Here is a 72,089-nt window from a genome sequence, read left to right as displayed (position 1 = left end):
TGCTGTGTTTTTTTTTATATATGAAAATGAGGCCTGTCCCAACTGTGTGACAACAGTAGTGGTGATTTTCATTGCTATGAAAAATAAAGCAACTTTGCTGAGAATCCTAATTGTAAACAAGCACAAAAAAATCAAACAAACAAAAAAAAAAACCCAAATAAAAAAACCCCACCCTTTTAGTCAGGATTTCTTGTCTGTCACCCCCACTCTTAGAGGATTCTCTGTTTTTTAAGGTCAGCTAGGGTAGGAAGATACTATTCTTCTCAGGTGCCTGAGAGAAGTGCTAGGTAATATGAGCTTCCCTTGTAACAGTGGTAAAAATTAGATGGTACTTTAACAGCTTCTGACGCTTTTAAATAAAACACATTTGTCTTTCAGAATTTCTAGAAGGTGGTGTTGGCCATGTCGAAATGTTGTTTCGTTGCAACTATTTAGCACTAGTAGGTGGAGGAAAAAAGCCGAAGTACCCACCTAACAAAGGTGAGTCTCAAGGAATAGATGTTGTAAATGTTTGCTTTGCTATCTGTGTGAAACTGCCCAAAGAACTCCCAAACCAAATGCCTCGAGCTGGGGTCTGGTATTCTGAAGGTTGGGTGGAGGGGGTGTTGCAGCAGGTTTAAGTAAATGTGGTGAAATAAGTTGCATCACTGCTGCTGCAGTGTTAACAGGCAGTTACCTGCAATGACCAGTCTCCGAGATCCGGTGACAAAGTCTGTACTGCTCACGGTTAACTTTGTGAAGAGACCCTGTGGCTCAGCAACTTGAGGGGGAAAAGGTCCCTGGTTGGCAAGCTTTGCAGGAAAACGTGCTACTTTTTTTGACTGCTGCCTTATTTTTTTAATAACCCTCAGAGCAAAACAAAAAAGCTGTTTGTCTTTAGAAAAATGTATTTTTATTGTGAGCTTTTGTAGTTAGAGTTTACCAGCTCCAACCTGCACGAGTCTAGCATGAAAGAGTGGGTTGATACGTAGTTAGCAGGATGCCAATCTGCAACTGCTTAGCTATTGGACGCTCCTCTTGATTAGTCTTCTCAGAAACTAGAAGATGTTATAAGGGAGATGATGTCAATCTTCGGATATGCCTTGATGATCTAATGCAATCTCTGCACTGTTCTAGTAATGATCTGGGATGACCTGAAGAAGAAGACTGTCATTGAGATAGAGTTTTCTACAGAAGTCAAAGCAGTTAAGCTGCGAAGAGATAGGTAGGTACAAAAAACGTGTTCCAAATGCACAGCTTGGCTTTGTACGCTGTTCTTATTCATTTCCAGCTGTTTGTAGAAAGAAAAAGATCCTGCTTTAACACCTAGATAAACAGCACCGGCAACTAAAGGTAAAACAGGCTTTTGGGGGCAAGCATTGAGTGTTAACAGACCACAGCTCAAGTATACTGGTACCTGAAACCTTGGTGAAAAGCCTGTAAGACTTTCTGGCCTCCTAATGTAGGGAAATGTTCTCATGTGGCTACTGCTGACTTTTTCTAGGTATGGAGGAGTGTGAAGGGAATTCAAGCGGATCTTTAGAGCAAGAGCATCTTATTAGCAGCTGGAGCCTGTGTATGTGTGGGCAGAGGGGTTCTGCTGTTACAGCTTTGGATAAGTGCTTTGCAGGCTCATAGTTGCATGGTTTTTTGCAAGGCTATAAGTCTGTTGGGGGGGGGGGAGAATATAGCCATTAAATCACTCTGAATGAGTATCTATGTCCCTGTTTTACCCACCCCAAGTCATAGGAACTTCTTGTTTGTTTCAGAATTGTGGTAGTCTTGGACTCGATGATTAAAGTTTTCACATTCACACACAATCCCCACCAGTTGCACGTCTTTGAAACCTGCTACAACCCTAAAGGTTAGTTGTATATGTGGGCTGGGGAATGGAAGCAAGTTTATTCTGTTCTTGACATGCTATTTATCTTTAGCTGCCTGAATCAGTTTCATTTAGTAAGTCATTAAACGGTTTACTTACTGCGCTGTAGTCATGCCCTTTGGAGATGCCTTTGTGTTTATAAAACGGTTATTAAAATTTATTAATACTTGGCACAGAAAAGCTTTTTCATGTAGTCCTGTTACATTATAGATTTGATTTCTCGAAGAGCTATATGCTTTCTTCTGTAAAGAACCTGTAAACTGGATGTATTTTGTGCTGAAAGCTTAATTATAAACACAGAAGTGCATCACTCCTCTTTTCTAATAGAGCTAGAACTGTCTAGGAAACTTCTCTACAGTGTCAAAAAGAGCCTAATTAGCAAACTGATATTGTTTGTTTTAAATAGCAAAGTATAGCTTTGTCTTTTGTTGAAATGAGCAGAAGGTATCCTGAACCAAGCTGAGTATTAGTGCCACAGGCTAAGTCCTGTCTAGTGCAGTGATGCCAGCTCTAGGCTCCAGGCAGGCGTGGGGAGGGATAGGGCTCAGGTTTGACCTAGGGCAACGGTTTTGTTGCAGTGGGTTTTATTGAAAAAAGGAGGGACTGTACTGGAGAGCCTTGAGAGGGAAGAGGGGAGCATGCTCCCACATCAGCTGCACACTTAAGACTAGCTGTGTACATGAAGGTCTAAAACTGGAGGGATGTAATGGCAACTGTGAGTATCTGTCTCCGAGCACAACGGTGCCCTGCCATGAAGATGGTCAGGGTCCCAAAACACATGGCCTGCACGGGGAGGTTGAGGAGTTGGGCTTGTTGGCTCATGCAGAAAGGAGACACTGAAGGACTATCGGCAGCTGGTGGCTTACAGCTACTGGAAGGACAGTTACAGAAACGATGGAGCCAAACTCTTCTTGATAGTGCCAGACAGTAGAACAGGGGGTGTCAGCCATGGTTGATACCTTGGGAGGATCAGCTTGGACGTTAGGAAGATGTTTTCTCCACCAGGAGGTTACGTAGGCTTGGAGTCCCCATCTTCGGAGGCTTTCAAGCCTGCTAGAAGCAATCGTGGAATTGCTGGCTGCGCTCAGGGCAGCACAGCCTAAATGCAGATTCGGCACGCTGACTTACAGGCTGGTGGGCGTAAGGTGGAAGATGCAGTAGAAGTATGTTGTTCCTCGCGATACCCACCCATTGCTCTGCTAGCTGTGGACAGAGCTTGCAGGAATCTACTTGGTCTCAGCAGAACACCTGGGAGAGATGTGATTTACCTTAAATGGTCTGCAAAAAGTTATGAAGAAAAAAAAAGTGCAAGTACCATAAGAACCAAGTTCAAACATGAATTAATAATCATCAGCTTTACTGACAGAGGAGAAACTAAAATATCACCTATTATAAACTCTTACCCTTTTCGAGCTGCTAAGGAGACTTTTTTTTTTTTTTAAATAGCTTTGCGGTAACAGACTGATGGAGCAGATCTCTGAAAACATCCAGATTTTGGATAACCACAACTAGATTACTTTGAAATAAAGTGATGAGAGCAAGTTAAAATTATGCTACTCCCGTACTTCTCTATGCTCTGCACTTATGGAGGGATCATGTTTTGGGATACCGCAGTAGCCATTAAAATGAAATTCTGATTTACTACATGTATGTTTGTTCTGAAATTACCGATATTTTAGAAACTTACGTTTGAAAACTTTACTAGGTTATGGGAACTACACAGTTTTATTCTCTTTTTTGTTTTGTCTTTTAGGTCTCTGTGTCCTTTGTCCAAATAGTAATAATTCTCTTCTTGCATTTCCTGGAACACATACTGGGCACGTACAGATAGTGGATCTCGCTAATACAGAAAAGCCTCCTGTCGACATACAGGCTCATGAAGGAGTCTTGAGCTGTATAGCTTTAAACCTGCAGGGAACAAGAATTGCAACAGCATCAGAAAAAGTAAGAGTAATATCCTCCTACCTCTGATTTACTCTGCATCCCAGTGTAGTAACGTCTTCTAAAATAGGAAGTCACATCCTTTCATAGGGAAGACATAGACGTAACTAACTGGAACATTTGTCATTGAAACACGCAGTCTCAGTCCTTTACCTTTACTGCTCCTTCAGGCTGTCCAAACAGCAATCCAAACGCAGTGCCTGAGGTAGCGTTTACATTTTAGCTGACCGTAGCAGTGACTCTTCAGCAATGTCTGAATGAGAGCTGGCCCAAGCAGTTCACGTGTTTCATGTGTTCTTCAATAAATACTATTGATTTAAAAAAATAAAGGGGGAGGGGGGGAGCTTATTTGCATTCTTCCACCTTTATTAGTTTCTGCTTAAATTCATTTTAAAACCACTGGCTAAAGAAAATACTTGCAAATAGGTCTTGTCACACCGGAGGACTTCGTTCTGCTCTGGCTTACCTCCTGTTCCAGACCAGGAGGGAGGTGCGCTGCCTCTGTCTTTCTCATACACATGCTGCAGATGTTTTCATACAGAGTGCAAATGATAAAATGACTTTTGGAATATTTACCAAATTGTGCGCGGTTGTATGTTACATAGGGCTAAAGAACACAATACGCTGACAAACACCTGAAGTTGCTGCATGGTACAGATCCCTCTGGGCTGGGCTGATGCAGAGGGATGTAGAAAGAATGCAAAGCTAGTCATAGACCTGCCTTCTCCATGGGAACTTCAGTGAAGTCCGCAAGTGAGCTTCATCTCCCGAAGGGTGACTGGTTCCAAAGTGTCCAAAGGAATACGAGGTAGAGGTAGCCATCTGCCTGAGGCAAGCCGAGTACTCGCTGCCTTCTTCCACTGAACTGAAATGAGTTTCTCAAGGACAAGCTAAATTAATCCAACGTGTCTCTGTTCAGAGTAGTTTCTGCTGCACAGCTGATAGCTCAGAAGGCTTAAAAAAGAAAATGCAGCCATAGTCTCTCTTAACTAAGGTTAATTACTGTATGTCTTCTAAACAAAGCTCTTAAAACTGCCAGCTCCATTGCTAAATAGAACGACAATACCGAATTTGTATTACGACATTCCATTTTTTTGCATACAGAAAAAGTTCAGACAGCATTTTCAAACTGAAATAGGAGTATGGGCAAACTGCCGTACGGAGCATACTGTAAGCAAACATCTCAGGCTTGTGTCTTAAATGAAAACTAAGCTGACATTTACCTGAATGTTTCTCCGATGGGCTCTGTTCTTCACTGGTGTGCGACTGGAGATGCATTTGTTGACCGGGTGTATAACATGAGTCGTAGGTGACAATGTATACCTGCCCTTCATCAGATGAAAGTACTACCAAATTGTTGACCGCTTTATTTGGGATACACTGACTTGTTTTACATCTCTGGTGTCAAGCCTGGTTTACTCTAAATGAAGTAGAGTTTTCTAATGCAGTACTCTCTAACCTGACTCATCTATGGGGTCTCTCAGATCTGGATCAATACAGCTAACAAGCATGTGATAGGTAACTGATTCTTCTAGATTACTTCAACGGAACTAATTGTGAGGCAAGACCATCCACAGGCTGATGATACTTCAGTGGAAAAAAACCTGCACAGTAGCAATCGAAATAGAGGCCCGACTATGGGGAGCAAGAAAGAAATGACTCACAGAACCTGGGCACAGAAGGCTGTACACGTCTCCTCTGATGTTTGCAAACTAATACCAGGGCTGCACTAGTGCTTTAGAACGTAACTTGGATGAAACTTAGTTGAGTAGCTAAGTAACAAGACTATACCAAAGCGTTAGAACACTGTGGTGATGGTGTGGGAGGGGGGAATCAATATTCTTCCCAAAAATTATCATTAAGAGAGGTTCTCTCAAATTTACAGAGATGAAAAACCCAACGGTGTATGTAGGGGCATGCTGGTTAGCTAGCTAGAATTTTAGGATGCATTCACAGATGTAAGGAGTCTCTTCTGTCTTTTGTAACATAATGCTCGATTCCTTTTCAAGGGGACCCTCATAAGAATATTTGATACTTCATCAGGGCATTTAATCCAGGAGCTACGAAGAGGATCACAGGCAGCCAATATATACTGGTATGTTTAATCGCTTCTGCTTTGTCTTCTTGTGGGTACTGTTGTGCTGCAGCAGCCTGGTAAACGGCATCCGAGTCATCTTCAAAACGCAAAGCAGAGTTACACTGCCACAGGCACAAGGCAGAACTCTCCTGGCAGTCAGAGGTCCCAGGGCTGCACTGGGCCTGCGCTTCTTCCTCTCGGCTCAGTGCTGGTGAGGAGAGAGCGGTAGCTGGCAGCTGTGTGAAGCCCAGCACAGGTTACAGGGGTTGGGACAAAAATGCGTACATCAATAGGCCCGCTTCTCTGCGTAGAGAGGTAGCTGGGGGGATGCTTCGACTTCACATTCAACTACAGGGAATGCAATGATGCAGTGTAACGCTTCCCAGAGGGACTAGGATGAGCACCCGGGGTGAGCGGAGGTTTATTACAGCACAGTGCCGCTCTGCATGCGAGAGCCCGAGGCAGAAGTTTGACTCTAATCTACTGCTGGAAGCACTCTCCCAGGAGCGGGGAAACTTGCTGCCTTCTACTTACCAGCACTCTGGGGTAGGAGCGTGGCACACTTTATCTAATACGGGCCTGCTCCTCGGAGCAGAGGTGGCCCAGTTTCTTCCAGCCAAAGTGGCAGAATGGCCCACACTGATTGGGTCCGTGTCAGGGCAGTCTGCTGCGTGGCAGGTCCTGATAAACCAGGTCCTCTGTTCACTGGCTGCCAAAGGTGCTGTTCATCCTGTCAGCAAAGCAGTGCTGAATTGGAGGAGTCCCAGCTCCTCCAGGAGAGGAGCTGTTAACACCTTGCCTGCCAGGCTGGCAGCTGCTCTAGGCAACCGCAGAAGTGCGTACACCAGAAGCTGTGCTTATGTTCTGGTAGAAATACTGCGACTGTCTGTATTCTCTACAGCATTAACTTCAATCAGGATGCTTCCCTAATCTGCGTATCCAGTGACCACGGCACAGTACACATTTTTGCTGCAGAAGACCCTAAACGAAATAAGCAGTCAAGGTAGGGTTTGAGCCATTCTGAAGCCTTTAGGGGGGGCTGGCGGGGGCCTTGACCTTTTAACAGAGTTTAAAACACTGGTCTCGTCAAGCAGTAGCGAATACCTACGCTACTGGAGGTGGTAAGATTAATTGCTGTGCTTGAGTGAAGTTGCAGATTTAGGACTATACAGCAACTGCCAGGTTTCCACTGTCCTTTGTGGAGCTGTAGAATTCCAGCAGAAGGTTAGGGTGGTTTTTTTAGTGGCTATCTCTTAGCATGAACATACTTTGTGGACGCTTCACATAAAGCAACCTCTACTAAAAATCAATCTTTTGGCAGTTTTTGCAGTCACTTAAAAACATAAAGCCAGAAAGGTAGTTGTAGGGTCCCCCTTCCCTAGAAGGGGAATCGTACATATCACCTGATACTTAGTAGAAGAAAATAAAAAGCCCATCAAAAATAGCAGTTAGTGTGAACGCTGCGACTTGTTCAAACATGCTAGCAGTTCTCAATCAACTCTAGTCAACACCTCACTAAGTTGTGCTTTTTTTCTCTTTCAGTTTGGCCTCTGCCGGCTTTCTCCCCAAATACTTCAGTTCCAAATGGAGTTTTTCCAAATTTCAGGTTCCCTCAGGCTCTCCGTGCATTTGTGCCTTTGGAACAGAGCCAAACGCTGTCATAGGTAAGTACCGGAGGCTTCCCCAGCTTCTGTCTGGAGAACGAGGCTTTGAGCTGCACTAGCTTTGAGCTGGAGGGAATGTTCAATGAGACAACACTGCATGTCCCCATCAGCCAAGAACAGGAGCTCTCGCTGCTCAGCACCGCAAGGGAGCAAGGTCAAACAGTGCCCAGGGTGGGTGCAGTGCTGGGCTGACGGGCACTGACCGACCTCAGGTTCCCCCAGAGCACCTCTCTCTGTTGTATTAGCTTGGAAGGTCAGCGTAGGCCGTAGCTGAAGGAACAGAACGGTACCTCTGGAACAGCTGAACTTACGTGCGTGTTTTTGTTTCAGCAATATGCGCAGACGGCAGCTACTACAAGTTCTTATTCAACCAAAAAGGGGAATGCTCAAGGGATGTCTATGCTCAGTTTCTAGAAATGACGGATGACAAGCTTTGACTGAGTGGAGGGAGTGCATGGGGCAAAGTACTGCCTTGGCTATTCCACATCTTTGGGAGGACAGTACATGAATGTCCAATACTGATCAAGAAGTTTAGCAGACCTCACTGAGAACAAGCTCTGAAGTAGTGGACTACTTATGTTTATTCTCATTTCTGCAAGTATTCATCATTAAAATCTCTTTGGGTTACTGTCATCAACTCAAGTTTTCAAGATGTGGCTTTCAACAAGGTTGTGCCTATTGGGTTTCTCTTAATCTAAACTGTGAAATGACTTTAGATTAAACATGAGTGCCTGCCACACTAAAGGATCTGCAGGGGGCTGTACAAATGTACAGCCAGCCTTAGAAAAAGGGATGTGAAAACAGGAGATTTTAGGCATCGCTTTGCTTCCACTGAATGGCTGGGAGTAGGGGGAATACTATGGATCATGCTCAAATAAAACTCCACCAGCTGGGCTAAGAGCGGGAGTGCTGCCTTCCCCCTCCCCTGAGCACATCTTAAGCATAACAGAGGAGAAGAGATGACAAGCGCGTCGCCATGGATGGCTGTAGCTTGAACATGCTTGTCCTCTGACCTGGTGTGTGGGGTTGGGCGGGGGTAGTCCTGCGGCCACAGACTGCTGCTCCCGTACGCATACCGATGGTGGTTGAGTGATCAGCACTAATTGTCAAAGGTGCCAAACTGTACATAGTAGCTGAAGGCACACGGAGGCACCGGCTGACCCAACTGACCTCTCTGCGGTGCGGGGAGCAAGCAGCCAGGGCACTCAGGCACACGGAGCTCCTGCATTTGTAGAGGCAATTCCTTCTGTAACGAAACAGCCATTCCAGGTTTAAAAACCACCCTCGGTACTGGTGTGACAGCTGTACTGACCGCTGCTGAAAGTGCTGTGCTTCAGCCAGAGGACAGGCCAGGCCACTTACACATCCAGCACAACAGATGCACCAGGTGGCATGAAGTATGCTTCTCTGCAATGGCTTGAAACTCGCAAATTTTTCTTTTTTTTTCTATTTGAGATGTTGCATACTAAATACCGTTGGCCTAGGGACAGTTAGGTTAGACTAAACCGACTGACTTGTAAATTCTTTCCCTCAATTGTTATATGGCAATTAATATTTACTGCTGAACTAAGGCACAAGATACTAAACTAGAAACTGAAATGGACATAAACGCTCTCCATTCATAGCACTAAATACCAGGGGGAGGGAAGTCTTGCTCTTCTGAAATTTAATTTCACAGACGCTTCAAATCTGCCATGCCAGTTCACTCTAAGATTGTTTAGCTGCAAACTCGCTAAATTTGACAAGTTTCTTTTAGCGTCACATTAACATACTAAGGACTAACTTCTACGCAGATTTTGATGTCAAGGTTGCATGTTGCTTTTATGTGTATTTAATCACAAAGTTGTTTTGCACACTTATTTGTAATATGTTATTTCTTTTAAATAAAAGTGACTAATTTTGCTGTATTCACTGATGATCACAGCCAAAGTTCCTGTTGCCATCGGTTTTGGGGAATAAACACGTGACTGAGGAAATAGCAGTGGTTGTTGAAGGACAGAAATCGAGTCATGCTGCCTGTGCCATGTAAACACAGGCCAGGAAGTTGCCGAATTACCGCCTGGGACACGTACGGTGGAATTTATACCAAAACAGGCCCAGCTTCCACCACAAACCAGTTCTTGTTCAGTGCCGTTTCCCACACCATTCACCACGGCTGCCGTTCTGAAGCTTCGTACCTTCTGACAGCTGTATGAGTAGAATGACCGACTGGAAACTGCCACCTCCCCGGAGAAGTACGTGCGCAGGAAAGCATTAGAAACCATTCTCCAAGGATGATGTAAAACCTCTCTCTCCGGTGCAGGTGTAAGCTGCTTACGATCCAGTCAGCCGTGCTCACTTTAAAGAGCAAGGAAACTACTTTAACTAACATATTAAGTCTTCTGCATGGTGCTTTGAAGGTTTTACATTCCTTAGATCTGCTGAAGCACCAGCCCCCTGTCCTCCCATTAAAGTTATCCTGTAGTTGACCGGAGAGACAATGAGGATATTTCCTGGTTGATTAAAACTCTACCAAACTTGTGAAACTTCCCCTAAACATCTGTTCTCGTGCGACAGCAAGAATGAAAATCACACTAACTGCACCCGCAGACAACAGTGCTGTACTAACGATGGAATCCCTTAATACATACCTAAATGTATTTAATCTCAAATCCCTTCTTCTTGTACTACTTGCCAATCCTTACCTTTAAGTATACAGGCTATTTTACAGGGATCAAAAATTGGGTAAAAGAATGAGTCTTCCCACCTGGTGTTGGCCCCAGGTTGCTCTGCCAGTACTTCATGACATCACTTTCTGCTGTACTGCATCACGTGGATAATTTTAACCAAAATTTGCTTTAAGTGGGAGAGCGGATAAACGTACCTCTATGATCAAATGAGGCTAGTCACTTTTGGGGAAAATAAAACAGTACTTTAAGTATTTGACAGACCAGGTATCCACCACGTTGATTTACTGATGCTGCTGCACGGCTGCAGTGTCCAGGTACACTGTGAAGCTCAGAACTAAGACTGGCAACCGCACACTCACTGCCTTGTGGCGTGCAGCAGCAATACTCACCCATGTGCTGGGCCCTGCACAGAGACCCAGTCTTCCTGGGCGGGACGTTAGGGAATCGCTTTCCTCAGCGAGGGGCACGCCCTTACCAGAAGGCAAGTTTTAGAAGACCGGAATAAGCAACCAGTTGCCTTTCGAACATACCCCTGCAGAGCAAAAGGGGGGCAAGGCAAGCTGTCGGAAGGCTACTTCATGTGACAGAAGAGGATTAAATACATTTTTAAAAGTCAAGTTGTTAGCTTAAGGCGAGTATTATAGACCAGAGGCCCAAGAGCATTTACTCCTTTAAGTACAGTCGTCTTAGCTAGAAACGCGTGGCTTTGGGAGACAGCCCTGCTCCGCAGAGAGCCCCACTGACTGGACGGGAAACAGGCCAGCGGTGCAGACTGTGTTCAGCTGTGAGGAAATGGCAGAGTTTGCACAGTAAGTCCAAAATACGACTGTTCCTGAAAAACAATGTATTTCCACCAGCATCAGCTATTGAAGTATACGGATTGTTAATTTCTTTTGTATTTAAAAATAACCAAATGCCTTCTCTCCCCCTATTTTGCTGTCTCTTTCCGCAGCACCCGTGTCACAGTTCAAAATCCTGAAAGGAAAACTGAAAGATTAGCCAGTGCAATAAATTCAATGGTAATTCCAGGGGTTTGCCAGCAGGCAGCAGGAGCCACAGAACACAAGTATTTCTTTCAGAACATTTAGGTATTCACATTAAAGTAGAAAATAAAAGATTAATCAGTAAAGTTAGAAAATGCGAGACACAAGACTAGTTCTTACACCGGTAGGTCGAAAGGACTGTGGCAGACACTGCTGACCTAAATACAGAGGCTACAGAATAACGTGCGCTTCAGAAAGACAGGCTTGTTTTGGAGTCACACGCTAGTGAATCTACCTCTTCCTTATTAGGCCACTTCAATGCCCCCGTTTTACTGCATTTTTTTTCCCCCATTCTTCCCCAAAGGTTGTGTTTGTTTAAACAAGCCGATGACTCTGGTCTGGTCTGTGAGAGATCCTGTGGAATTTCACGCAATAGTCCATGCTTTTTGTTAAAGGAAGAGGTCATGCTCTTTCAGCTTCAAATATTCCAGCCCTTTACAGTAGTTTCGTAGCCCTCCTTCAATTTCTCCCCAACCCTGCCTGAAATAGTGACGTGAAAACCAGACCCAGCATTCTAGGAAGTTTTTCTAGTACTTTAGACAAAAGCATTTCCCCAACTCTGATGAGAAAAAGAACATAACTAATGCACAAAAAAGAGGATCAGAAACCAAACCAACATTAATGAAAATTATTCCACACAGTGCACATCTCATTAAACTTACTTAAAAAAAAATAATAATCTGTTAGTACGGCAGTCTGCTAAATCAATACATTTGCAGCCAATGTTTTTTTAAAGTCAAATCACTGAACTAAGGCAAATCCCTGGCTACGTACCTGAAATCAGCCCCAAATGCTAAAGCTGCTTCTAGAAGAATGAGACTCTCCGACAGAAAAAGTAATTCTTAATTCAAAGTCTGGCTTGATTAACAGTGAGGAAAGAAAACAAGTAGAAGCAGAAGCAGGAGTAAAGCTTGTTTGCATCTGCCAGATCAAGAAGAACCTGATGGCTGAAAGCAACCCATGCACTTACTAACTTCAGACATTCCCTTGATCAATTAATTTTGTCAGACACAATGTAGGATTCTTAGTAAGAACATTAAACTATACAGTTGAGACACACGTATAGAAAGGGGTCAATCAGGTTAGTAGAAAGCAGCACTCGAGTGTAAATGAGAGATATATATAAAATATATATTTTTAGATATCACACATACGTACATATATATAAAATCACAACTATATAAAGTCATATGCTATATAAAAATCACAACTCAACCTGTATTAATCATAGAATTGTTCAGGTTGGGAAAGACCTCTAAGATCATCAGGTCCAACCATAAACCTGACACTGCCAAGTCCACCACTAAACCATGTCCCCAAGCACCACGTCTACACGTCTTTTAAATACCTCCGGGGATGGGGACTCCACCACTTCCCTGGGCAGCCTGGTCCAATGCTTAACAACCCTTGCGGTGAAGAAATTTTTCCTCATGTCCAATCTAAACCTTCCCTGGCACAACTTGAGGCCATTTCCTCCTGTCCTATCGCTTGTTACTTGGGAGAAGAGACCGACCCCCACCTCGCTACAACCTCCTTTCAGGTAGTTGTAGAGAGTGATGAGGTCTCCCCTCAGCCTCCTTTTCTCCAGGCTAAACAACCCCAGTTCCCTCAGCCGCTCCTCATCAGACTTGTTCTCCAGACCCCTCACCAGCCTCGTTGCCCTTCTCTGGACACGCTCCAGCACCTCAACGTCCTTCTTGTAGTGAGGGGCCCAAAACTCAACACAGTATTTGGGGTGCGGCCTCACCAGTGCCGAGTACAGGGGCACGATCCCTTCCCTACTCCTGCTGGCCACACTATTTCTGACACAGGCCAGGATGCCATTGGCCTTCTTGGCCGCCTGGGCACACTGCCGGCTCATGTTCAGCCGGCTGTCGACCAGCACCCTCAGGTCCTTTTCCGACAGGCAGCTTTCCAGCCACTCTTCCCCCAGCCTGTAGCGCTGCATGGGGTTGTTGTGACCCAAGTGCAGGACCCGGCACTTGGCCTTGAACCTCATACAGTTGGCCTCGGCCCATCGGTCCACCCTGTCCAGGTCCCTCTGCAGAGCCTTCCTACCCTCGTGCAGATCAACACTCCCGCCCAACTTGGTGTCATCTGCAAACTGACTGAGGGTGCACTCGATCCCCTCCTCCAGATCATGGATGAAGATACTAAACAGAACTGGCCCCAAACCTGAGCCCTGGGGAGCACCACTCATGACCGGCCGCCAACTGGATTTAACTCCATTCACCACAACTCTTTGGGCCCGGCCATCCAGCCAGTTTTTTACCCAGCGAAGAGTACGCCCGTCCGAGCCATGAGCAGCCGGTTTCTCCAGGAGAATGCTGTGGGAAACGCTGTCAAAGGCTTTACTAAAGTCTGGGTAGACAACACCCGCAGCCTTTCCCTCATCCGCTAAGTGGGTCACCTTGTCATAGAAGGAGATCAGGTGAGTCAAGCAGGACCTGCCTTTCATAAACCCAGGCTGACTGGGCCTGATCACCTGGTCATCCTGTACGTGCCGTGTGATGGCACTCAAGATGATCTGCTCCATAACCTTCCCCGGCACTGAGGTCAGGCTGACAGGCCTGTAGTTCCCCGAATCCTCCTTCCGGCCCTTCCTGTAGACAGGCATCACATTTGCTAACCGGGACCTCCCCGGTTAGCCAGGACTGCTGATAAAGGATGGAAAGTCACTTGGTGAGCGCTTTGGCCGGCTCCCTCAGTACCCTTGGGTGGATCCCACCCGGCCCCATAGACTTGTGTGTGTCTAAGTGGTGTAGCAGGTCGCTAACCATTTCCCCTTGGATTATGGGGACTTCATTCTGCTCGCTGTCCCTGCCTTCCAGCTCAGGGGGCTGGGGAATGACTACCAACCACTCAAAATTTACCTTTTGGGGGAAATTAAATCAAGATACAAAACACAGATCCAAATACAGATCACTGAAACTTCAAGTTCCACTTTTGGATTTAAGTAATTATAAAAACCAACATTTTAAAATGAACCTGTATTGTAACAACCATGCAAGTAAAGACAAAGTTTTCCCAGTTTTGCCTCCTGTACAGCAATCTGTACTGTGGTTTATGAAGCAGAAGTGCTTTTTTATCTTTTGGGATTAGCATGGTGCAGGTATTTACCTAAATCAGCACAATTAAAAATGGCATAATAAAGACTGCTACCATTGTGGTAAATATGTTGCAATGTGGGCAGGGGGGAGGCAGCAGCTCAGAATTGAGACTAACCACACCGACCAAGAAGAATTCGTCTTTCTCACCACTCCATCCACAGTCCCCTCTCTGTTTTGAAGACTCAGTGTCGCTTTGCCGGATCAAACGATACCCTACAGCTGCTGTTGTAACGGCCAGCACCAAGGCAGAACTGTCGTGTCCGAAGGCAAGAATATCCTACTGCCCAGGAGACCGTGCTGCCGCCTTCCCAAACCTGCTGGGATGCGGGGCCACTGCCACAGGCAGCGCGATCAAAAACAGAGCTGGCGTTAAGGACCAGGAGAGGGATCTCACGCAAGGAGGACAGAAGACGTTGGCAGTGGAGATGAACACTTCTGTCACTAGAAGCAGACGCACACTTAGGTCTTCCATATGTTAGAATTCTGAGTCTTTAAAATTACTTTGAAAAAGATTACACAAAAGCTGACTCTTAACAGAAAGAAGACTGAACAGGCAGCCTAGAAGGAGCACAAAAGGAAATAATACCATCCATCACAAAACACAAAAGGTAACTGGAAAGGTTACATCACTTGCTAAAGAGCGGTCAAATCTCTATGTACATGAATCACCTGAAGACATTTTCCATTTGCAAAAGAAAGATCATATTGACCGTGGGAGTCCAGGATGATCAGCACGTAAGACCAATTTAAGAAAGGTCACGAGCATCACCTCAGAAGCAGCAGCGTGACAGGAGTCTCATTCAGCCTTTGCTATTATGCGGAAACCATCACTGTATTAATAGTGGGAAGCACATAAGTTACACACAGACAAACCAGGGAACAGTTTTGTTTCAACAACCCGACAACTCAATTTAGTAAGGCCTGACACCTAAGACAGAGAAGTCTGCATTAGTCAAAAGCACTGGAGATTATCCCGTATGAGCATTCCTCAGCATCACCAAAAGTACAGATAAGCATGTGTTATTTTTGTGTAAGAACGTAAGCCGTTTTCTCACATCACACAGCTTTTTCAAAGGGTTTATCCATGTGAACGAAGGCGCGTTCTTGTGCCAAACTCCACATGCACCAAAAGGTGTAAAACACCACCACGTTACAGAATCAGGACCCAGACCATATTCTCATCTCCCCCTCTACACAGGAGGAGATCGTGTACAGCTTGCCTACCATTAACTGATAGCAAGGGTCACCTTGGCTTGTTTGGTCTGATACCGTTTCCTTTGGCACTGCCAACATGAATTGGATTAACCACCCCAAAATATACATAAATATTTCAAACACACTTGTTGAGTAAGTTCAACTTAGTTAATTTGCTGAATAAAATTTAATTTTATTTAAAAAATCTTATACACTATTATTCACCTAGCCCTAGTTGTGAACAGATTCTCACTTCTGAAAATAAACCACATTCTAGTCAATTCATTCAACACCAAATTATATTACTAGTACTGGATTTTTTTCTTAAAAAAAGTATGTTAAAACTTTACTTTTTTTATTTTTAAAACCTCTAAAGAAAATGTTGCAATTTTACAGAAATGTTTCTTTTCAGGTTATGCTTTTTTTTAAATGCCTGTTATAAATTCAGCTTGTGTAGAGTTTTTTTTCATAGTTTTTTAATATGTATTATCTGCAGAGACATTGTAACAGTTCCATTTTGTGGATGAACACAAAACTTGTACAGATTTCTCATATTTGGTCTTTAGGTAAATAGTTCCCAAAAGCTGCCTAAATAAGTCACTCCAAACTGTTCAGTCCATCATGAAAATACAGTTTTTCCTTTCATAGTGAAAAAGGAAATATAAATAATGCATCATTATTACAGAAAATGACAAAAATCAGATTCAAATTAAGCCAACTACCTAGCTTTCACTCACCTTACTGCATGAGGAAGTAAGACGTTATGTGAATTAAAGACTGAACAGCAGCCTTACGTTTAAATTTAATTTTGAAATGTAAAGTGGAATCTATTACCACAATTAAAGTGAGAAATTACCAATACGTTTTAAAATGTTCAACTGCAGAACACACACTTAAAAAAAAATTATTATAATAATATGGTAGCCACTGTTAGAAAACCACAACAGCTACTCTTAATGGAGACCCCAAAAGGTCAGTGTATGACATCAAAAGTGTTACGGAGAAACTGGTCAGATTAATTTCTACTGATGGGTGCTTAAGCTTAAAAATATCGAATATACCTCTGACAAGATAATTTTACTCTCTTTTTAAAAGGACTTGTGATAAAGAATTTTATCTTTCTAAATGAAGAACAGTCTGTTATCTTAAACATACACAATATTAAGCGAGACTCTTGTTTTACTTTAGACTGGAAAAATATGCCAGGGACAGTCAAAGTCAACACAAAGTAACAAACAGCAAAAGGTAGCAGAAAGAGAAACAGGTAAGTGCAGCTCTGGTCAAATTCATAGCAGTTCTTTACGTCAGTTAACGGCTCATTTACATTGTAATTTCTAATCAGTTACATGCAAGCCCAAAGAAGCATTTGATCACTACACATGGTAATAAAATTTGATTAAATTTATCAGGCAACTGCTAAAATATGAAAATTTGCAGATGTAATAAAGTAGCTTTATCTGAACTTTAACAGGACAGACAAAAGTAAATCATTCCATTGGTTAAAAAAACCCTACATTCAGTTTTTTACCAAACAAAATTTCACATGAAAAGTATTGTGTGATTCCAAAGTTTCCGGAGTAGAAATGGAGTGATTTGAAATGTCAAAGACCCCATTATTTTGCAAAGAAATGAAAATACACCTCAAAAATTTCTAATTCCACATGTGAACAACAAAATACTGCATATCTACCAACAACTGCATCGGGTAGGTCATTATGAAAGGCTAGCTGCCAAGATGTAGGAAATGGCTCCTTGCCTCTGTTCCCTTTAAGGAATATACAATCGTTTGAAACCAGTTCACACTAAGCGCTTATCATGCTGCCGTTACACTGAGATACTCAGTCCTTAAAATAATCTGATAAAGATTTTTTTAAAGCTGCAGCCCTCCCCAACACTGTATTTCTCAGCGTACACAGTTCAGTAGGGGGCAGGGAGGAGCGGGGGGTCACAGCCTCTGGAACAAGATGTTTTGCAGTTTGACTTTAAATTACCAAGTTTTAAGGCCACCTGTGTTGGGTTTTTTTCAGTGCTGAAAGTTGAAGTCTGATCACAGGGCCCCTTTCCCCACTGCGTGAGAACATGTTCCAACATTTTAGGTGTTATATTTAAGTGTCTCCTTTTGGCACCATGGAGTTTATTTTTTTTTTTAAAAAAGAAAACTCCCCTAAGTTTCTAGTTCTGGCTGCCTTTATCACTCACTGCCACAGATGGGGTGTCCACGTTAACAGCTATGACTATGCTCTCTCCATCTTCTGTTTTGATGCGTTTGAGTTCCTGCTGTTCTGACTGGTCTCCGTTCTGGCGCTTTGTTGGAAGAGATGCCGATGCAGATGCATGGGTTGCTAACATATGCAAAGGACTCGCAGCAGCTGTAAAAAGATAATAAAAACTTCAGCACCCTAATCTTTGTCAAAACAGATGATACTGAAAGCAAGCTTGCATTTTCATTAAAATGATGAATTCCTTTAGTTGTACTACACGGAGTATTAGCAATCCCAGTTGAGATTCCGGTCCAATTGTTTATCTTTGTACAAACCTGAAAGACATCTTCCCAAATCACTCAACTTTCATGCAGATTTGGACAAAGGTGGGAGAACAGGGAAATATCTCTATTTTGTCAATGGGGAGCTGAAGACAGAGAAAGATTAAATGACTGAAAGCCTGTCTGCACCATAATTTCTGACAGAACTGGGAAGTGAATTCAAAATCCCCTTTCAGTAGGTTCTGGTCATGTCTATGGATCACTGCAGAATGCATTACTTGGCCTGGGAGGAGAGCACCACCACGTCTTACTCATCTGTGGCTGTAAGTTATTTAAGAAAAGCTATGCGGTTCACACAGCCATGAGATGCAGACGACTCAAGTAGCAATTCCTCTTTGACAGGTAATGAGGCATTTACCCACAATGTAAGGAAAAGGCAGTGCTTTAACAAGTAGTAGTATTAAGAAATGACAGATTTGATTAGATTCAAGTACACAACTGAATGAGATCAACAGAAGTGTATACAGTTCAAACATCCTATACAAGATTTTAATCTTTCTCATTCCACGGAAGAGGTAGTAAAAGTCACCATCAATGGGCAAGTACAGTCCTTTAAACCTTCTGAGACATCCAAAGGTTCCTTCCCTCTACTTGTTAGCAGTCTGTTTCTCAATATTGACCCTGACTTTATCACACCAACTGTTCAAATGTCTTTGCAAATAATGCAAAATACTAATTATATATTTATTTGTTCATTGTATTTCATGAAAATTTATCTAAACATTATCAAACCACTTGCTTTTTTTTTTTTTTTAAACACACAAGCTCCCTCTCTTCAGCACCACTGCTTTGCTGACATTATTACAGCATTCCCTGCTAGTGGAGCTTAAACATTAAGTCCGTAAGGAATTCTTATTTGCTAAACGTGTTATATTTGTTCTTAGTAAGCTATCCTAGAGAATACCTCGAATATCACCTCTGCATGTAACCAAACTGTTCTGTACTTAGTATTTACTGGTAGAACAAATACTTCAGAAAATATTTATCTGATACAAAAAGCTGCACTGCACTGTAAAATAATTTGTTCGCGTATCTCAATAGTCATTCAGCTTCTATTACAAAAGCTACTCCTTGTACGGTTTCTGAATAGATGCCACAGAGATAGTTACTTCTGAATAAAATGCCTTACTGCAAATTTATTGTTGCTTAAATAAGAAGTTTACCCCTCATCTTCAAACATGCATTAAAACTATTACTGCATTATTCACTCCGGGGTCTGTTTAGTAGAAAGAGACTTGCTGGCTGCAGTGTGGAAGTATGAAACACACAAAAGAACAATGATGTTTGAAATCTGCACTGAAAGTCAAAACAAAGAATATCTACTTGCGTAATTTTATTCTGCAATAGGAGACCTGAATTTATTTTGGACTTCCCAGCTCTCAGTTAGTCTGACAGGTAGTAAAAAGTGCTGCCAAAGTGTTTTGCTGAGAGTAAGATCTGAAAGCACCTTCTTACTACAAATAGAAAATGTTAGAAGAACAGTAGTTGCTCTGCATTTCTTAGCTTTCAGATTGCACAAATCATCTTTCTCTGAAGACGGAAACACAACACACACACAACTGTGTGTGGAAATACAGATGTATGTAACGTATGCGTGTGAACGCAGACACATTTGTAGACACATACAAACAAATCTGTATTTCTGTAGGCCTAGTTCCCCCTTCAGATGCTTTGCCTGAGAACTACCTGGTTTCTTGCTGGTTTAGGAGTTACTGTAACAGAGAGACCAGGACCTGGAATACACCTCACTTGCTGTTCAAAATGTGAACATCTCATTAGGTATTTAAGCCCAAGAATCTCAGAGTGAAAACTCCCATCACTGCAAGCGCAGCCCTATCACACACAGTGAAACAGTGAGAAGCACAATTCTACCCCTATGTTCAGCCACATTTCTTAAAAATGCCTAGCAGCCATTAGGCTTTCCTAGAGGGGGAAGACGTTGAAATCAGTTGAGTTTTCAGTGTCTAGGAAAAAGACAAAAAGAATTACTTCTTACTTTTAAAAATAACTTTTCAGTATATTTCACATGACTCGGCTCAATTCATACATCCCTTCTGACAAAAAAAGTGCACATGAAGTCTGACAGTGATTGCTTTTGCTTTACTTAAGCTGGAAATGAAGTGGAAGCAGACAGAACACTGACCTATAAATGTCAGTGATGGAAGAAGAGTAAAAAGGAAACAAAGCAGACAATTCACTCCATTAGAAAGACTTTAGAGCAGAAACGCATATAATAAATTGGTGTAAGACAGCCTAGAACTATTTCCGTAAACATATAAACATGTTTTATGACCAAAAAAGCTACCTCAGTATCAGATAACATCGCAAAGTGAAGTTGTTAAAACAAGCTGTATGCACCTGCAAAGCAAACCAAAACTGAACGTTCTGTGAACAAGTGTGAATATACGAAAATTATGAAGAAGTACTGCTACCCACTCAGACTGCTGAGTATGAGAGGGGAAAGATGGTATTCAGACAAGAATCTCAAAATCTTACAGAATTTTTGTCATTTTTAGTACAGGTTCAATAAAAACAGAATAAAAAGTAACAGTTCAAAAAGCCAACCCACAAGCAAGTTCTGTCTTGTTTTCCTGTTGGTTGGTTCTTGACAAATCATCTGGGGAGCAGTTACCATTTTAATGGCACTGTTTTACAGGAACTCCTTTTAAAACTTGTTTATATCCTGGGTTTAATGAGGAGGGAGGACCGGTTGTCACCACTAAGTACATCCCTATAATGACCACAAAGAGAATAAATAGCTGTTCAGGTAATCATCAATGAAGAGAAACACTGGTTCTTACCAACAGGGAGGGAACAATCCCTTACAAGGCTGTAATCTAAATTTTTTGTAGAACTTAATTTTCAGTGTAACTACGAAAGACATGAGAACAGAATTCAAAAATTCAGCACTGGTCACTCTGATGTTTTAACACGTACAAAGCAACAGAACATCTTGACGCAATACGTACCAGCGTTGCCCTGTCCTTGTATCGCAGTGGTGATAGGTACTATGTGCGTTCCGTTCTGCGTTACAGTTTTTATTGGTAGCTGGTGTTGACCTAGAGGTGCCTGTTGCACTATAGTAACTGTCTGTAAGGGTGTGGTCTGAGATGTCTGAATGATACGACTAGCAGCTCCTATTGTAGCATGACTAATAGCAGGTATAGGCTCCACTTTAACTGAAAAACAGAAGATAAAACATTGTTAAAAACAAGAAAGTGTTAAAGAACCATTTGTTTTTACTCAATCATCCCTCGGTGAAAAAGTATACTGGTTTTATTACTAGCTCCAACATATCTGAGAAATTATGATGCAAAATCTTCAGTTTTAGCCAAACATTTCAAGCATTCATCTGGAAGTAAGTTTCAAATAATAATCCTTCTGTATAACGAGCTAGCAAAACAACTTAACCCCACAGGTTCTCACCTTTTACTTCCTTGTGGTCTCCATTCTCTTGAGGTTCTACCTTGGGCTGGGTTACCATCGCAGCTTGCGTGACTACTGCCTGTCCAGCTACAGTGTAAGTGTTTGCTGGTGCTAATCCAGTCACATTTGTGACAGACACAGCTGGTATCTGATGGACAACATGCACTGTCTGAACTACAGGCTGCTGGGATGTCGATGTTGTCACAGGAGTTGCAACAGTGTAGGTGACGGGTTTAATAGTTTGTGGTAGCTGCCGTTGTACAGTAATTAAAACTGGTTGGCTAGATAGAGGTGATCCTACCAAGAAAGAGATAAAAATTAGGCTGCCAATTTTAATTATTTCTTTTAAGCCAGTCATTCTTTTAAACTTAACACTAAAGCCTCAGAGGATTAACCACCTCCTTCATTAATGCCTGAATGATCCGAAAGATAAAACCGGACAATGAAGATTATGACACATGGCTATTCCAAGCCACATATTAAAGGTAGTGCTGTATTAACTCAGTAAGACCCATGCACCACTTGGGCAAACACACACCACCACCCCCCGTCAAATGCAGCTATACTACCATAGCTATGTTTAATACTCATTTAGTAAATCTCCTTTCCATAGATGGGAACATATATGTGCTTCAGGTGTTGTGTGGAGCATGTCTGCATTGGCAAAACTCTCAGCTTCCTAGGCTGGGGAAAGCCTGGTGTCTCTGCTCAGGACCATGTTTGCCTTTGCCACAGAATGGTCACTGGCACTTCTGTAGTACCAGAATATCACCAAGAAAATGGATGGCAAAAGTATAGGAGCTAAGGTAACTGAACAAATACATCCTTATCCCATCATGCCTTACACTTTTTTTTTTTTTAAATAGGAAAATTCTTATCATGCAAATTTATTCTTTCTCTCTTTATCCTTTCAATTCTTTTTATCCCCACCTTTGAAAGGATGACATGACCACAGACGTGTGCAAGACATTTGCTTATTTCTGTAACCCATGTAACCTGAAGTTTCTGGGTTTTTTTTCCTAAACCAGAAAGAATATGTTTTGAAAGGAAGTGACAACTGTTACAAGACAGTACAGTCCTATTCAGGACAGAAGCACAATCTCTGCTTAGTAACGAAGTGATCAAGGCTGCTGAACAGCACGCAGATAACAGTCTGTCTGTACACAAACAGAATTTACCCAGCATGTTTACGTGTTTATCAAAGATTTGCTCTAAATGTTAACAGGTTAAATATTTACCTTTTTTTTTGCTGTACATATGAAGTCTTGGTAATACTTACATATTAGCCCTCTCCCACCTCCAACCCCCAAACGCTTATTTCAGGATTCCTCACCTGGGGCACTCTGTGCAAATCGCGCTTCTTGTATTACCGCTAGTTTTGGCTGGATAGCACTAGGCTCAGGTTCCATTGGGACTGGAGATCCTTCCCTGGACAGACTCTCGGGGGTCTGGACTCCACTGGAGTGTGCAGACAACACTCCAGAGTGATTAGGAGAAGCTGGGGCACTTCTGTATTTAAAAATGAAAGCAGCAGCTGATGTGTTTTAACTTCTGAACTGTGAAAGACAGTGACCTTCCTCTAAAGAGACCATAACACACACTGCCCACAGGAGGGCACCTCTGCCTTCTGGCAAGTACAGTTACAACCCAAAGCAGTTCTGATGATCTTTTTATAAACCTTCTGTTAAACAGGGACAGAATTTAAAAGCAAACTTCAGGTATAGTTAATGGAGAAGAAGTGGCTGGATGCCTTCTTAGGGAGACTCTCTAAACAATCTGTGAAACGTGAACGTTTCTTCTGGTGGAGAAGAATGATGAGCAAATCTCAGTCTACAGGGCAAGTAATAAAAGATCCGCACCAGCAGAAAGGCCGTAACTTTACAGAGGGAATAACTTAAACCCACATATTTCCCCATCATGAATTCTGCTTGAACATTATCAAACTAAACACATAATTGTCATCTCTAAGTCCAATAAAATGGTAGCCGGTATTTGGTAATTTTCTTTGCAAACAGTTTTAAAATGCAGTTAGATGGCAGTTAGAAATTAAAATTATAATTCTGTGAAAAAACAACCAAAGGTACAGCAAGGCTTGCTTACATTAACAATCTGATAGTTAGTTATGCAAACTGAGTCAGTTCTTTAACACTAAAAACAAGCAATAAAAACAAGCCTAGTGTATGGGGCAGCCTCCTAGTAAATGATACAGAATTCAAATACTGAGTCCGGATGAGATTAAATTACTGAACTTGTGACTGTATCCAAAACTATCAAGTCTGTATCAGCCTGAAGATTAAACAACAGCCATAGTCTTTTTTTTCATCTGTTTTTCCTTACCTAGAAGAGAGTGGTCCCAGAGGGGTTCTAAAGCAAGGTACTCCCCTAGGCCGCCTTTTCCTAAAAGCCTGCTCTATTAATTTGCTTTCAGAGGCAGGGTCTATCCTCCAGAATGAGCCTTTGCCTGGTTCTTCCTGGGAACGTGGTACTTTGATGAAATAACGATTCAGAGAGAGATTGTGACGTATTGAATTCTATGGAACATAAAAAAATATGTAGAATTCATATAACTTTTCCAAGTCAGAATGTGGCCTACTGCAGCAGTTCGTACTATAGGAGACTCGGGGGTCAGCTCTTTAATTCCTTAATTCAACAGAACTCAGAGCACTACAAAGGCAGTGCCATAAACCTGAAAGGACTCTTGCATTTTTCAAATCTTTCCCAACAATTAAAAAACCAGTATGCTAATGCTGCAATAACAGGAATCCCATTTAATTCTCTAACAAGAAACACGGTGATTGCAACAAACTGTTAGAACACTACAAATACTCGAGCATAATGCCGTGGGGAAAAAAAAAAAAAAAAAAAAAAATCATCAGTCTTCATATACCACCCTTCCCCAGGTGTCAAAGAAAATGTCAGTTCATTCTAGGAGGGCCAGTAAAATACAGCATGTACTGATTCTGATCTTATGTGATAATCCTGTTACTGTTCCACAATACAGAAAGAAAAGGTTAAATTACACAAGTTCCAAATGCAGCTAGATTGTTGGGAGTTCACCCACAGTCCAGCCTGTCTCAACAAAGGAGCCAAGGATTTAGTGTGTCTAGGAAAACAACAAATGGCAGTAGGTCCTAAAACAGCTCTTCAGCAAGATCTTCATTAACGCACTCTAGTTTGCACATTACTTTATCCTCACTATGCTGCTGTAACACAAACAATTCTTTGATCAGAGAGGTGTAGAAAACTGTTAACACCCTGCTTGGCTTTGCACACTTTTTTTTTTTTTTTTTTTTTTTTTTAAGAGATATAAACCCAAAAGCTCTCTAAATATTATCACTGAACAAGAAGAAAATAAAGATAAGCATACATACTGAAATACTTGTGGGGGAACAGGGGAAAAATGGAGAAAAAGCTTTACGTTAACAAAAGCTCTTCAAAAATTTGCAAAATCAAATGCAAATCCTGCTCAAACGTCTGAGTTCGTGACCCTGATGGCAAGCTTGGAAAACTTAAAGCAATGATAACCATGTATGGTTTCTTAAATGCAAACTGATGAAACCAGAAATGGTTTTCCCTGCCAAAAATTGAAACAGAACTAGAAAGATGCCAAGAACATGTTTATAAATTGTATTTATTTCTCCATATGTTAGAATAAAAGAGTAGATCCAAAAGTACCTGCTAAAATAAGTTCACGAAGAGGAGTCTTCAAGTCCTCAACAAAATGAGACCTTTACGTAATAAAGGATATAAATACCTCAATACTACTTATTAAGGTATAGGATTTGGATACTATACACATGTATGTACTCTATGTTTTGAATATGTGCATATATAGCCTCAAATATTATTTAAAACATCTATCGTAAGTCATCCTAACTGTAATCTAATATCTGATGGATAAAAGCTAGCAGAACTATTCCTACATGAGGTACACCTGTTAGTGTTATAGCAGTGCTTTATGTGACTAGTGACTGAATAGCCTCTGAATTTTCAGCTTTTCCAATTATTTTTATGAATAGGTGCTAATTAATTATTCCAGAACATACTATGTCTGCTGTGTCTATCACCTTGGTTTTGCGCAGTGTTATACATCTAAATGCATACACTGTTCTAAGGCAGAATTCTTTAACCATGCATTACAATGTATGCATGTTTGGTTCCATGATGCTTACATAAAGAAGCGTTATACACACAGGTATTCAAGGTATTTCAGGATAGGAAGCAAAAAGCACACCAACATTTTATAAACAGAACCTTGTTGCTAAAACAGATCTGTTCGTATGACTGCAGCCAGGATTCTGCATTGCTTATGTGTGAAAGGGAGACAAAATTCTTAGGGACTTCCTAGCCACAACAACAGCTAAGTCCTTTACTAGCCAAACCATAGCAAAAAGCTAGGAACAGTTACATTCCCCAGTAACCTTGGAATTCCTCTAAGAGTGATTCAACTTTCATATAGGCCGTATGACAAATAAGTATGCGATTAATATTTAAAAATCTATTCCTCTACTGAGAAGGCATGTATTCTTTAGTCTCCTACTTGTACAGCGAGTATTAACATTTCCTCACTTTTCCCCTCCCCCAGTCTCTCCAAATTTTACTTCCCTGAAAATAACTTCAGAGCATGCCTCTGTTGCAGATCATGACTGTACTACGCAGCAACACAGTGAAATTGATACTCCATGATGGACAGTGCAGTCTGAATGTTATACGGGCAAACTGGCCAGTCCTGCTAATTGTGCTCCTCTGTCCTTTGCTGAAACTAAAAACGGCAGCAAAGGCATTGAACCTTTATGCGTATCTGGAAAGACTATGCCAGACTGATGCGTACTTGGTTAGTCATCCTGGCAAATGCTGAGGTTGGTCTCTTTAAAAATGAAAAGAAAGCAGAAATTACTCCTACAGAATTGAAAGGTTTGGTCTAACTCAGTACAGAAATGATTACGTTCACAAATAGACTACGTTGCACAAATAGAAGAGGGCACATAATAGTGCAAGATAACAACAGGTAACACACACTTGTTCCTTCACTGTATTGCATGGTCAAGATCACCGTTTTCAAATAAAACTGAACCTGTAACATTTAATATCTTAATTTTATCTCAAGATAACAATACGGATGTTTACACGATTATAAGTTACAGAACACAACTACATTCCTAGATAGCATACGTATTTTTAAATCCACAGTGCCGATTGTACTTTTCTTCCCCAGAAGTCTGTATGCATCCCTCCTAGAGATTTAGAGAATACCATTCCATGAATAAAGCAATGTTTCAAATACAGAATAATGTAAATGGCCTACTTTGTTGGAGAACTTATAATCAGGAAAAAGACACCACACTCATTCGACAAATTCTATTTATGAAGGACTGTTAGGCTCACCAATTGACTTCTTATGACCATTTATAGTTGCCAGTATTACTCACAACTAAAAAAAAAAAAAAAAAAACCAAACATTCCAGAAATCAAATTTACCTGCCAGCCCTTGTCTGCTGTCCTGTAGTATGGATAATTTTTAGTTATGTGCGTATAAATTCCATTTAGTGTAAGCTGCTTGTCAGGTGCCATTGTAATTGCTTGTACTATTAACTGTGCATAGGAGTAAGGTGGCTTAGAGTCGTCCTGTACAAGAAAAAGAAAAGTCTGCATCAATAAACTTTAAAGATATACACACCCCTTTCTAAATTAAAAGTTACAAAACACAATTAACTTGATTTAAGGCACTTTTGGACAACCAAAAATCTTGAGGCAGAAAAGAAACTGAGACAATTTTGCTCTTCTGAGTAGCAGATTTTAAGATAACATTAAAACTTTGGAGAAACATACAACAATAAAGAATTTTCAATAGCCAATAAACGGATATAGAACTGAAAATACATACAGACCCTCCCGCAAAGGGAAGAGAGGTCAAAATAAATCTCAGATCTAATCACAAAAACCTACAAATTTTTTTTAAAGTCTGTAATGTTAAATTATGACTTAGTGCATATACTTTAGCAAACAAAATTTCAGAAGCCTTACATTCACTTGATGTAATTTATGGGTTTGATTTCAAACAATGTTTACCTTTGGGCTATCTCCACCCGATGCTTCCTTGTCATTTTCTGACTGTGAATTGTCAGCCATTAAATGTAGGTCAGATGGTATTACACGACTCATTTTGTACCCTGAAGAGCCTGCACCGCGGGGGCTAGATGGGCAGGAATTTGCAGCACTGTAGAGCATAAAAAGAAGATCCTACTATTTTGTTATACAGTATATCACCACATTATGTCTAATCAAAAAGCTCTTATTGCAGAAAAGCCCACTACCAGAGCTTCTAGGCTACAGTTAAGGATCTGTCAGTACTTCCATTATAAACGCCATCTTCCAAGCCTTTCTAACTCATCCATGGGAATTAAAATCATTGCAGGAAGAAATGTGTCAAATGAAGCTCAGGCTTTCCTCCTCAAAGGAAAAAGGATTAACTGATTTATTAGGTTGTATTGTATTTTTGTAAGATTTGCCAACAGAAAAGTCCACTTTAACTACATAAGCCACCAGAGATTCTAAGACACTCATTTGAAACGAGAAACACATCTTGCATGAAATTTCTGCCATATGCTTGTATTCAGTCTGCTCAAAAAGGATCATCTCTCCTGTTCCGTATTTTTGCACATTTGAGAAAAATATAGCAAGCAGTGAGGGAAAAAAGCTTTGACTCTCATTTAAATCTAAACCAACATTATTTTAAGTGTTTACAGGTATGTGCACATACATACACACACATATATAGGTATAAAAATCGAACTTATCTATGACTGGGAGGAATCAGCACTGACTCATCTAATTCAATGCAGTATTAGGCCAGAGCAGATACACTGCTACAAAGCAAAAGATGGTGCCAAACAAACGGAAGAAGTGGCTCTTGATACCTCACATCTTGCTATCCATCACAGAAAAACAAAGATAAAATTACATATAATTTCACTGTAACATCTTTCTAACGGTTGTCCCCTGCCTTACACAGTCCACAGGAACCACAGCTGCACAAAGCCGGTTTTCTTCTACAATTTCCATTTAGCCAACAGGAAAGAGACAGTCAAGTGTGTGATGTCTGTCCCCTTCCCCCCCAAAAAATGTTGGCAGTTCTCCACAAGGACACATCCTTCTCAGCAATTCATACTGTAACTGATTTCAACACAGTCTTCAGAAATTCCAAAAAAGTTAACTAAAAATTAGAATGACAAAGCCCGCTGTGCCCCCAGAACCAGCCTTATCTCCAAAGACAATCTTTAACCTAACTTGAATCTACAGTTCAAAACATTGAGTAACAAATAAAGCTAGAGAATGTTATTTAGATTTCTACAATAAAGCTTTAACAAATTTACATCTGCCAAGTTTTGTTTGTCTGCCTGGCCTCTCAAGTTTTTTGCTACCTCCCTTTTTATGTACAGAAACAAGACAGGCACTGTAGATTGGGCAATATATATATAAAAAAAATTCTTCAAGTTTCACATCACAAGAAATCCACCAACAATTTGCTACTAGTGATATACTACACAAGGGAGATCGGATTTTTTTTAAGTGTTGTATGGAAGAATCCTTGATTAGAGCCAAAACGTGTAATTAATTTATTTTTTTAAATATAGGTCACTGCTGTTCTATGTTTTCACATATCAACTGACAACATCCCTCTACTGTGCTCACTTTAGCATATATTGACAAAGCGACACATATGGTATAATCAAAGCAAGTTTACAAGTCTTCTACAAAACAGGATGATTTGAAGAGAAACTGTCAAGCTTTGCTCTCAAAATAGACTCAAAACTGTCGTCTTTTTCTTTTTTTTTTTTTTAAATAAACTATACTCAACAGGTGCACGAAAGCCCTGAAGAGAATTACAAAATTCACAGTGAGGCAAAGACTGCAGTGATATATGTGATATTATCTGAAATATTTATGAGCTGTTCTGTCATTTCTTGGGCAAGATATGTTTTCCCTGAATTTTAATAAGAAAGCAAACCTGTTATACAGTCAAGTCTAGATGTCTTTTCCTCTGCTTCCACCATTTATATAGATCTCATTAAACACTACAATACTGAGATCAAGATTTTGGCAAGCATGAAAGAAGTCAATTATCCTTACAGTCAAATTTCATCAACAAGATCTACATTTTTAAAAAATCAAGCATTAACAGTCCTTCACTCAAGTGAAGATACAGGAAGTGAGAGGGGAAGAAAAAACTTTCAAAAGCATGTATGTGACTTTGAAACGCAACTTTCAGTGCCTTTAAATGAAATATTTGCTCCTGAACTTTCTATCAATTTTAAAAATTGTATCTAAACTAGTTTTACCAGTTTGTGAGGACAGCTCACTTAGGTTTAATTGAGTTTGGTCCCAAATAACAAGTCGGACAATGGCTATTAAGCAGCACAGCAAGTAAAAAACCCAGATTAACCTCCCCTGCAGAAGACTTCCCTACACTGAACTCTGCATTTTACACTGTATTTTAAGTAAAACATCTGTTTACTTCCAGCAATGACTAACCAATAACAAATCTTCTGGAATAAGAGATCAGTCTATTTTCCACACTAATGATAACCAAAAAACATTTTTTCTGATTACAAACTTGAGGGGGACAGTGACTATCAGAATGTTTAAAAAATGGTGTAATTTAGACTTACCTCATTTAAAGTGTTGCCATAAGCATGCAAGAGTAAAAAGCAATCTAAATCATCTGGAATGCAAGAAAAAGATATGCTCTTTGCTGTTCTAAGAATGCCAGGCTCCTGAGCAAACTGTTACACATTTAACAAGTTAATTTTGACTATTAAAGGCTGTTCATGCAACTATCTTATTAGTTAGCAGAATGGTGGTTTTCTCCAAGGCAGGTAATGCTGAGCTTCAACTAAACTTTTACCACAAAAGCAAAATACTTAAAATGAATTAGAAAGTTGCCTGAAGTCTGTAACCATACATTGCCCTATATCCAATCTGCAGGGTTTAAATACCTGATAGTTCCTGTGGGAGAAGGGAGAGGGCTGATCAGGTGAGCCATGTTGTCTGGAATGTTTATTGTTAAGGGAGAGATCTGGGGTTGCACAGGCTTCACTGGGGACTCCGGGGCCTCCTGTTTTTCTCTCTTTTCATTGGACAGAGCTGTGAATGTTATCTTGATGTTTGTGCTGGGAAACCTGAAAGTACAGCTGAAAAGTAAAAAACAAATATATAAGCCCCTCGTTTACAGAACGTAAGATTTTCTGCATAACTTGCAAGTTATCACCTAACCTTATTTAAAAATACAAAGGTATGGTATCTTATATAATTACCTGTAACCATCTTAATTTTACAGATCATACAGAAAGATCAATGTGACCAGAAAAAGATCCCCAAGTAAGCAACTTTAAAACTTGTAAAGAAATATAAGCAAATGCAATTCTTTGTAACAAGGGCAGTCTATGTGTTGTCTCTAAATCTCGAGGTTCATCCTGATCTTGCAACTATCCCCAAAAGAAGTACTACTCTTAAGACAAAAGGCTATTATTTTATGATGCCAAAGAACAGCTTCAGCAGATGAACGAGTAGGTCCATGATATCAAAATTAATCAGGAGCATAAATGTTGGCCAATTTGAGGTCTACTCAGTTTCATAGACTGGTCTAACTAAAAGATTTGGTTTATTTTCTCTTAAGATACTTATTAAACACACATCAATACTAATTCTCATCATTTACAGAGTATTTAGCTGTTGTAGTACTACATTCAAATATCTTTTTTTAGAGTTGAATTCAAGAGCCAATTTCAATAAATTGCCCATTTTTGTAAGTTACCAAAGACTGTGTGCCCAAATTTAAACACTAATGATAAATTAACAATGCGCAATTGTTTAAAAATTTGGAAAATAAAATACAATGAATGCACCTTTGAGCATTTTCCTTTCTACATCTCTGTATATAGCATCTGGAAGTTAACCCAATTAAACAGAACAGGCTATTTATAACTTCTCAGTAATTAAACAGATTGAGCAAAGAAGAAACTTAATTTTCTCTCAACAAAAGTATCTATAAAAGTACAGTTCAAATAACTTTACTATCTCCTCTTTCTCAAGCTGTTAGACTACATTCAGCACTAAACCCACAGTTATATTTACACACCTCTTACACATGATGAAAAGGACTTTCCAATGACACAATACCCAGAAACAAACCTTACAAAATGTTTGTTGTTTTTTTTGTTTTGGTTTGGTTTTTTTTAAGTGATTCTAGGTAGATCTAGTTTTATTAAAAAAGGAAACAACAGCATGCTGGAACAGGCCTAAGAAACGTAGCCATGAATGCAAGATACAGACTGTAAACAAAAGTGATTATTTCTCTGGAAAAATATATTAAACATAAAAGTGATGTAAGAATTGGAATGAACACTCAGCTGTAGAGTAGCCTTAAAAAACACTAACTCTCATGTGTTTTGGTTTTTATTTCTTAAAATTATTCTAAAGATATTTATAGAACAAAGACAGCATTTGATTTTCACTATGCTTCTTGCCACATGCACTGCAGTGGTTCTTTTTTCCTACAATACACACCCAAGGATCAGGAAAAAAAGAGACAGAATCGACAATGACCTTCCTTTTCTCTCTGTCTTACTTCTCAGTATGGACCATGTCCGAATTTAACAGACGACCTATTTCTGAAACATGCTCAATGTACTAAATTAGGAACCGAATCTATGCCAAAAAACTGCACATGCATTTCAGCAAGAAAGTTAAATGGACAAATTTCTGGGTTGGTTTGTTTGGGGTTTTTTTAATATCTTCCGTAACAACTCATTTATTTGCTTTTTCCACTAGAAAATATTTTTTGCCTGTATTGTTTTAGTGACAATTGAAAGAGGTCTCAGCTGTTTTGCTAACAAAAATGTTTTCTAAACATTTCAGTTAATCAGCAACAATGACAACACCACTCCTGAAGTGTATACAAAGAGGGTAGCCAAAGGCATCCTTTTTGCTAAAGATTAAATAAAAATCCCTGTGAGAAAATGAACAACAGTATGTTTGACATAGAGACAGGTTTAAGTTTTAGTCACCTGCTCTGTATATTTTGTGAGGCTATTCCATACCTGCAAATTTAACTTAATGCTTTTCAGTCCAAACTTATTTCACCTTAAGAAAAACGTGGGAACAACTGGACATAGCTTTAGATGCTCATTCACTGGTTAGATTTCTTACTGCCTAGTAAAAAAAACCCAGTACATAATAATGAGCAACCAGAGTCCTACAGTGCTGGGGTGGGGTAAGTATGGGGAGGAGGTAGATCTTCACAACTTAGACACAAGTACCAGAAATATGGAAACACATAAAACGTATACTCAACAATTCCTCCAATATTCCATGTAAGTATGCATATTAAAACATCTCCCTTCTTAACACTATTGCACTACCTTAAGGCATTATCTGCCCTGTGGGCATCTTTTGCAAAAAAGGTAAGGGCAGCTTACTCAGAAAAGACTAAAGCACAGATTTCAAAGTATAGCAGAGACATGGTGCTCTCAAATGTTGCTCAAGTTCGAGAAAAAAAACAACACACACCCCCAAAAACAGGAGCTTTGACTAATCAAAGGTACTGTATAGGTTGTAAGTGTGCCAAACAAACTTGGAACTTACAGTCAGGAACTATATTAAAACCTAAAGGTGTTACTGTTACACTTTACAACATTTCACATGCTGAGCTGAAAGGATGGCGTTGTTAAGGAAGATAGAATATACCTACAAATCACTATCTGGTTAGAACATGCCAACACCTGAGTATTATCAAAAGACCACAACTGTCAATTGATTCATATTTGTAAACAGAGAGTTTTTAATAGAAGCATATTTTTTATAGCTGGGATTCAGCCAAAAAGCAGAATAAAGAGTGTGTATTAACCAACAGATTTTCTGAATAAATTGTATTAAAGAAACGTGTTACATTTATTTCCAAAATCAAAGTAAGGAACATGTTCTAATTTGATCAGAATCAAGTTGGTTTTGGCATATTCTTTAGTTATACAATGAACTAAACAAAAACCACAGCACACCTAGAGGGAGAGACCTGATCAAACATTTTGTCTACAGCAAGCTGAATTTGATTTTACTCACTGTTTAAAGTGTTTACAGTAGTTTCATGATGTGCTACCACAGGACAGTTGCTGTAGAAGAAACTCATCTATACAACCCACTTTAAAAAAAAAAAAAAAAAAAGGAAAGGAAAAAGGGTAGTTCTGCAAGCTGTCACTCTATACCTCATCTACTCAACTAACTACCATTCTTCCTTTGTAGGGTGATGACTTTCAGAGTAGGAAATCAAATAGAGCCACCAAGATTGATCCAACAGATTCCTAAAAACAAATGTTTACAAAACATCCATGTTTAAACAGTTATATGATGAAAAGTGTGTCAGGTATCTGAGTGATGAAAACAAACACCACTATTTAGCTGATGTGCCAGCCTTGTATTTTCTGTATTTCAAACAACTATTCACACTTGAATAATTTTGTACACTATTGATTATGACGAGTACTTGCATTGTGCTTTCTACAGAGCATCACACAGGAGGACAGACAGTGTGCAATCTAGGAAACTGCAGCACAGGTGTCACAACCAAAACGCAACTCATGATCCTAATTATTCTTTTTTTACAAGTTAATTCTGGGTTGACTACTGGAAAACAGACAAGCAACATCAAATCATTTCAAACTATTCCCTAGAAAACTCTTACTACCTCTACAGCTCCCAGCAAAACGGAGACGTGCTGATCTAGGCACTACCTCTGAAGAGTTTAGCAACTTTGTAGGGTGCCAGATAAGTGTCTTGTGGGAAAATGTGCAAAGTCTAGTTTTGTCACATCTGTATTTCTAATATTGTCTCACTTCCCCTCAGCAGTTCTGTCTGTACTGCAGGGAAAAGCTAATTATACACTTGTAATTCTGCCTATATGAAAATACCATCTGATTGAAAATGAGGAATTCTGTCCTGTCTCCACCTGGGAAGCCAAAACATAGAAGTAGGAATTCAATGTCCTCCCTGTACATAAACCCTGCTATGACACTCAGTGCCTCAGTATCCTTTGAATTACTCTGTTTTAATTGTCTTTTAAGAACCAGGACAGAAATTGGACAGGAGCTGCCATCCTACTGTTCTTTTATCAGCACCTCCAGATTTTACATTCAAATAGATTATAGGGGTTCAGCACTAATAACCCCCTAAGTCATGGTAGTTACAACGGTGTCAATTCTTTTACGTTGACTATGACACTGAACACCAGTTAACTTAAGGATCCGCCTATATTTTAAACAGATCTACAAGAATCACAACGTAAGAGTTTTCAAACTCTTGTTGATTTACTGAGAGCCAAGGAGAGCTTCAACTTTTTACATTAAAAAGGTAAAACCCACAAAAAAGAACCCAGTCAGCATCTGGGATATTGCTTTTTTCGATTTTTGACTTCAAATACTTTAAACGCAACCATGGGCAATAGTGTAACTCACCTCAAAGAGAAACTGAGGTAATTAACAACACCCAGACCACTAAACAGACCTTTTTCAGCTTAGGTTTTCTCTGACATTATAGCAGGCTAAGATGATGCTATTCGTACTTCCTTCTCCTCCCCTATTTTCATCAGCAAACTAACAAAAAAAACCCCCAACCATGGAAATCCCCATACTTCTAGATCTGTCCTCCCTTCTGTGGAAGGGAGATTTGAAACTAATCCCTTTTCTAATTCCTCTTACCTACCTACTTATGGCCTTTCCCCATCACTCCAGTAAAAATGATCTTCATGGCCAATTAATTTATTTATAATTCTGGTAGAAGATATGCACACTTTGAAGCTTAAGTCACCAGTAAGACGCTACAGTGCACACTTCCAGGCCCATTTTTGATTCAATTGTATTTTAAAAGTAAAACAAAAATTGGGTTTTTTACATCATTCGGATAGAACCACAGAGAAATTCAGTTTGGAAGGGACCTCTGAAGGTCTCTAGCCCGATCTCCTACTCAAAGCAGGGCTAACTTCCAAGTTTGACCAGGTTGCCCAGGGCCTTGTCTAATCAAATTCTGAAGCCTTCCAAGGATAGAGTTGGACAATTCATTCCTGTAATTAGCCACTTAACAGTGAAGGGTTTTTCTCATTTGTCCAGGTATAATTCCTTCGTTGCAACTTGCTACCGCTGCTTGTCCTCAAACTGCGAGCCTCTCAGCACAGCCTGGCTCCACCTTTTCTATAACCACCCTTTAGGCAGGGGAAGCCTGCAATTAGATCCTCCAGTGGGCTTCTCCAGGCAAAAAAAAAAAAAACCCAGAACACCAAACACCAAAACCACGAGTCCTTTAGCCTCTCCTCATATGCCGTATGTGCCAGTTCCCTAAGCATCTCAGCAGCCCTCCCCTCACCTCTCCAGTTTGTCATCAGTTTTGTTTACATGGGGGCCCCAAAACCAGACCCTGTTACTGCCCAGTACGAGGCCAGCCTCCATCATCACAAGGGTGCACTGCTGAAACACATAAACCTCCTCTCCCCCAGGACGCCCCAGTCCTCCTCTGCAGACCTGCTCCCCAGTCAGTCATTCCCAGCCTTTACCCACCCCAGACACAGGATTTTACATTTGTCTTTGCTGAACTTCACAAGGTTCCTGTCAGTCCATTCCTCCAGCTTGTCAGCGTCCCTCTAGATGACAGCCCTGCCCTCCAGCCTATTAACCATTCCCCACCCCCACCCCCAATTCAGCATTATCTGCAACCTGCAACGGGTACTCTCTGTCCCATATCCCAGGTCACTGAGGAACAACAGCACTGACCCCAATTCTACAAGGTTAGAAAGCCACACAAGGGCACCACTTCCTCTGCGTCATTCTACGTAACATCTGTAAATGAAATCTAAGACCAGTGTGTCAAAACTGGGCAGCATTCAAGCGTCCATAGGAACACGGTACTTGGAAATTACAGTTTGTATGACTTCCTGCTAATGGGTAAATTTCAGCATGAAAGAACAAGGACCACAATTTCATCTTTTCTCCATTTGCTGCTTCATTTATTATTAATTTCATCACAATGGATTACTAGGAAATTAATTATAAATTGAACTAGATCTTGCTACTGTTTTTTAACCATTTTTTTAAATAAGCAAGGCTTAAAAGATGAGTTTTTCCAAAAACAACTAGAAATACTATGGAGGTAAAAAAAGCTCAAAAAGTTGAAGTACAATTACATATAATTTCAGCCTTTGTAAAGTCTGTGCATTGTGCCTTCATGTCCTGAGAAAAAGGTACTTCTCTAAAGAAAGAGCTGAGCTTGGTTCCCCTCACAGATCAAACTGACACACACAAAACACTAGGAAACCTGTAAGAAGAGATGCAACTCCATGTCTTGGAGATACCTGAAAGAAGTAACTTCTGTTAACTTGGAGAAAAGCAACAATTCCCATATCAAGGGGAAAGTGCCTGTTTCACTCACCCTACCCTTTCCCAAAAGAAACATAATTACATTTTCGAACTTCCTTTTCTGAATTTTATACCAAAAGGTTTCCGTTTGTTCAACACCAAGAGCAGGCATACTAAATTATTCACATCCAGAATTTATTTTTAAGACTTTGGGCTGTGTTTAATTGAACTGCAAGTCAATACTGCAGTTCATTTCCAGAATAGAATCATCATCTTTAGACTGAAACAGAATCAACAAAACCAAAAGTTATTAAAAAGACTAATTGAACTGAGCTACTTCAAAGCAGAGTCAGAATTTTAAGATAATCTTAAAGTACCCAACAGTTAAAAATCTGAGTTTCCGAAGTAATAATGAAGGTAGATATATAAATCCATCCAAATAGTTACAGTATTAAATAGCCGCCTAAAAACTCCCAGCACTAAATGATTACTAATAAAGTATAGGTTATTAGAAAAAAATTATACAATTTTTTGTAGTAAGCATCTCCTTGACTCTTTAAACACAAATAACTTCAGAGATCCATTTTACAAAGTCTTTTCTAGGATTACATTAAAAAGTGCTGCTGTAAAACTTACTCATAATAAGAAAAATGCTAAGAGTATAGGAAATTCTATAATGAAAAAAATCACTGAAAAAGGGTGATCCAGTATATTACAATACTAATCAGATTATAATTATTTTCTTATTGTCCAAGAGAGAACTTTCTCGATGGGCAATTTTTTATATAGCTGCTTGTTCATCTACATGAGGCATAACCTTGTGCTCCTATCAGAAATTTTAGCTTTAACATTACATTTGTAAACCTTTCTATATTGTTGATAAAAGGAGTATCCACTTTTCTCTATTGACCGGGGGGGGAGAGGGGGGGGTTAAAAAAATTTACTTCTAAAATTTATATAAAAGAAACATAAAGCCCAACTCTTCTACTAGCTTTTTAAGAAGGAAGTTTTTAATGCTCTTCTGCTTGCAGTTGACCACACCCTGTGCAGCAATGTGAGAAACTACCCCAGCAGGAACACAGCATCACTTCCTACAAGTACATGTACACATACATGTTGTGTTAGGATGGATTCCTCCTCCTCCCTGCCTCCACGGTTTTAAACTAAGTCTTGATTTGGCCAATTTACCATAAATTTACATTCAATTATGTTTGGCCATTACTAGTCAGGACACTTCTAGAGGTTACCCAAAAAGCAACTGCCCTTTAAAAAGTGGCAGCTTTTTCCTCTGGGGAGTGAATCATGACCTCATGTGTGCTTCCCTTAATTCTCTGTATCCTTTGCAATTGATTTCTGTTGACCAAAGATCAATAGTTGCAAAGCATGTCCTCCACAGACAGAAAATGTGAGGGCTCTATAGCAAGCTTGATCTCCAATACCATAAGGAACAAAACACCCTCAGATTTTTAAACCAGCAATTAAGACTTTTTATTCTGAGCACTGGGCACAGTTTTCACAAGTATTTGTGTGTTTTTTCAGGTGTGCTGTCACTGTCTACACAGTGACATAAAGCCCTGTGAAAAAACACCCTAAAGAAAAAGATCACTGATCTGTCTATACACTCAGATGTCTTAAGATTCAAAAGCAAAGATCTATGCATCATCGGAAGCGATGAAATATTGCTGTAGCCTCATGTTAATTCAAGTTGGCCAACAAAACACTTTTACCAAATTCTAAGCAAAGGCTGGAAATATGATCTAGTTGTAAATTAATGGCTCCCCCACAGGAAACCTAGGTTACATACTTCCCCACTCATGTTTTAGCAAGTGCATAAGTATTATGTAAAGTTGTTGGTATTCATTACAGGAATGGTGCTAACCCGCTTTCAGAAGGATCTGGAACAAGCCTGTCTGCGTCAAAAATGATGCTATGACAACAGAATATTGATGATGACGACAACAGGAACATTCCTGAACCACCAGCAGCAAATACAAACTGAGTAACAAACACATGTTCTTGTTTGAAATTGTGTTCAATTCTTCTTTCCGACTTAGAAAGCTAACTTCATAAGAAACAATGCATTTTTAACCCTGTGTTCACAACAATTTCTCTAAGGGCATTTAAAAGTCAAGACTGAAAAAGACGTGTCCTGAAGTTGTTCAACTACAGCAAATTTTGCTGCAAATATAAATGATTCTATTAACAACTTAAAGCTGATCTCACCCCTCCTCGGCATTATGCTACAGAAACAAGCATTAACGAAAGTGCTATTACAAATTTTCAAAGGTTCTTGTTTTAGCAGTCAGACATTTCGTTTTCTTTGTATACCAACCACATAAACATTGGTATTGATCAGCAGCAAAAACATTTAGGTTATTCTACAGTCATGGAAATGTGCTATGGTTAATTAAAAATACATATATCAAAATCACAAATTCCCACTGCATTCTCCTCTTTTCTTAAAGGGTAAAATATTTAAACCAGCAAGAAGGAAAAAAAAAAAAACAAAAAACCACACACAACCAAACACCAAAACCTAAAGAAATTCAATACAGTAGCCCTGCACAGGCTGCAGGAACTGAGATAGAAATTGGCCTGCAGGCAAGAATGTAGGCAGCAGTTACTGTAGAAACCAAGCTCTTCGTTGCTTTTCTCTAAGCAAAAGAAAGACACAAAAGAGCTGGAAAACAGCGATCGATGGGAAGCAGCTTATAAAGCTGCTTGTCACATCTGCTGCAGGAAAACCAGACACTAATTCATTAAAACTGCTCATGTAATGCCTCTGGAATTTGAGGCTCCCCAGCCTGTGAATACAAAAGAAACTCCGCCTATGGAAACACTGCATTTTCGGGTATTTAGCATCTCTGTACACAAAAGCCGTATGCAGAGTCAGGTTGTGTGGTCTCTATCCCTAAATTTCGTTCTAAACTATAAAAACAAATTAAAATTTGTCCAAAAGATTGTGTGTGCCTATCTTTGCCAAATTTCGAATAGCTATTTCAAGTCCCAAGAGAGCATACATAACTCTATAATACAATAGTTTCCTGTTTAAAAAACAGAAACAAAACACTTGCAACAGGAAAGTAAAAATCAATCATTTCTTCTTCCTTCCAGATAACTGCATTTAACAATGGTTTCCTATTATCAAATATGCAAGCTCAAACTTTCACCACAACAGTAAATACCATTCAAAAACTTTGCATAAAGCACATGATTTACAATCATAGCTGAGCTGAAGTAGACAAATCAAAACCACTATATCCTTTATTACCAAGTTAGCTGGTTACAGAGGTGCCTGGCATTTCACCCTCAGTTGTGGGGTACTCATGGGGATGCAAAAGTTCATATGGAAACACTGAAGTTATAATAACATTAATCAGGGCTAAATAAAAAGCTATCAGCAAACCAAACAAAACTGCTTAGAGCCAAACATGCAGCACTTGGCATTTTAGTATTCCTTACAATTAAAACAGCAGGGGGAAGTACCGTGAACAAGTGCTGTCATGATGTGTTTTGACCCAAGCATAATCATAAAAAAAAGCACTTATGACTCACGTATTACTTTAGTAACAAAGACTTAATTTATTACCTCATCAGAGACGTGCATCCTATTGCAAAATTACACCAAAACTCCCTAATCATTACCAAAAGAACAGCTACCCACAGAGGCAAGGCTGCACAGAAAAAAAGATTATTCCTGAATCAAGGAAGCAAAGTTTATTTTAGATGGGCTTTTCAAGACAGAACTCTGCTTCCAAGAGCAGAACAGTCCTTTATTTCACACAGAAATCCATGACTAACTCAAGCCATTGAAGAGTGACAAAAACTGCTTCCTACCAACTCTAATTTTGAGTAGACAGCAGTGTTTAATTTCCCCCTTAAATCTGCCTGTCTGGTCAAAGAACAGACTTTTTTCAGACTCCTCTCAAAAAGCTATGGGCGTTAATTACATTTCACAATTACCTACCTAAAGATGTTTGATGTCCAAGGGCCATTCCATACTTGCTTCACTTTGGTGATACTGCTGGGCTGGGTATCTCAACAGAAATCAAGATTTTATATTCTGAGATTTTTTTTTTTTTTTTTAAATCAACTGTACTCTGCAGAATGTTTGTTCAAACCAGTTTCCAATTTTTCTTCTATTTGTGAACTCCTAAAACTTTTCTAGTGAAGGTGCAGACCCTCTAGAAATTTTATATGCATGGACTGCTTCCACAGCATACACAAACTTACTTTCCTTAATCACTTGTGTGGGCACTCAAGAACCAATCAAGACTCCAGAGTCTGAAAGGCCGCAGAGCAAAGCAACTATTTAATCTACAACAAACACACTATTATTGGAAAATATTCCTCAAGAAGCACTCCTCCTGAGCTATTCTTCTAAGACCATGCCAAGTTCTCAAATCGTGGACTGTTGTAAGGGGCAGCAGAAAAGTGCAGAAGGATAAAAATGAATGAGAGTAGCAGACATGATTTAACAAGTCAGATAGTCACGCAAGTGGAAATCTGTCCAGGAATAAAAAAATAGACTAAATAAAAGTCTGCATCAGAACATGTGAACTATTGTCACTGTACTGATAAAGCAACAACAGTACAGAGAAGGAAAGGGTATAGCACAAAAACACGAAGCATGGGATTAATTTCTCCAAGTGTAAACCTGTACCTGTGTTAGTCATCTATCTTTATAGTGAGTGGAAATGAACAGACGCTGAATGGTGTACAACCCATAGAAGGGAAAAGCCTACATTGGTTTGGAGCAATCGGGTCTAGGGATGCCTGTTTTTCATTGAATTTAAAGGGAGCCCAGGTGTAGACACACACATCCACCCTCACTCACTCACACCCCAATAGTAAGCAAAATGAAACCCACTCCAAGTAAGGAAAAATATAAGCTAAAATTCCTGAAGCATAGGTACCAACCAGGCTCTTAGCAATAAAAGCGTGATCTTGGGGATGGTTTCATGGGATACAGCGATGTAACAGCTCAGCACTGCCAAATGCCTCTTGCACCAGTTCAGTTCCCAGCCACATGATTACTCCACTTACCTGCTACCAGGAGCCACTGATATCTCCAGCTAATTTACTAACCCAGCAGAAAACTCCCCTAGCCGAAATGTAGAAGTTTGCTGATGTTTTAATAAGTTTAAGTCATCTCACAGTCTAATCTCTCTTCAAAAAGGTAAAGTCAAACCATCACGACACCTTAATTTAAAAGCTGTATTGCACTTACTACAGAAAAAAAAAGTTTTATTACGCCACTGTTCTAACCATTCTCTTTGAAAGGTTGACATTTGAACTAACACAGAAAAATAAGCTTCCCGAAGCTACTAGTCATATAAGGAAGTGCAGAACTCTGTCTGTAAACAAGAGTGCATCTTCAATGCTTTTCAACAGAATAAAGCTTGGTTAACTTAGGACCTTTTAGCTTGACCAAGAAAGTCAGTATTTTGACTGCAGATACTGTAACGGAATGGATTATGACCACTTAAGTCAATCATTCCTCACAAAATTTCTACCGCTCTAAAGATGTACATTTACTAGAAACTACACTAGGAATAAAACTTGTCAGAGTAATGGCAACTATGTATCATGTATTAGTAAATAACTAAGGCATTTGTATGTTCCCATATATACTACTTTCAAGGTCTCGATAATTGAATAAACATACTGCTCTGCATTTCTGTAACATCTTTCATTAGAAAACTCTGAAGTATTGAACACACATCAGCATAACACATTAGATCTGGTGTTCTTTGCACTCCTAGGCACACCAAAGTTTATGGACAGTAGCGTTCACACAGGAACAGTGTATGTAACAAAGCCTGGAGCACTGGCAAAACCAGAACCAACAGTGCTCAAAAACAGGCAGAGGGGAGGCAAGTCGGAAAGGGAGAGAACTAGGGTGTTTGCACTGCAGACAAAGGAAGCCACTTCAAAACCCAAGGAATTAATTTTAAAAGGCAAGGCATAGCTCTTGTTAAAAAGTGCTAGAAAAGAGCACTGAAATTTCATCATCCCCCCTGCCCCCACCCATGAAGTATTATCCCCATTTTTAAAAACAGATTAAACAGATTTGTGACTTGGCCAAGTCATTTTGGCAAGCGTGCAACAGAGCTGGGAACAGAACATATTTTTTCCCAACACCCAATCTTTGTTTAAACCACTGGATCACCCCTTAAGTCTTCCTTCTCCTACAACCACTTTAAGATGCAGAACACCAGGTGAAACACACATCTTCAATAAAAGGGAGATTATTTAATTAATTAAGACTGCAGTATTTCAACCAGAGTTTGTTGCACAGGAGTAGCTGCTTAAGGAGCAAAAAAGTAGTGGCTGTGAAGCCTACATAGCAAAAAGTGAAACACACATGTATCTTAAGCAATGTATCACGTCCTCTCAAACAGAGCTAAAGGAATTTTCATTTCACCAGTCCTTTACTATTACAACATGAAAACTGCACATTAAATGCATACATTCTAATTAAAATATATACAGTTATATACTAAAGAATTTGAAGATGTTAAGCTACACAAACCTCATTTCCTATGTATCTATGAGAAGCAGGATTTTTTTCCTCATCAAACAGAAAAAAATTAAAACAGTACTTCAAGTAATTTAAAAAACAAAAATAAGGCAGAAAAAGCTAAAATTTATATCCTAAATATTGAAAAATATCTGGGGAAAAAGGATTCTTCCTTCGCTTTCCTTTTAATAAACAACAGTTCCTCATTCAAGAGGACAAATAGTTGTCATGCTACTAAAACTGTTACTCATTCATGTCTGTTACTTGTACCAGTGCAGAAGAACCTGCAAATGTCCCAGCAACACAGAGCTGGAGGTGCTGAAAAGTAAGAGCATGTTCTACCCACTTGCAATATTGAAGGACTTACTTTAATTTTATCTATGTTATATCTGCTATTTTTAATTAATCATACTCCTACGTTGCCCCATACCAATGTAGTGAAATTGCAGAAACTTTCACTGGCCAATAAAAGGCAGATTACTAATTTTTTTTGCAATAACCAAACTATTTTGGAGAGGAAAATACATGGCAAGTACTATCTTAGGACTAGAAATAAAAAGAAAAGCTATTTAAATAAAGAGCACTGCTGTACACTATTCAATTTTTTACTTTAACTGCATTCCCACAGACAGGCGGCAGAGTTCACAATAACTGGATCGATCCCATACAACAAAGAATACTCGATGGGAGGGTAACGACAAAAAGCATGTAGTTCGGTTTTGTAAACCAAACCAAATCTGAGGTTTTCTGATACTAAAACAACCATGCCTTGAGAGTGGTTTCTTTTGGTTTAGCTTCAAATTCCAAACCTTTTTTTGTTATTATTCTGTGATTTATCTTTTCCAGACCATTAAATTTTCTAAAAACAGAACATCAAAATGGAAAAAATTGGTCCCAGTACATAATGCACTATTTCACTATACATCACTCTGCTTTAAACTCTGGTCCTTCTTTGAGATATGCTAGAGCCAAATCGACTTTGTAGGTAGTAACTGACACAATATTAGTTAAAGTCTTCCAGAATAAAAATTAATGTTGAGTCCAGTCTTCTCTTCCTCTTGTGCAGCCAAATTGATAGAGTTCAAGTTTATAAGATGCTTTGAAATGCTGAAAAAAGCAAGCTGCAATCAACTCCAAAGAGGTTCTTGTACAGCTACGCAGAGGAACATTCTGCTGAATTACTCAAACAGTTGGACTTCCCTCGATGAGCAGAAATTTGCGAAGCTTTCCTAGATAGGTAGATATAGATATATAGATATATATAAAGCAATCTGCCTTACTTTCACCCCCCTCAAAGAAGGGTGACATTTGTTCAAGTCAGGCTTCCCCAGCTTACCAACTAAGCATCATTCTTCCCTGAATGGGGCTGTTAAAACTGTCACATAAAAAACCCTCCAATTTATCGATTAAAAACTCCCCACCTTTCCCTCCCCACATACCTATTCTGCTGGACCTTCCCTATATCAGAAGACCATTTGATGATACTATTTAATTTCTGTCATGCACCAATATTGATTGCTATAAAATCATAAATTTCTGCAGTGAAATTTGAATGTAGGATTGCATATTTAAGAACAATTTCATCAGTCATGTGATTTCTTCAAAATTCCATTGCAGAATCCACTTGTGTAGCAAAGCTGAAAAGATGCAAATGAGTTCCATGCATATACTGCATAAAAAAAGAACTGCAAACACTAATTTTCACAGTACTTAAATTAACATGTTTCCATTTAGACTAGAAAACCAACCAATATTTGAAAGACTCAGATTTTCAGAAAGATGTGTTATGTTGAAATGAAATGTTAATCCCTAGCTACAGAAAGCATTTCCTAATTTCCATATATGTGTAAGGTATTATACTATACTTCCTTCAAAATGACAAAAACCCCTTTTATCTTGATAATTCTTTTTGTTTAAATCCGTATGTTAGTACAGGAAGCACCATAAAAAATGTGTCATTTACCATAATATCCAAGGTGGCCCCTAAGTTAGTTATCATAAATACAGAAGTAGCAACAACTACTACTACATTCTTGGAGCCCATTTCCCTTATTTTTCACTTATACATCAAATTATTTTACGATCCTAGGAACACCCATCTGGAAAAGTAAAAGACTAATATTTCTGGTTTTAAATTCTATTAAAAAAAAAAAAATCACAGCAAAAATGGAGAAGAGACATTTTAACAATTCTGGACAGCATGACCATGGCCTTATCCTGTACTCTAATAACATGTATGCTTTCCCAGTATATAGAGAACAACGTACAAGCTTTAAGTCAGAAAAGCTAAAAACTAAGATAACAGACATCTGAGACAATTATAAACAATCTTTATAAAACTATGTTTTTTAACATCCTTCCCCCAAAAAAGAAAGAATCAAGATTTTTTTTTCCCCCCACATATTATAAGTTCTTCATTAAATGTTAACTTTAATGCACAAGTTGGTTTGTCATGGTTTTTAGAAAGAGTCAAAAAGGTTCACTAGATATTTTTAAACTACCATTCCTTTAATCATCATCAGGAATCACATCACGAAGACCTTAAGAGCACTAATTAGTTCAGTTACAAAATTATATCTTACAATCAGTTTTGCTCTCCTGAGAAAACAAGTCAGTTTATATGAAAGTGTCACAAAAATCAGTGACTTTTCCATAAGAACTGTAAAGGCGATGATACAGGACACCATCACCTGCAATATGAAACCCTTAAACTCTTCGTCACTGCGCAAAAAACAAAACACAAAGCTTAACAGCGACTACCAGAAACTAGTTATCAAATATCTGCGTTTGAAGATATTTCTGTGGTGAAGTGCAAAATGAGGACCATCAATCATACAAACATTTGGGAAACTACTAAAAATAGTACAAGCACAGTTTTGTTGCTTTTCCAGTCCAACTTCATTGTCCACGGTGGTCACCTTTCACTTGTTTTTTTTCCTCCTTCTTCTGAGGTATGTGGAGAGCATCTTTGACTATGAACTTACACTCCTTGCAGAAGCAGTGTCCAGAAACATTATGTAGCTTTTTTGCCCGTGAAGCAGGAGGCCAGGGAGTTCTTTGCTAAGCGTAGGGCTCATTAGGCCACTCAGTGAGGTGATTCAACTCACTAATGCAGCACCAACTAACCCAGCAAAACAAAATTTTTAAGAGGAAAATAGTATTCTCCAGGGCTAGTGAGAGAACCAGCTAACAAGGGACCTAGTGGTGCCAGAGCCAGTGTAAGGGGGTGGCTGGACCCTGGAGTCAGGATCAGGAATTAGAAAGAACTACTAAAACTTTTCAAGCGCAGAGAACCTTTAGATTGGCTCAAATGCTGATAGAACTGCTACGTAAGATACTGTGAAGACACTTTATCAATCTTATTAATTTCTTCCCACCTGGTAATGGAAAAACTGCACTTCTGACTGGACAGAAAACTAATCCTGAGCTTGCCTCTCTCCTTCTCTTCGAAGGGATTGTTTTTCAGGCCTACCAGTAAACTAATCTGACTTGAACACACAACGTGAACACCAGAGCTAACACACGGGACAAAACAGGATGGTTCGTTCAGCTCTAACTCCCAATTAGCTTGTTTTAACTAACTTTGAAACCAAAGGGTTAGTTACAGTTTATCTTCACGGCCTGAATCTTATATACAGGTATGCTTAAAACAACAAGATGAAAGCGCTGTTCATGTTGTAATAAAACTGTACTACTGTATAAATCTAATGTGAAGATTAAAAAAAAAAAATCCCTTTTAAAAACAGGAACAACGAGAAAAAGACTTTGAATTACTGCAAATGCTTGAAAAATAGTTTACCAAAGTACTTAACATGAGAAGCAAAAGCCTTCTGTAACAGTGTATCCTTTAACTCAATGTACTGTCTCAGGAGAAAACTGAATTTAAAGGAATAATCTATATAAAGAAGTATGCAATGTTAAACATGTTACCTACAGTGCACACAAACAGTTAAGAGGTGATGCATTCTGAAAAGCTCACCAAGTCAAATGAATTCTGTGTCAAGCCTGACCCCATCAGAGAGGTAATACTCCCTAAAATGTTATAAAACACGCTGCAAAGGTGCAATATATTTGTATGCACATTAAAGTTTTATTTACTGTTGCTCCCCAGTACTCCCCAGACTGTCAGTCTGGGTCACTGCTCAGTCAGTCATTTTGTACCAGAATCCACAGCACAAAGTTGCTGCAACTGAAGAGTCACAAGCAGTCTGTGAACTTGAGCTGTGATCAAAAGTGATTTTAAAGATCAGAACAGGCCTATGGAGTGTATGCTTAACACCATTTATCTAACCAAAGATAAGGGGAAAAACCTGCCATTTCACAGACATTAAACTTAATGGTAAAAAATTTACATAAAGAGGTATCACAGCTAACTAATGAATATGGACCAAGTCCCAAAAGATTAAGCATAATGTAATTTTATCTTTCAATTTCAAGTTGAAAATAATCAGACTAGTCTCCACAGTTTCAATGACACTACCACATGAGATAGCAAGGACCGCATCCTGAAAGAACTAGCACAAAATAGGGGTGGTGCCGATGGTAAACACAGCAGAATATTTTAGAAATACAGAATCAATAGCAACAGTAGAAAAGAAGGAGGGGGGGGAAAAAAAAAGAAACAAAAGGCTCAATGCTTGACACTGACAGAGGGGAAAAACTCTCTAAAATAAACAGCTTGGAACACAAACTAAATAATTCATAGCCTATGCTAAAGAGGGGGCATGTGCTGGTCATATGTTCAGCGTATGTTATTGGCACCATTCACAAGCATGTTCCACGTTGTAATAGCTTAAACATTTAAATTTGAAATGTGCTGCCTTCAGGGATGACATGATCTGGGCAGCCCTGACGAAACACACACCGCTCAAAATGAATACATGCTAATTTTGGCTTGCAGGTTATTTCTCCATACTCCAAACAATGCTTTGCTTGGCACTAACTCATTTGAAGATTTTATATTAAATATAACCAGTGGTAGCGTGAAGCAACTTTCAAAACCAGTAGACTCAGTTTATGTAAGATTATAGAAAATGACTATTGTAGTATCTGTGATTCTCAGAGGCAGCTTTCTGCTTGGATCCATGCTACAGATATGTACATACATTTAAACTTCAGAACAGCAACACTTTTTGAAGTTGCGCACAACTTCTCTATGCATTCATGGTCTCAAACATAGCAATATATAACATGATGCAGCCTGTTGCCCAGATGACAATTAAATGCAATGGTGTAGTTTTAAGACTCTAAAACATAGGGGAAAAAAACAAATTCAGTTGGAGTTCAAACATGCAACTTCAAATACCTGCTTTCTGTAACAGCCAGCTCTGCCTCCCCACTCTACAGTCATTTCCTTTTCTGTGAAAGTTATACCAAGAAAGTTGCTTCTAGTGCTGACACATAGAGATCGTTTGAGAAAGGATCACCACCTCACTACTGTATGCTAATTTCTGAGCATATCAACCCTTTCTGCATTCAAACCAGTGGCTATGATTAGATCTATTTACTTCCTTTTAAATACCCATCCTGTAGTATTTTAATTTTAAATCCCCTAGAGTGATTTCTCTTTCCTTTGTATTTTTGTATTAAATCATTACCTGCACAAGTCAAATCCTGTCTCCATTTAGAACATCTTTAAGAGGGTTATTCTAATGACTTAAAGATGGTGTGAACCATCACAATACAAGTATCTAAGGACCTTTCGGATTTAAAAATAAAAGTCTCCTTCACTCAGTGAAGAATTTTATCAGCCCAACTTCTTGCTCTCTCTGTATCAGATGCTGTCAGTACGTTCTCAGTCAGCAATTTATTTACCACAAAATGTCCCTATAAAAACACAGGGCAGTCATATATATTCTCTTCTCTAAATCTCTTGGGGAAAGTTTGAACAAGCAGCTACCACAAAGACAAAACAGTCGTAAGTAGGACAAAATTGCATTAGTGTAACCAACACTTCCTTAATCAGAGCCCAGGGATCTCTCCAAGTTGAAATGCAATGTCACTGCAACAGGCACCCAACCCCCCTGGTACTTACCTATATTTATCTGAAAGTAATTAACCCTAAACTACTCAGACCTTCAAGATAAGAAATTTAACTGGAAAACAAGAAAACCACCTAACCCTACTAATATCAAATGTTGCTGTAAAAAGAAAAGTTGCAGACACAATAGTTTACCTTGGAGACAAGGGATGTAAACACATTTCAGTACAAGAATGGAATCAGAGTAAGTATTATGAAAATTACCAAAAACACATCCTGCCTTCTCAAGCCTCCCCAAACAAAAAGAGACTTGGGCAACACATTTCTACATTGCCATCTCCCATGTCCATTTCCACAACTGCAGGGTTTTTTTCTTAATTTCAAAAACTGTAGAAAAGCCTAATTTTTACAACCGACATTTCTGATTAAACTACCAAATTTGATTCCTCAGAAACACCTTCCTCAGTCTCTTCTCCCTGTCCACTGTCCTGTTCTTTCTCCAAGTAGTCAAAATCACACTCTGCCATATTATGGTTATTTTGTATTCTATATAACCATGCCTTTAAGCTTTTCAGATGAAGTTCAATTATTTTACGGCACACTTCTCAGCTACATTCCAGCTAACCCAAAGAACATGCATACACAAATATGAGTAATATTTTCTTCAGCTACTACTAAGCCAAAATAACTTTAAAACGCTAACCCCAAACTTAAAACTTCTGTAGAATTTTATTTTTATCCTTCTGATTGAGGGCTGAATTATTTACATTCACATGCTTCTTCTATTCTTTTCTTTCTGGCATGGTTTGCATGCTTCTTTTCTTTAAAGGCTTAAAAACACCCATTTTGCTGATAACCTTAGATAATAGTGAATAACCTCACATAAGAATCTTGGGTACTTACTAGCCCACAGCAGACCAAACTTATTTATAGCTAAGTAGCAAGCTGGGGTTAGTGATCCCTTCCAGGCTCAACAATCTTCCAACCTCAGAATAACCACACCATAAAACAAGCAGGGTTATTTCACTACTGACAGAAAAGTAAACATTTGTGTACTAGGGTGTGCTTGCAGATGATTGCTCTGGCTGCCTGTACTGCAGTAGACAGTAAAAGCTATTCACAACAGGCCAAAATTCATGAAGGAAATTTAAAATCTTGATCACTAATTGCTTTCAGAATTTAACTTACATCTTAAAAACACTGAGACAGGTGGAAGGATCTGAATTCTTCTCCCAACTGTGAACAAGGTTTCCCATTTCATCTTTGGACAAGTTTCTTTAACATTTAATTAGTGCCAAATTTTTCTATCTGTAACAGGTAATATTCCTTATATCCAGTTTATTTATCTGCATATATAAATATTGATTTTCAAGATATATTCAAGCAAAGATGACAAGTAAAAATGAAACACTTCCAGAAAAGTCTGTCTTGTTGTCATCTTGCTGCTCACTGTTCCCTCCATCTCACCCCATTCCTCTGCTTAACCACTCACAAAAACTTTTACGGTTCAATCAGCTCACAAGAACTTCTGAAGTCACTATGTGTACTCTGCTCAAGCAACAGCACTTCTCAGAGGCCAGCAGTCCTTCAGGAGGAAAGAAAAAAGAGAAGGGATGCAGCTAGTCCACAACTAAGTAATGAAACAGGCAAGAAATGATACAGCTTTGTACCATTCACTGCAGAAGGTTATTTTGTCTTGCCAGGGTTCACAAGGCATTTGAGCACTGTTAAACAGTTCTGGAATTTGCTGATAATACAGACTAGTTGCATTTCTCAGCTTTATGGACAGACCAGTATCAGGAAAAGGTTTTAAAAACAAAGGCTTGAATTTCAATTCAAGAGGATAAACAACTGAAGTTCTACTGTGGTTTTTACCTATTGCATCTCTTTCCTGTGTTGCTAAATGTGCCTATCATCTGAACAGTTCAACTGACATACACACTGAGGTTTCCAGGTCCAAAATGTTTGTAGCGATTATCAATATCTAGAAAGCGGAATGAATAATACTACAATCAACCACAAACTGTGGAGCCCACCCTAAACTCAGAATTCAGTTCTGCATTCATTTCAGAACCCACATTCATAGCAGAGGGTAAACCACCTTAAACTACTGCATTTATTCTTCAACTCAGTGATGTAGCTACAGAAGTGCTGCCAGGAAAAAGGCTGTACTCTAACTCTTGATAGTATCATTGGAAGTCGGACTGCATGAGAATGAATTTCATCATTCTGTGAGAATCTTATTACCCAACCTAGTCATTTTAATAAAGTTACTTAAGAATAGATTGCACACTCTTCAAAGAAATGTTTTCATATCATTTGAACAGCGTAACAGTTCACCATTTGGCTTGCAGCCCCTAACACTACGAAAAAATGAAAATGCTTAGTAAGATGAAAGGGCAGAAAGAACCAAAGCCATCAAACCCCTCTACCCAATAAAAGAACATCCTGGGTCAGATCTACACACACACACACAAGTGCTTCAGTTGGTTACCCCAAAACAAGTGTATCAACCAATGACCATAGAAGCCAGATCAGGCAGAATACCTATTAGAAATCTTACCTGAACCTAACCCAGCCACACCCAGAATATTCACACATGTAAGGAAAGGAAATAACTTGCTTCCTTTAACTCATCTTTGCTCAATACATTATTTAATGCTTACATCTGTGGAAGTTATAAACAGGATTTTGATTGATGATAATTTATGTAATTCACTCCTACTAAATTTTGTCAGCATCCAAGTCCACTGAATACTGCACTGGAAATGAAGGACACTTTTTCTTATCATCTGCTCCTCCTCCGAATGATGAGGTTTTTAAAATGTTTCACCTCATACCCTCTGAAGGAAGTCTCAGAGTGGCAGTGAGAAGACAATTAAATCAGACCAGGGAGCAAATGCACAGCTACTTTCAAGCCTCCTACCTAAGTAGTTTTGGAAGGCTGGATCAACTAAACTTGTTTCTTGACTACTAACACATCTGCCTTAAATGGCAGTCTGTTTTTACTGTCCCGCATAAAGAAGGGAAAGAAAAAGCACTCTCTCAAATGACTTTTTTTTTTTTTTTTTGAGATGTTTCTGCATCCTATCAGACCCTCAAAAGACAACATAGAAAATCCAAATCGCATCTGATCTACCTGCACAGTCAACTTCAGCAGATTTACATATTTCCTGAAAAAAATACTACGAATATATGCAGCCCCTGCAATAAAGGACATGTAAAAAACAGAAAGGTATTTACAACTTTCTTGAAAATATTTTTTTCTTTCAGGCATATGACAGAATGCTGCACAAACTCTAGTCAGTCACCCATCTTACAGGTAGAGAAGTCTGCTTTCCAAGATAAAAGGGCTTTTGCCGGGGGGGGGGGGGGGGGGGGGGGGGGGGGGGGCCACAGACTACAAACAACAGACTACAAACAAAAATAATGTTCCATTTTCCCTAAAGCTTGTGACTTCCCTAGTCTACAATATACTTCAACCACCAACTGGACTAATGACCCATGGAGCAAAGTCTACCTTTAAGCAGGAGATACGATGATTTAGCATATGGAATGAAAAACATATATTAATTCTGTCCTCTGCTATGAGGTGATCCACAGCCAAGGAACTTGTACCCCTTCTTCTCTAGAGATTTTCTATATATATTCACATTTATGCAGAGGTTTAAAAAAAAGAGCCAGAAAGCACATATTAACCAAAGGTATGACACAACTGAGTCGTCTCAGCATCCAGTCTACTTAGATTCACTTTTTTTTTTATTTTTTAACTTAAATAGTTAGCATATCCTTTTATCAAAAAGCATGCTGTCTCAAGAACTTTTAGGATTCAAACATTTTTATATTACATTGCAAGTGCTTTTTTAACACACCAGAATTATTTTTGGTCTTCTTCTCTACTGTTTTGGATCTTTCTTTTCCTTTCCATTTTTATTTCATAGAGCATAACAGCTCTTATAACTGCTATTCTTTAATGTATGATTCCACAAGACACAGCAAGCCGACTGTTGCCGAAAGTCTGTGCAGGCCCACCACGTACTTCGTGCCAGCTCCATCGTTTGCCAGACCTCTCTGTGAGCCACTTCAATGCAATAGAAAACCACCCAAAAATAGCAAAAAAACCCAGACATCAGCGGCTTATGGAACATCTGATGAGCTTCAGGGCCAGCACAACCTGCAGTTGGGAGCACTGCAGAAAACAAGACCTTCCCCTCCCATGCTCCATTTCAGCAGCAGTGAAACGCTGCATTAGCTCAGATGCTCATGAAAGCACAACCTATGTTTCTAAAAAGCGAGACCCCAGATTTTTCTGAATTGCATTTCTCAATTTAAATATCAAAGAGCCTCCTTACATTCTGTAAGGTTAACAATTATATTACTTCTCAGTCTCACCTCTTAAACTTGACATGATCTTCAACTTTTTCCAATCTTTTTTCAAGCCTCCCAGCAAACCCTTTCATTTCTCCTCGCATAACAACTACAAACGCCACTAATATCCTGTCCATATCCTAAAGCAAAACACATTGGCCTACGTCCTCATCTTTCCCATATAGTAACTGAATTCTCCTCTTCCATTTTTTTTATCTGCACATAGCATGATGCTAAAATCATCCTCTTTATCATTATTCTTACAGTTTTTTTGCTTGCTTAAATAATCAGCTTGTTCTGGTTCAAATTTGAACTTATCCCCACACAGAATTTTGCATGAGTACATTCACCCTTCTCTTGTCTATGCCTTACTCTTTTTAATCTTCTTCATCTCCCCTCTTTGCTACACAGGCCTTCTTCACCCATCTAGAAAGACCAGAAGATAGCAGTATCACCCAAGGAGGGAAATTCTTTTCTTTAGGAGTCAGCTTCCATCATTTATACTTTCCAGCTACTTGCCTTGTGTCTTTACTGCACTGATACCGTAATCAACAAGTCTGTCTACTACTAGAGAATATAAACTGCGTGTATATGCCTTGTCTGCTCAAATTATATTCTGCCTAGAACACCCCAAATATGCCCACAGGACAATACAAAGTGATAAAGCAAATTTTTCATGTATTGTGTCTTAAAAAGGGCAAGGGGAAAAAAAAAAATCAAACCAAAAAACAACCCCACAGATAATTACATGTTTGTATCGTCATAAATAAATCAGACTTTTACCTTACATGTAGTACAACAATGTATCATACACTGTGCTAAGACGCTAACATTTCAGCTATACGGTTTTTGAGGAAATTGATGTTTCAATGGAAGTTAAACTATTTCTTCTCAGCTGTGACAGGAGAAAAAGGAAGAAAAGAAGGAAAAAAGAAGGAAAAGGGTAAACAAATTATCTGCTCCCATACTGCAACATGTCAGTAAAAATCAGAATTTAAAAGCAACTTCTAGTTCATCCATATCATCTCTGAACCAAAACCACACATTCATCTTCATTTCTTTAAGTGATTTTGAAAACCCAAATTTAATTTCAGCACAAGGTGTAAACACTTTTTCTATTACATGCTAACCTGACTTCTTATCAGCACGAGAACTAAGAGGCTTATACCTCATGAGGTCTACAACTTAGTTGAAGAACAAGAATTTTTGAAGAAATCACTGTATATTATATGAAAATTATCTTTGACACTTTACAGTGTACTCCAATATGGAGACGAAGATGATAATGAACAAAAGCATCAAAATCATTTGCATGCAAGAACACTGCTGGCAAGTGTAAATAAACAAATGCCCAACTAGATGTTTGATGCTTTAGAGGCAATTTTAATTAAAAACCAAGCCAAGTACTGACTCCTTGTTAAAACACGTAATAAAAAAGTCTCTTGCTATAACCCAATGGGAGATTATTAAAAAAGGACTTGCAGAGGAAGTAAAGGCTGAACAGCTAAGAAGCTTCACCTACTTGTACCTCTTCTAGCCCTAAGCCATGAAATTTCACCCAACCATACCTACACTGCATCTAATTACCAGGTCTGACTACAGCAAGATTTATTTTTTTGTTTAAAGCACCTTTTCCAAGAAGGTATCTATTTTTGCTCAGCAGAAGAAGGTGAAATAAAGATACCACCATTCTTCTTAGTAAGCTGTTCCCACACTGCTAAAAATATGTGCTTAGTCCAAACCTTGAGAGTTTAGTTTACAGCCTCTGGGTTTTTATACCTGTGAGTGATCCATTAGCAAGTCTTTCAGTACTCTAATTCATCCCCATAAAAGTGTATATACACCAACCCAGCCATCTTGCACTCCTTTTTGATAAGACAAACATACTGAACACCTTGAGTCCCTCACTATTTGGGATTTCATCCAGCCTTCAAGTGTTTTTTAGCAATCACCCCCTTAAACCCTTGCAGTTTTGCAAGATTCTTTAACACAAATTTTGATTCCAGAACCACATGAAGTTCCAGCACCTCTCGGTACTCCCTGATACAGCTCTCCTATTTCCACACAATCATCGCATCACTCTGCTTTGACACATCATCTCAGTACAGGCACCTAATGATTTCTCTACAGTCATGACTTTCAAATGCACTCTACTACTACTTTTCAGAACAGTTTCCTACCCTGTAGATCCGGCCTGAGTACCTTTTGAGATGCCTTTTTTTTGTTTAATGGATTGACCAAGTCCTTTTTTTTTTTTGTCCTCTTTATTTGTGAGGACAATATTTACCAACATTGATATAATCTGTAAATATTTATCAGCAATTGCATTTACTTCAGATCACCAACAACAGTATCAAGTAGCAATACCAAGTAGTGATCAAGGGGTTTTTTTCATTATTTAGCACCAAGCTGCAAATTATGCTAACCAGCTTCTGTATTCCCAAAATTCTGCTATTGGAAATACAGATAATATTTTTTTCAATATGGGGTTGTAGTCACATGAAGCATTTTATAGTTAACACTTCTCTATCCCTGGAGATACTCAGAATTCAAAAGGACAAGGTGCTGAGCAGTCCAATCTAATGTTGAAGTAATTTCTGCTTTCAGCAGGAGTTTGGCTGGAGGTCCCTTCCGTAATTCTTAATGTAAAACCTTAAATTAAAATTAATTCCAGTCAACTTTATACTAATTTTGTTATGCTTCATAAAGCTCTGATAATGACATGTCTCTGGCTTTTTTACTTTACAGCTCTGATTCTACAAATGCTCAATTCCATATGCGTCTTTATCCACATGAGCTGTCTTGCCGAAGTCAACAGGAATGTTTACAGTTTAGCACGGACATAACTGTTTGTCAATCTGCTCATGTTTTTCATTCTACTTGGTGCACATGGACAAACAAAAAGGTGATGTGTTCATATAAATATTCATTAAGACATTCTGAAATTTTGAATATTGAAAATTTTACTCCCACAAATACTCAACTGTACAGAATACATGAAGATGATGCTTTGTAAAAGTTTATGATTTGCAGTACTAATGAGAAGGACAGAACAGCACAGAAGCACATGCAGTAGCTGCAGGAAAATCATGCAAACAAATGCGAAGAAAACAAAGACTCCAATTATGTATAGACCTTCTTTGGCCCTATTAAAAAATGATGTCTTAGAAAATTACAAAGATTTGCACTAGGTCTTCAAATAACCTACTAAAGCCACAGCACCCTTCAGTGATACAACAGTAGTGATGAAATCTTAACTGAAGAATATAACGTTTATTTTCTATGCCATCCAATGTGGAATAGCTGCAGAATAAATATGGTTCCTCCCCTCCAACTGCTTTATCTAGGTCAAAAAACTCCTTAAAGGCAGGAAGTCACAGGAAACAAATGTCACTACATATCAACTTTTTATCACGAAAACAAGCAAGACAGTAGATAAAACCACCACCTTCCCAATATTTCAGTATGAAGTTCCATGAAAGACATCAGCTTATCAGTAAACACAAGACTGTTGGGAAAACTCATTACAGGCTGCAAAAGAGATGGCCTCACACTATCACATGACAAATCCATTTTCTTTGAAATTATATTTTTTTTCCAGTGTTTTACATAATTTTACATAAGGTAATGGGACTTGAGAGGTCTTGAAGGCACTGCTGTATTTACTGAAAAATACAGTAAATCAGATGCACAATCATCTTATTTTGAATAGCTTAGGCATGACTGTGAAAAAATCTTTTGCTTTGTGCATAAGAATTACACATGCTCAAAACAAACAAACAAACAGCAGCAAAATTCCTCCACAGCAGAATTATTCTCTAAAACACATCTACCTTCATGAAGGACTAACATTTACAAGACAATATAATTTCCTGATTATAAGCAAATTAATCATACACATTTATTTTGAAAAGCAAGGGTGAAAGATCAACTTATTTTCTTTATTAACTTATTTAACTTATGCTTATCCGATAGCAGAATTTGTCTCTTCCTACTCAAACACAGTGCATTTCACAACCAAAGATCAATATTGTATTTTGAGTTAATCAATGGAAAGCAAAGAATGATTTAATTTAAATATCTCTTACCTCATTATTATAACTGAAGGTAAGACTCTCAAAACTCTCTTTCAACTACAGATTCTTGGAACAGACAATTTTAATACTGACTTTGCACCTTTAAAGAAAAACAACACTAATCTTGTTTCTGTCATAGAACTGGAACTTAACAGACAATAACGAAACCATTAATTTTTAAGATGATTTCCCAGTTTATAGTATAACTATACAAAGACCGTACTTACTCCTATAGCTAGCTACAGACGTATGAACATTTGTAAGATCAGTAAAATTGCAGAATTAGGTAAGGAAGTTTCATATACATATAAATCATACCAATAGAAAAAGCAAGGCAAGTGCGAATTAATCCCGATATAAAACTGTTTAAGTTTTACCTCAACTACCTGATTGGTGTATGACTATTTGCAGCGCTGTTTCAGTAACAAAAAAAAATTCACTCATAAAGTGTGTGCAACTGAGAGGGAAATATGAAACAAAAATGAGATGACAGAAACAACTGTAACACAAATTATGACTATAGAAACTTCATGCTCACCTCTCTATTTTCATTTCAAATAATATGCACTCTACCTTCTTCCTCCTACGTTCCTTTTCAATCAGGTCTGCTTATGTGAGAACACTACTGTTACTGAGCTTGACATTTGCAAATCCTACTTTAAAGTAGCCAAAAAAACACCTATAAACATAGCCCAGTTAACCTGATTAGTCATTATGGCATGGGACACAGTGTCTGCTAAAGAAAGTAAATAAAAGTTTCTGGAGTCTGATTCATAAGTCACAGCCAAGTCCAACGTTTCTTAGTTTTATGGTTAGAGATAATTTGTAAGTAATTCATACCTTTAATACAACCAGTATGGAACTCCAAAATACTCCTCTGAACACAAATTAATCATAAGGTCTCAAAAACATTTCAGCCAGCTGTCTTCCTTACGAGCAACTGTATCGATCAAAAGTGTTGTCAAAAAAGGGAAAAAGCAGGTGCCAATCCGGCCTGAAGTAATTAATCTATACTTACAAATAGATTCCTTGAAAAAAGTGTTTTGTTTGATTTCTTAAAGTATCTAACACTTATATTCACAAAGAAAATCTTTAAAACATAAATCATGAGCCAAAAACAAGCAAAGAACATTCTTCCTAAGGTAGCAAGTAACAGTACCTAAGGAGATGTTATGATCCGTTCACCTCAACTGTTAAGCCAAACCTGAGTTGTTTCCAGTGAGAAATTTTCATTGAGCATGCGTGCACCCACAGCTCTAACTCAAACAGCAATCACATCTTTGCATATAATTTAAGTAACTGCAATAAGATGAAGAAAGAAGTGCACTGATACATTAGAGGTTCTCTATAACCTGTTGCGCTATTTCCTGCTCAGGTAATGCTGAACACAATAAACTTTTCCAAGGAATTTACTCAGTTAATAGATATACTTGATCCTTGTTCAGTATCTACTGGCTTTCATCGGCAGGAAAGCTTCTGCTGCTTAAAAGGCAGTAATAACCCCACTTTGTAGATTCAGACCACAAGACCAAACTAAAAATATTGATTCAGCCCTCTGTATACTAGGAGGAAAAGCACAAGAACACAAATAAATCTTTAGCCTGCAGCCACATAAGCTTGACTTAGGATTAGTTAGTAGATGTTAAGCTAAAGCGAAACGTACTCGATGTGGTTTACCATAAGAGCTCCCATACTTAATAATGTAAAGAAGTCTATAAAATGAGTGACAGAATGGGAGAATTATTTACTGTCTCTTATTCTAAAAGAGCTAACTTAAGCTGCATCAAATGAAATTACCAGGTGTCAAGTTCAAAAAACTCAGCAAAAGGAGGTATTTTTCCCAACATGGCCTCCAATTAGGTTGTGGAACTCACTGCTCAAGGATGTTGTGGATACAAGAGTTTTACAAGGATTTAAAACAAAACAAAACAATTCTTTTTTAAAAAAGAGAGAAAAAATGCAAACAGTAAACGGTTTTAACTCAAAAAGAAATCAACTCTGACTTTGGGATCCAAAAGAAAAAACAAGGGAAACACAACCGTTTGCCTTTATCCATTTTTATGCTCCTCTCCAGGCATCTGCTACAGACTACTCTTGGAGGCAGGTAATGGACTAGATGCATCTTTGCTCTGATTTAGAAATGCTGTTCTTATGTTAATGGTATCTCGTTTATGATTCACAAATCTATGATTCCACAAAACCAAAACTAATTACTAAAATACAAAATATATGGTTTTGTCAAAATGAACAAGACATTATCTTGGAACAGTCAAGCCCAAGATGTCAGGATCTTCGGGAAGTCAAATGCCAATACACAAAGCACATCCAAGAAATCCAAAAATAAAAACAAAACAAAAAAACTTCTTCAGAGCTAAGTCGTACCCAGAAGCCAGTCTGCTTTTTCCAGCTGTATCAGTTACATCTGTCTGGAATCCTGCCCCTCCAAAAGCTGTATACAAGAGCTCTGTCAACAACTGCTGCTGTGCCCAGCACAAAAGATATTTTTCAAGCCAAGTACCTCAAAAGTCAAATATTAATGTTACTATTTACCTAGCAGTATATCCTAACAATGCTTTCACTGAAGTCAGGGGAAATTTCACAAGCATCAAATTAAACCAATTAAAAAACACTAACTTTATGAACTGGAGAGCGATAGTCCATGCATCTTAAAGGTAGCTGTAAAAGAGTAATTGAACTGCTTTGATTTGTGTGTATTTAACAGGAGACTCTAAAACCCCTTTCATCCCATGCCTCTATGTGTTATGACATTGATAGGAGAGCTATTTACTGGACATGAACAAAAAAAATTGCTGTTTTCCCCCCAGCCCCCATTTTATTCATCTAACAAGATGACAGCTGGTTTGTATATACACAAGTACATATGTGAGTCTGTCAAGAATTGGAAAAACAAAAACACACTTCCCACTGCTATTACCTCCTGCTTGAGAACTTAAACATTTGAATTGTGAGCTAGGCTTCCAGGGAAGCATTAAAAATAGCGACCAGAACAGTTATCTTAACGCATAGTTATTCTGTGTTTCATGCCATTTATAGCTGTAGAAAGAAAGATGCCTTTATTATAGGTAAAAGTATACTCTAACATTAATAATTTAATTTCCCCAGATGTTAAAAAAAATGTGTGTTTTGCGGGAGACTACAAAGTTGTATTTCTGTTTTTCCCTTCCAAAAAGGAAGTTCAGTAACATTATTAATGCAATCATATTTAAACACTGTGCTGAAATAAAAAAAAGGCCAAGGACACTGGAACTACATACAATTAATAGTGACAATTAAATAAGACATTTCAAGTCTGTAACAATATTTTACTTTAAGTCATCTATAAGTCACTATTAATTAGACAAAACGGAGATGGACTCTCCATTCTTGGTTTCCAAGATCACTTAAAAACAAACAGAAGGAACAGGCCACCCTGATTTTTTTAAACTTCACCTGCCATTAAAATTTCAAATGGTTGTGTAGTCATAGGCAAAGCATATTACTGGCGACATAGTAGGATTAAACAACAACAACAAAAATAGATCTAGTGATTACTTGAGCTGGAGGTTAGCAATCATCAATCTTGAACTCACACCAAAACTACTTTCTTTCCAATCACGTTTCAACTGTTAATTAATGTTTACACTGTACTGAAGTAACTTTGATTCTTAAAATCCAGGAGATCATCTTCAGTGTGACCAGTTAAATCTACAATGAAACTCAAGAACACAGCTACAAACAGTATTAGTCATCAGTAATTCACAGTAATGACCTGCTATAAGCAGATAACGTCTGCTTTGAATTTGCCTGAAGACTTCTGTGTTTAAAAAAAAAAAAAAAACTTTGCAAATAATGAAACTACTATTTCCCTATACAACTCCAGTAAGACTTTCCTTTTATAAACAGATTTTTTTTTTTTAAAGCAATAAAGCAGCATTTGATCTTAATCACCAATGTAACTATGACCCTGTAGATTTTGCCTGCCCTTCAAGATATAACTCATCCCTATGCCTGTTGACTAAAGAAATCCTAGTTCACCCAGTGTACACACTGCTCCATTGTTTCTAGCCAGGACTGAAGGCATGCCACCTTTTATTTACAAGACTCGATGGAAGATCACACCTACATTTTGTAACCAGGAGGTAACTACTTCAACCAGCTTAGAGATCTTGAAACTGAAGGCTACTAGTGTGCAGTCTAAGAAATGGTGTAATCACTGAACACAGTTTCAAGCAAATGCTAGTTTCTGTAACACCACCCACATACACTCGTGAAGAAATTTTAACTGCACAGAAGTTTTCATCATTGTTGAATAAAAAAGTGACACAAAAAATCCTTCAGAATTTTCTTTCCCCTTAAAAAGCAACATTGATAGAACTGAAATAAATTACAAGTCAATAATTACATGGACAGCATGAAAAAGCGGTACTTTTTTTTTCCTGAGGTCGTAAGCATTTAACAGAATGCTACTGACTAAATTACTCGAACTAATTCTAGACTGTTTGTAATCAACATATATAATGCACAGTGACTTGCTTACAATTAGTATATTATACCAGCCTGTTTACAGAGAAAAAAGTATTTGATCTATATTTCATAAATGTGTTAGATTAAAATATAGATTAGCCACAAACCAAATTATTATTAATATTAAAAAGCAGAAAGCAAAAACAGAAGCTACAGTTAAAGGTCAAACAAGTCATCCAACTGCATTCATGATTATACAACTCTACACATACTGGCACTGTTAAACCCTTTCAGAATGAGCTTTTCCTAGAAAGCAGAAAGGTAAGACAATTTGATTTCCACAGAGAAACCAGGTGGGGGAACTAACATTAAAACGTCAAAGCAGAAAATATACACCATGAACGTCCTAAACACAGTTTAAAAACTTGTAAGGCATTAAGACTGTGTCACTAATAGCATGTGTTTTCTAAAGGTAAAACACTCGTAACCTTTTAGGTATTTCTTAGTCAAGACAGCTAAAATATACTAAACCAAAACACTTTCACTTTTCCTATATGAGACTCCTCAAAACATAGATTACTTATTTACAGTTCAACGTATCCTTAAACGTAGTAGGTAGGCCTCACATACTCCCCTAGAAAAATATTTTGCAAAGACAGTTTATGTTTGGTAATGGTAAAGGAATGTATTACCATTTAAAAAACTCTTAATACATTTGTTGTCGCATAAGGAAACACATTTTGAAACACTAAGACTAGCAGAAGCATTTCACGTGGATGATTCAGTTTACCCATAAAAATAACCGTTACAATTAGGCAAAGAGGCAGAAACTACCACAAAATCTGAAGGCAATCACACGCACAAAACAACCCCCCTACATTCTGCAAAAGCACCGAGGATATTACAAGATTTACTCAGCACTGATCTTAAATTCAGAAATCCCAGATATGTGGATAACCACTTGACTGGCTTCCTTTGAAGCATGTAAACAATACTCAAGGGTGTAGCCAATTCTATTTGCTAATTACAATACCTCCAAGCACTGCTGCAGACGGATTTACTCCCAAACTCACAACAGATAATGCTACGTGAAAGACACAGCACGGGAAGAGGGTCACCATTTGTCAACCACCAGCCCCGGCGCTGCCGGGGTCTCACGCTTCCCACCTGTACCACCGGCTGCCGGAGGGACTGGAGTGGGAGATGGATGTGCCGGCGGGGCCCAGGCCGCCGGAGGAAGGACACATCCGAGGGCAGCAGGCGGAGGCGCCGGTACCCGGGTGGTGCCGGGCGGCGGGGAGAAGGGCTGGCAGGGAAGGAGGCCTAGAGCACCGCTCGCGTGTGTCGCCAGGACGGGGTCGGTTCCCCGCCTGTCACGCACCATGTGCCAGCCAAACGGCAACGGGGACAACCGGCTCGGTTTAGCAGCGGCACCACCCCCGCCGCGGCAGCGAGTCCTCCCGGGGAGGACGGGGCAGCCCGGCGCGGCGAGGCGCCGGCGGGTGGGCCCGAGCCCGGCCCGGCGGGCCCCGGTGTGACGGGGGAGGACGGCAGGCCCGGCCCCCGCTTTACTCACACTCGGGGCAGCTGCAGCGGCGGCGCCCCCCGCCTCTGGAACACGCCGTCCACGAAGACGCCGTTCTTGCCGAGGCAGCGCAGGTAGAAGTCCCCTCCGCCGCCGCCGGTGGCAGCTGCGGGGTCCCCCTGAGGCGGAGGCGGCGGCCCGTCCGCGCCGGCCGGTGGCGGCGGCGGGGGAGCAGCGGTGAAGATCTCCAGGTGGCGCCGGGAGATGAAGCTGGAGTGGCCCATGCTCACGTCCACCGAGCCCTGCGACGAGTTGCGGCCGATGGTCACCGAGCGCTTCTTCATGAGGTACTCGAACTCCCGGCCCTCCAGCCGCGCCACGGCCGCCGCCGCCGCCGCCGCCATCTTAGCGAGCGAGGGAGCGGGCCGCCCTCCGCTGCGCCCCTCCGCCCGCACCGGCCCCGCAGCCGCAGCCGCCGCCAGACACAGGCAGGGAAGGGGACGCCGCTCAACCCAACCTGACGCAGTCCGCCGCTGGCTGATGGACGGCGGCGCCGGGCCAATGCGAGGCCCGCACGCCCATGGGGCTATGGCGGCGCGGCCAATGGCGAGCGGCGCCGAGGCCAGCGCCGCGCAGCAGTTCGAGTGTCGGGGCCTGAGAACACGGGAAAGGCCCGGAAAACACGGAGCAGATCCGCGGGCGGGGGAGCGGAGCTCCCCCCGGCGGAGGCAGCGGCGCCGGGAGAAGGGCTGCGCCGAACCCCGGCCCCTGCCGCGGCGCTGGCGGCCCGAGGGAGCGGCGGGGCAGCCCCTCCCCGGCCGGCCGGGAGGGGAGGCAGGGCAGGGCGGCGCAGAGCGTGCTCGCTCAGCCCGGCGGGGCTGGCCTGCCTGCCATCTTCCTCCCCGTAGCCCCTTCCCTCCCCCGGGCCGGGGCGGCGGCGGGGCCCCGGGCCTCCGGCACCTGCGGGAGGCCGGGGGGGCGGCGCCCGCGCTGGGCCCCTGAGCGAGGCCGCCGTACGTGTTTTTAACCCGGCAGATAGTGCAGTGCACATGCCCTCCGCTAGCAATGCTTTCAGAAACAGCATTAAGCGGGAGGGGGGGGAATAATCAGGAATAAAATAAATACAAGTACCCACACATTGCTAGAGGGTGGGCTACCACGTGGAAAGTAGTTTGTAAGTCCTCAGATTTAGCCTCAAAAGACCACAGGGGAAAAAACAGAGGTTTGATATATCAATCACATTGGACGGCCTTTTAAGGGTTAGGTTAAAACTGGAGGTAACTCCCCATGTCTTGGGAGTTTTGTAAGATCCATGTAAAACAAGTACGGTGCTTTAAATTTAAAAGTTTCAGGTAAGTCAGTCTGTGCACACACCTCACTTGGGTTAGTCCTCGTTTTCTCATAGGAACTAGGGCACAAAAAGGTAAGCAAGCAATCCGACACGACAAAACAGAATTAGACATGCAGTTGCTGTAGCAGTATGTCAGACTCCTCCCCGAAGGCCGCAGTACATGGGAGAGAAAATGTCACCGGTAACAGCACGGAAAAAACTAGTCAAGAATCCACATCAGTGTTTTTGACTTTTAAATATTACAGGCTACCAAAAAGACAACATTAATTGTACTCAGTTTGTCAAATGCAGCACCTGCATTGAGAATGATTTACCTGATCAAAATCTTCCAGACATGTTTGCGTGCTCCTCTAACCGTTACAAGGACCAGGGACCCTGTCAGAACTGAGAAGTAAACAATTAAGAAACACTTGTGGCTATGAACTGTGAAGAGGGTGCTAAAACATATTATGTCTACATACAAATATAGACACTGCAAACACCTCATTGTAACAGCCTTACACTATTCTCAAGCAGTTTTTGTTTAGAAGGGGTTTTGTTTGTTTGGGCTTTTTTTACAGTACTGAAGTTCACTGTCATTTATTAATTCGGAAAACATTTAAATAATTTCTTCAGTGGTACACACAAGCTCTGCAGGAATTGAAAATAAACTTCAAAAACATTTTTATGCTCCGGACAAAACCAATCGACTCACTAACAAACATCTAGTAGTAAATTTGAAATTCAAACTTCCATTTTTGCACATTTGAGTCAACAGATCTTTAACTGTAGAAATACTTTATGTATGCTTAGGAGCAGAACACAGTGCGTGCTACCTGCAAAGTTACAGCAAACCTTATTTTTACTCTTGGGATTGTATCAGCACTTGGTATAAGCCGCTTCAATGCAATTCCATACTGGTTAAGTCCATTTATATGAATCACATAGGCGCATCACAGGCAGTAAAACATAGCAACAGTTTAGAGCTTTGGTTTCTTTTACAGAAAACTTTAGTTAAATCTTGCCCACACTTTGGTATTTAGAATCAGACTTTCTTCTATACCAACATATGTTTGGCACAGAAAATGTGGAGCATCAGAGAGCCAGTTATGACTCCCTGATTCTCAGCTTTTTTTTATCCCTTGGCTCTGCTGCGACTATAGAAATGTTGTGCCTGCTTTGCTGACAATCGGTTAGGGATCCAGAGGGGTACGCCAGCTGGAAATTACCGATGGATTTCCATCTCCTAACACCCCCCCACACCCACAGAGAGAAAGAAAACAGCCAGATTGGGAGAGCAGACAGGTGAATTCCCATCAGGCCAGCAGCACTTTCCACCACTCTTATGGTTGCTCAGTTCACAAAAGTTAAAGGCATTAACATTTTCCATTGTGTGAATTGCAACTTTGCTAATTTGTATTACTTTATTAATAACATCCAGTACGAAATTCACAAAGTTGATATACCTTCCTGTTCTTTTCATAACAGAACAGCATACAGAACACAGCTACCGACATAGAATGCTGAAGAGTTTTGTAATATACACTGAAATTACTTTTCAAGCATCCAGTGATCAGTATGCTACTCTATAAAAAGTGATGGAACACTAGCAGAAAGTCTGTTTACTTTTGTATTACCAACACTGTCAAGCAAACAACGGATTCCATTGTCAGAGGCTATACTGATTTTAAGAGGACAGCTGAGATCTTTCTGCCCATGTTTTTCTAAATTGGTGCAGATTTAGTCACTTTCTCTGTGACCATACGAAATTGCAGAGTTATAGGTCATTCCAACCTGCCCACCTGCAGTTCTGTTCGCTGCTGTATAAAGCAGGAAACAGAGCAGCTAGATGTGGTGGAACAACTCACGCTTACACGTAATTCTCCAGTGCTGTTCTGGGTGTCTGGGTTCCCCAGAAATCCACTCCTTGAACAAAACCCAGTCCTGACGTTGGAGCTGCACAGCAGATATGTACTATTCCACACATTTTTTTCCCTGCCAGTTGAGTGCAAGCAGAAGACATTCTTTTCCTCTGTCTGCTTTGCATCCACCTTAACTATTCACAGGGCAGACCTAAGGCTCCAAGTTACTGACCAAAATTTAATCTGAGGCACCAGGTTGCTGAATTGCCACTGACACTAAACAAGGTCTCAAAGCACTCATTGCACTTCTCCACTTCTTGCCCTTCAAGCTAAGTAGCCCAATGTTATCCAGTCCACATCGAATTATGCAGCAGCACCTGTTTGCATTGCAGAAATTAAGAATCAGCAGACCTTACTTGTATCATCTAACCTTAAAACAATCTGACCTAAGTTTAACAGAAATGTGTAACTACTGTGTAAGGTTTAATCCATTAATACTATTTTATGTGACCAAACTTCCCTTAAATGACTGCATATTTTTAGACGTGTTCTTTTTTCTTGAAGCTCATGCTATAGCAACACAAGGGTGTTCATTTACAGTCTGCTTGTGCTTGGGGGTAGTAAACTGTCATGTAATCAAGTTTTCTTTCTTTGGTTTTCTTACTAGATATACGTGCTCTGTACTGAGGGCTATGAAGTGGTGAAGCAGCCTTCTCAAGATGCACATTTTCACAGATCCAAAAGCATGGAATACTACTAGAGGAACTTGATGAATAATCACGTAGATTAAGTGACCCAAATTGCTTACTTTGACACAACCAGCATTAAACAGCTTTTAAAAGCCATTAGGAGCTATCCAAAATCTTTTTATTACAAGTGTCACAAGCTTCCACTGAGATTTGATTTTTGTTAAACAAAACCCTACGTTAATTGGCAAAACCACTTCTCAGTAACATTCATATGTGATTTAACAAGATGAGCACTTCAAATACCAAAACCTGCACAACTGAACGAAGAAAGATTTCTCATATTGATATCCCCACACCTGACAAGCACACATTTTTTTCTATTTACTAGGTGAGAAGTCCCTTGTAAGCAGTAACAACTTCCTCCATCACACAGCCTCAAAACCACTGCCATATACAACCACATTTTTAAGTAATCCCCGATAAGCATACTGGAGCTCTTTACATGCTTAAATTTAACGATGTGTGTAAAACTTAGTAGGACTTTTGCTACGATTTAGTCATTTTCTCACAAACGCATTTTGTTCATGGGGAAAGTGTTAAAAGCGCATCATGAAATTACTGCAAAATATTAAAAACCGCGAACGATCGGGATGGCGTGAAGCTCCCTAGTTACATACTCAGCCAATTCCTGAAGTTACTTTAAAATTAATAGGAGAAAATAAAGCACTATACCTCAAAAAAGTTATTTTTATAGGCTTTTTTTTTCCTTTAAGGATGTCTTTCAGATCTCTTTAAGTAGTAAAGACTGGAAAGCGCAATACTCTTAAAAATGCCTCGGACATCCAGGCAAACACGCTAGTTTTGGGGGAGAAATGGGGACGAGGGCGAAAACCGCTATTTAGCCTCGACCGGTCACTTGTTAGCGTACTGCTGACCTTGGGGAGAAGGGAAATCAGCGCTATACAAGTGAAAACTTCCCAGCTCTTCGGTGGGTCAGCGAGTTTTACCGGTGAAAATGCTGCCGGGAGGAGCAGCGCAGGTAACGGCCGCCCCGCCTGACAGGAAACCCGCGCTCCCCTCAGCCCGCCGCCGCCGCGCGCTTCCCGCCCTTCTACCCAGCGTGCCCCGCGCCCCCAACGGCTCATGGCGGCCGCGGCCTCGTCGCTGACTGACCGCGGCCCAGCGCGGAGGGCTCTGCGGTGTGCTGCCCGCGAGTGCGGGCGGAGCGCAGCTCCGCTTTGTCGGTGACGCGTGTTTGTAAACACTGCGAGGCCGTGGGCGGTGCCGGGAGCGCGGCCCCGCCGCGGGACCTCCGCCCCGCGGCGGGGCCGCGCTCCCGGCACCGCCCCGGCGTCTCCTGTGAGGAAAAACGGATCCGGGCAAAGCTGAGGAAGGCGCTTAGCGGGTTGTTCTCTCAGGATTATTTCACCCTCCCCGCGTTCCTGTTGACGGCTGAGGTTAAAGCACGTTTTCTTGGGTTGTAAAAGTGGTTTTGTGAGGCGAGACCTTCAAGCAGTTCTGGGAGGCGAGCACTGGACTCGCCCCAAACTAGAATGGAGTAGACCGGTTAGTAACCAAAAAAGATAAAGCATACAGCCCTAACGCCTCGGTTTGTTTCAAGCAACGAAAATTCAAATGCACGCCGTAAATTGAAAGCATCCTGTCCACCCTCAGAGAATAATTATTCATACAGCAGCTCTAAATCCTGACACCGCAAAAGGATTTTTAAAAGCCGCAGCAGCGTTATCCTATGTTAACTGGAAATGCGAAACCCCCATTACTTTGCAATTCAGCCTTGCATGACATATGATCTTTGCCAAATAAATAGCTAATTAATCCTCTCGCTTCTATTTTATGTTTAAAATTTTAACATGTCAGAGAAAATTGGACCTGATGATTCAAAAGCATTTTTAATGTTCTGTTAGCCACTTCGGAACAACGAAGTTCTACCACTATGAAGTCTTGAAGTATAATCGGAGAAACTGAACCTTATCAGTTGCAACTCGTTACTGTATTTAATGTTGATCATTAGTTACTGCTATTAGTTATGACTCCATTTAAGCACAATTCTACTGTAAGATTTTTCTTCAAGTTAATTTGCCATTTTTTTGCCATTATATGTTCGTCCCGTTTTTGCTTGATCAAGAAACGTGTAACAACTCTGTTTTAAGTAAACGGTTAGAAGTACCTGTTAAAACGGGTGTACCTGAGACCAAATTGACAACTTTCCCATTTTTGCTGTCAGAATAGGTCAGTCCTGCAACATCACTGTGGAAAACGTCTTTGTGGCTTTCTAATTCTTTGAGAGCTCAGATTGTATAGAATATTTTCTATGCATACACAGCTGTATGTATTTGAATAAAATGACATAACCTTCCACGAAAACTAAGAAAGGCTGGCACTTCTCTTTTAGAGGAACAGCCCCACTAGAACACATTGAGTCTATTCACCACAACAGAAGAATTTTTACTCGTCCTTAATTTTGAGCTGAATTCTTTTTCAGTCTCCTTTTAGCACTCTCACATCACATACCTTTATGATATGGTATTGTAAACAAACTAAACCTTGCAAAAAAGAAGCAGATTAAGCTGCCGCGGTCCAGCTTATCTGGAAGAGGTGTTTCGGGCATCTGAAGGAGGTAACTGCAGCGGTACCACTATCATACACGGCAGATGCAAGTTCTACAAAAACAGTAATAATAAGTTGTAGTTTGGTTGGCAGAAAAAAGCAAACAAGTGGGATTGGAGACTGTAAGGGTAGGCAAATGAGTAAATGACAAAATTATTTACGTTAATCAAAACCAGACAGGAATTATAGAAATGTGAATAAGCTAAATGAAACAGATAGCCAAAGGCAAATTAAAACCAATACCAAGTGTAAACTAATAAGCATCAATAAGAAAAGTGTGCTTTAAAATATTCTTTTCATGACAGAGCATTCTAATTTAGATGTGTCATTTCAGGAGGAGAGAAATTAAGCTTTTATCAAAATCAGTTTGGTTTTGGTTGCCTTTTTTTTTTTTTTTTAAATCAATGCCAGTCCCTCAGCCAACAGAAAGCCAAAAAGAACAGAACAGTGAAAAACAGAAGCTTATTTTTCTTTGTCTGTCTTCTCTGAAATACTTCTTACTCTGTCCAAAAGGATAACTGCAGAACTAAGCAAAGTTCTGAGAAGAGTTACTGAGATGATGACGTATGAAAACACTCTTACACAAAGGTTAAGAAATTGCAATTGTTTTCAGTAGAGAAGAAACAAATGTTATCAAAATAATATAACAAGGCAAAAGCACAGTGAGAACAACCTCATGTTCCGTAAACAGATATTGTAAGATTCCTATAAGAGAGAAAATTGGCTGAATTCAAAGCACATAAAGATCCTATAAGGAATACGATGATAGCAGCAGTATTTTTCATATCCATATAAAGTATTTAGCATTATTATTTTCTCTGTTTATAAAAAACCTAGCAAGCATTGGTCTTGCCCGCAATTGCATTTGTAACACTGACATAAGACGGAGCTGCTTGCAAATCTCTTTTTCCTGAATACAGAAACAAGATACTAAAGTACATAAGCCTCGCGTCTGGCCCAACAGATTTTCTTATGTTCCTAATAAATCTCAAAATACTCAGAATGGTTGTCATATTTCATTGCTTTTTCTGTGAAACTTACTTAAGTTTACACCTAATCTTCAAAAAATAAAGTATTTAAAGATTTGATAGAAGGAAGAGAGAAAGTCACACTATTAATTTCTTTTGGGGAGGGGAACGCTTGAACGGTTTCTTCTTGTAAACCAGTTTCTCTGTGGGCAGCCAGAGAAAGAAAACATCTGCAGATATCTGGATGTGGCAGAATTAACTGATTATTTTCTCCCAAACTGGATGATTAGAATAAAACTAAAAGACTACTTAAATGCTCCGAACAACAACAAAAAGAACTTTAATTTAGAAAAAAATGCAAACAAATGCTGCGCTGGACTGATTATGTTTGAGTCCTGGGCAAATCATGAGGTGTTCAAGCAACCCCCAAAAACGGGGGAGAACTACAAACATTCCCGACATGCAGGAGTCTTTTCAAGATTCAGAGTCATCTTAACATGTCTGGCAATACATACAGGACAGCACAGAATGGTCTGAGGTCACCTTTTTGGTTTTTGGTGGTTTTTTTTGTTTGTTTGTTCAGTTTTTTCAAAAAGAGTTGTCGAAATATCAATACCAAAAATCCTTTTGACGATGGGAACAAAAAAAAAAGGTCAATGAAAACCAATTTACATCTACTACAAATAGAAAAGAATGTTGAGGCAGAAGGATGTCACTTACTTCTAAATCTTCCCCTGGGTCATACATAATAACC

The 72,089-nt window shown here is 39.7% G+C and overlaps 2 protein-coding genes across 4 annotated transcripts in view; one reads left to right on the top strand and one right to left on the bottom strand.

Moving 5' to 3' along the window:
- The window catches only part of WDR45B (WD repeat domain 45B), a 19,030-nt gene extending 8,962 nt beyond the window's left edge, over window positions 1-10,068 (top strand). For both annotated transcript variants that reach the window (XM_076353499.1, XM_076353498.1), the window contains 8 exons: window positions 379-480; window positions 1,117-1,204; window positions 1,749-1,843; window positions 3,615-3,805; window positions 5,812-5,897; window positions 6,781-6,882; window positions 7,422-7,543; window positions 7,874-10,068. In XM_076353499.1, coding sequence (XP_076209614.1) covers window positions 379-480; window positions 1,117-1,204; window positions 1,749-1,843; window positions 3,615-3,805; window positions 5,812-5,897; window positions 6,781-6,882; window positions 7,422-7,543; window positions 7,874-7,980 — 893 coding nt within the window. In that variant the 3' untranslated portion in view covers window positions 7,981-10,068. The remainder of the gene's footprint in view (window positions 1-378; window positions 481-1,116; window positions 1,205-1,748; window positions 1,844-3,614; window positions 3,806-5,811; window positions 5,898-6,780; window positions 6,883-7,421; window positions 7,544-7,873) is intronic.
- A 5,659-nt stretch (window positions 10,069-15,727) lies between these two features.
- Window positions 15,728-64,287, bottom strand: FOXK2 (forkhead box K2). Of its 2 annotated transcripts, none has more exons than XM_076353961.1 (9): window positions 63,910-64,287; window positions 30,524-30,718; window positions 27,597-27,744; window positions 27,006-27,152; window positions 23,865-24,058; window positions 22,861-23,036; window positions 21,528-21,824; window positions 21,071-21,280; window positions 15,728-17,928 (listed from the first exon to the last, which is right to left on the bottom strand). In XM_076353961.1, the coding sequence occupies exons 1-9, from the start codon at window positions 64,260-64,262 to the stop codon at window positions 17,732-17,734; spliced, it is 1,917 nt and encodes a 638-aa protein (XP_076210076.1). In that variant the 5' UTR covers window positions 64,263-64,287; the 3' UTR covers window positions 15,728-17,731. The 2 variants fall into 2 exon arrangements, with proteins under 2 accessions (XP_076210076.1, XP_076210077.1); XM_076353962.1 differs by lacking the exon at window positions 63,910-64,287 and adding an exon at window positions 57,882-57,903.
- Between the last annotated feature and the right edge of the window lie 7,802 nt (window positions 64,288-72,089).

This window comes from Aptenodytes patagonicus, chromosome 16 (genome assembly GCF_965638725.1).
Source record: "Aptenodytes patagonicus chromosome 16, bAptPat1.pri.cur, whole genome shotgun sequence".
Lineage (NCBI taxonomy): Eukaryota > Metazoa > Chordata > Aves > Sphenisciformes > Spheniscidae > Aptenodytes > Aptenodytes patagonicus.
The sequence above is the reverse complement of the archived record's forward strand: the minus strand, read 5'-3'. Positions and strand labels throughout refer to the sequence as shown.

Excerpts from the sequence above, each read along its gene's own strand:
- FOXK2 (XM_076353961.1), bottom strand. The coding sequence starts at position 64,262 with ATGGCGGCGGCGGCGGCGGCGGCCGTGGCGCGGCTGGAGGGCCGGGAG. Across the intron at positions 24,059-27,005 it reads CAGCAGACAAGGGCTGGCAG|AATTCAATACGTCACAATCT; the intron begins GTAAATTTGATT and ends TATGTTCCATAG. Across the intron at positions 21,825-22,860 it reads ATTTGCACAGAGTGCCCCAG|GATCACCTCTATCTAGCCAA; the intron begins GTGAGGAATCCT and ends CTTTCTTGGTAG.